The following is a 69,253-nucleotide window of genomic DNA, read 5'->3' on the forward strand; positions in this document are numbered from 1 at the left end:
TAGTTTTCGTATCATTCTTATATTAAATTATATTAATTAGACCTGAGCCACATTTTACAAATGTGATCTATATCATTAAAGACCACGTTTTTAAAGCGTAACCTTAGTTTTTAATATCTGGCCAAATTACTTTTGTCAACGCTTTAAAAGCGTGGTTTTTAATGACGTAGATCACACTTTATAAATGTTATCAAATCATGATATAATTGACAACGCATATTCACATATATGGCTACATTTTTAAATGTAATATTATTATAATTTAAAAGACAACATTTTAAAATATGGCCTAAAATTTTCATTAAAATTTTCTCTCTTCCTTCCAGATATTTCAATTTCCCTCCAACTTATAATTAACCAAACAGAGTGGAGCATATTAAAAATAAAAAATCCTACACTACGATTTCACCCAGGTATTAAACAGCCTGTACGGTCGAATAGTTAACCAGGTCTAAGCACCTTCGGCTCAGAAGGGCAACCGCCGGCGAGGGGCGACCGCTGGTGAGGGGGCGAGGAAGGGCAACAACCGGCGAGAACCTAAAGGTGATAGTCAATCCCTCCTTTTGGTCTTTTTTTTCTCAATCAGTGAATTTGAACACCCTTTTCGTTGTTTTGTCAATTTTTGTGCTTGATTTTGAGAATTTGTTGGTTCTTTTGAGTTTCTTGGATTTTGAGAATTCCAGGTAGATACCCAAATTGCAATAGTATGTCATTTTGGTCGTTTGGCAAGTGGTAAGACAGTATTGTTAACTAACTGATGACTTTGATGGTGTGTTCTTTTGCAGATCTCCGTAGCTGCGATTTCATGTGGAAATTCATTCATTATAAAGACATCTTCTAAATCCCCAAGTAATTGGTTGTTTTAGATGAAAATTTAAGAGTGAATAGGTCTTAAGGAGCTTAGTTTTACTGTAGTACTTACAAGAAGTTTGCATTCATCTCCATTGATTGTGTTATGGCTTTATTATGGTTATATTGCATAATTAACCACCTGTAACCATTTTCTTGTCGCATATATTCTTGTCAGAAGAGACTAGTCTGGTTATTTATCTGTATATAATGAGCCAGTTGGCAACATATTAATGTTAAGGGAATTTGAAGATACATTGATTACTTATATTGCATTCTTGATAACTGTTTTACTTTATCCTCATTTTATGTTGCACTATGTCACTTTAAAAATATTATAGTTTAGCCATGTCTCCAAAATCTATATATTGAAAAATACTGTGAACCAAAGCAGCTGAAAATTTTCACGTTTTTAACTTCTCCAGTTTTATTTTACTACTATTTAGAAATTTGGTGAAGCAAGCGCGTCTTCGTTGACATGCTTGCTTCAGTGATATTTTAGTCCTTTCGCTGATTTTTTTTTGTCCAGTGTTTCCACCGCCGCTACTTCTTTTCTTTATTCATTGTTCTTACCGCCTCTTCTTCAAGCTTTTTCTAGGCTTTTCCACTTGAATGGTTCCCTGCTATTGTCTTCTTTCTTTGCTTCTATCAAAATTTTTATATACTTTTCTATTTTTGTGCCCTATTTTTGGTTTATCAGATATAAGTTTGTATCTAAGCTGAATTTGGGAGTTTAAGAATCAAGCTACAACATTAGGAAGTCAACATCAGCAACAAAATTTGCATAATGAGTTCTACTGTTTCAAATTTTAGCTCCTCATGTGCTTCTGGTGAATAATTAATTTGAACGGTATGATATATGGGCCTCTTCATCTGTGTAATTATGATTTTTTTAAGCTGAATTTCAGTTTATTCAGTGGGAGAGGACGATTCTTCATTTTCTATGTTTTTATTTTAAATTGTGAAGTTTCTTTACTTGTATTTATAAATTGATTGTTTGAATATTTGTTAATTTGGGGAAAAAGAAGCATGCTATTTCTGCGAATCCTTCCTTTGATTCAATTTTTGCTCTTTAGCTGTTTGTGAAAATTCTCCAATCAAGTTGCGTGACAAATTGATGGTTATTTGAAATATTCTTGCTGAGATGGAGAGTTGTGATGGTCACTGGAATAATTAGGAATGTTGTTTGTTAATTGAAAAAGTTATAACGTGAAGAAGAGGAAAAATGCTTCTTTTTTTCCGTTTTCAAGACTCGAAAATAGAATCAATTTTGTGTGTACACCTCTATGGTAGGGGTTAAGTTACTAAGATCTACATAACACTCTACCATTTCCAGACCCCCACCCTTTGTGGGACTACACTGGGTGTTGTTGTTGTTGTGATTCTAACAGATTGTATTACGGAGTAGAATAGAAGCTAGGGGATAGTGGTACATAAAAAAGTTTTATTTTGCTTTATAGTTGTAGTGTTATGCGTCATACCTTGGGATCATTTCATTGACATTCACAATGTTAATAGGAGAACGTCTTCTCTACTGTAACATACCAAAGAAACCAACAGTCAAAAGTAGGGCTGCGTTGATATTGTAGAATACCTTTGGTTTTCTTTGTTTGAGTAAATGCCGCTTATTTCTATCTATATTCCTTACAATTTAAAATGAACTTGAGTCTTGATGATATTCATTGAGAAGTTTGATGGAATTTTAGCTAACTGAATACATTAACTTCAAAGCCTCCATCATGAGTACTTTTTAAACTTTATTCTACAGGTAGAGATGTGTGGGCCTTTCAGTAAGCACTAACATATTTTCAATTATTTGGTGTAGCAAACTTGGTTATATGTTTTACAATCTAAATCAGCTGAGTAACTTATAAGCTACAATAAAAAAATCTAAACTAGCATGTCCAAATGCAAGGCTAAGGACAGGGAACCTTTGAAAATGGTAAACGCTTTTCTTCTTTAACTTTCAGTCATCTGGTGGTAGGAATTTTTCCTACTAATATTTTACAGAACAGACAAAGTGGGTCAGAAAGATTCCTATAGTTGTAACACTTCCAGTCTACTACTTGGAATCTATCATGGTCACCATAATGACCATAGTGTTGTAGTGTCTAGAGTTTATCATTATGATCACATTGGTGTTCCATTGTTTAAAACAAGTGATTTTGAATTTCTTGAATCCTGAAACTGTCTTTCTTATTTTAGTTTATTTCAAAAAAGTTTCTTCGTACTTGTAGTTAGAACATTATGAAACTTATGTACTTCTGTGTTTATACTGTTCTTCAACAAAAAACATATATGTTGGGTGTATGGACCGTAGGCTTTGTTTTTTTGATTATCCTGGTGTCCAGACCACCTTTCACACCTCTCGACTAAATCCTCGGGATACCAAAGCTTGTGTTTTCTCTTTCAATTCATATTTGAGATTGAAGCTTCATCTTTTGTCTCGAGGCAAAGGCTTCATCGGAAAAAGTCATGGTTTCGGTACTATAATTGCTTACAGAACAAATTGTAGAGCAACGACGAAGCTTTTGTTTCACCGATCTGTTTAGTAACTTTCCCTCTTCTTAGATTTGCTTCCTTCAACTGGAATCAATCATGTAGTTTTCACACAATAAGCATATTCTTTCTGTTGGTAGTTTTTGTTACAAGTTTACAAGTTTCCTCCATTACCATCCATTTGCTGCCTTCGCGGAAAGACTGGTCGCTTTTTTTTTATCATTTGTTATTATGTTTTGATTGGTTATTCAACTTTGTTTGTACAAGATTGAGTTGCAGATTTTATATCCTCTTTACTCATTGATGTTTCAACTATCACCTGCACAAAACAATGTGCAGATAGAATTATCCAAAATGTGCTCAAATGGGTTTCAAAGACGCCTTCTCATTTTCTTTGTCCCCTATTTAAAATGCGAAACAACTGAAGAATGATAAGATAAACATATTATATGTTTCATTCTATTTGTTTTCCTTTAAATTTTTGCTTATTTGAGCATCAAAGAAATAGTGTCTTTCATAAGAGTTGTCACTTAATCTACTTTGTACTACAATAATTATCAGTTGTTTCATGAATAGTGTTAACTTTACAGGGAGGAGCAAGTTATTCTTACATGCTGTGAATCTGGATTGTGAGAGTGTAGAACAAATGAATTTGAAGAAGGAAATTCTTGAATTAAACAAGAATCTATATCCCTCTATAGAGACATATTGCACTGGATTTTTGAAAGTTTCATACCTTCATGCCCTATACTGGGAGCAATCAGGAAATCCTGATGGCTATGTGAGTTTGTTTTTTTCCTGTTTTTTTGTTTCCGGATTTATGGTTATGTTGGCTTTGGAACAGAAACTATTCATCCTCTTGAATGAAATCGAACTGATTGCCAAGCCAACATCGAGTACTAAAGTTGTTTTCTCTGCATATAATAAGGAACCGCAATCTACAATTTCGACTGGTAAAACAAGAACCAAAAGTGATATCCAGAGAACTTGGGATCATTTTCAATGCATATCACTGCTCTGGAAACAGCTCGTTGCTTTTTTCCCTGAAAAAGACGAGCCTCAACACAGACAGCAAATTCCTAGCTTTTCAACTTATTTACTGTTCAAAAATCTACTCTGTATTGCAATATTTCTTACAATTTTGGAGATTGATGTCACTTATGAGACTCCTAATTAGATAAACTCATATGCGTTTACCATGATATAGATAATTTTTGCCATATAATATTACAAACATTTAATATTGGGCTTGCGCTAGCGCGGGTTCTACCATCTAGTTTTAAAATATTTATCAATTGCATACTTTAAGGATCCATTATAGTCAGTTAAGATTTGGAGGTCAAATCCCGCAAAATATCATCCGTCGTCACTTTCGCAAAATCTAATAGGCAATTTCCTGGATTGTATACACGTTTTTGTGAGGTGAATTCATAGCTTGGTAGTGAATTTTGTGTCTTTTTATGATATAAAATTAACTATGATGACTAAGCCACACCAGCACTCTAGATTGATAGTACCAGAGTTTTCTGACTTTGCAATTTTGCAGTGAGACCAAAGCCCAATTAGTTGCAACGGAAAAGGAATTTTTGCTGATCCGATCAAGTATGCTATTTCCTTTGAACTTTTATATTGTATATTTATAGTCTGATTTATCCCTCATCTTGAAAACGAAGTACTTTGAATGGTGGTTTATAATCTGATTCAAGCTCCATTACTTTGTGGATAGTAAAGCTCCTATTAAGCAAAAGTAATGTTGTGCCCGTTGTCGTATTTTTTGGTGTTATTAATTTGAAAGATACGAATATGTGAGCTAGTGTATAAATGTATACACACATACATACATTTACTTTGTGTTATTTGTTGAATTGCATGATCATCTCATCTAGAAATTTAGTTTGTTAGTGAAACTGTCTTTAACATATGAACTTTGCAAGTTAGATTGATTTCCACACACATGTTACATTCAAATCTCTATAGGCTGAGTTTACTGGGAAGTTCTGTTTTCCCTGTAACTTCCATACCAGACTATCCGCGTTAACAGTCCCCATAAAATCTGCAAATCTCGTCATTTCCCAGTCATTTAAATCTCTCCTAAAGTGACAATTCCACTCATGTCCAGTCCTCAACTCAGTTAAAGTTGCTTTGTGGAGTTGGCAGTCTGAAGAAGTCAGGGAAAGGCCGTCTCAGAGATGTCTGCCACACCATCTATCCTTGCAGAAGGATATCTTACTACCATTCCCCACTTTGAAATCAGATCTACTCAATACAAGGTCCATAAGTTTCTGATGGATATCCATGCAGTTGAACTATATGGTATAGTAATCTTCTCTGTCATTCACTTATCTTCCAGACCATACATAGCAGTAATAACTTTCTTTGTGCATTTTCAGAAGATGCAAATTCTAAAGCCTCTTCATCACTAGTCTTTTGTTTTGCCAATTCATCTTTCTAATTCTGGCACCTCTTAATTGCTTGCTTATGGTTATCTCATCCCACTTGACTAGATGATAATTTCTCTTGACTTCATTACCCTGCCAAAAGAAGGTCTTTCTAAGAACCCCAATCTTCTTGATCACACTAGCAAGTGCAGGGAAAACTGACATCACATATGAAGGTAGTGAATCAAGGACACTATTGGTTAGTGTCATTACCTGAAAATAAAAGTCAAATAGGTTCATTCCATACAGCTTTCAGTTGCTTTTGAAGATATTACCTAATAGGAACAACAACATCCAACTGGAAAGATGTGTAGAAATGTGCAAAGAGCTCTGTACAAGTCTAACAATGATATTTGTCATCCCTCTAGTAAGGCTAACAATGATATTTTCTTCCACATCATTGAAACCCACCATTACATCATCGTTGGAAGTTGGAGTATTAGTTCGTGATAATACAAAGCTGGAACCTACTGGAACATCACAACCTGTTTCAAATTTTACTATTCTAGATATGTCACTGAACTCTCCTCGAATCACCTAAAGTTTCTCTACAACATCAGACATCTCAGCCATACTACACAAAATGTTTCTATCCCCAACTAAAAATGAGTCAATAGCATATTCCGCATCATAGGCCGCTTGAATAACATGTTCCTTAAGATGCTTTAGCTCTGGAAGTTCATTTACCTTTGTGTTGATTTTCAGATTTACATCTTCTGTGAGCCTGCGACTTAGTGTATATGTGTGTGTTTACTGTTTAGTATATGTCTATATGTGTTTAGATTTTAGGCTAGTGGAATTGGAATAAATGTGTATTATTATGTGTGTTTAGTATGTGACTATATGTGTTTACTGTTTCAGTTATTTTGTAAAGAAAATGTTTTTCTAACCAACTCAAAATGCACAGTTTTTAGATATTTGAATTTTACTTTAAATATGGATGAATTAATACTTCAAGGCCACCAAATATTAGATATCATAGCTCATGATCGACATCAAGTTATTCTTTTTTGGATGGGGGAGTAATAGTAACAGATTAATTCAACCACTAAAATGTTCATGTAGTGGTATTTGTTCGAATTGTGGTTAAGTTGCCACTTATAACCAGTATATGATTTGGTTTTTGATCTAGTGTTACCTTTATGTCAATTTAACAATGTTGAATTTATCTTTGCAACGACAGCCGAGTTAAAGATTTTTGCTAATGCTAACTACCATTCCAAGTTACAGTCAACAAAGCTGATTGACATATCAAAAGATATTATTGTAGGTACATCTTACAAGTGTTCACGCAAGAGTTAATACCTGCAGTCTGAACAAAAATTTATCACGGTAATTGAGTCTTCAGATCTGTTTAAACTATGTTTTAATAGTTTCAGTGTGTTCTGAATTGTCATGACTTAAATGCAGATCCTACTGGTGCAGCAATGAGTATTGGCTATACAATCAGTCACTAAGACGGTGCCGCAGCTCTTGGTAGTGTTCTATAAAGTGAGAAGATGGGTTTCATTGTGCTCTCTTCAAGATTAAAATAGGATCATTGCTTGTTCCTTTGGTCCTTATTCTACTGCAGTGGCCCTATGCAGTTTCAATACAGCAAACTCTTATCACTGCAGGCAGCTTCTGCCTTCCAGGTTGAAAGTAATAGTTAATGACTATGAATCTTCTGCAAATGGAAACAACACTGCTGAACCAAGAATATTCCTGTATCGGAGATCACTAAAATGGCATCCAACTTACTGCAACTGCGAGAGGACGAGGGGGAAGATTCAGGTTTAAAGCCTAATCTATACATAAAACTTAACGGACACCGTTTAATAAACAACCTTATAACCTTAACGACCACCATTTAACCTTATAACCTTATAACCTTATATTAGGAAACAACCTTTATAGCCTTAACGGTCACAGTTTAACCTTGTAACCTTTTATTAGGAAATAACCTTATAACCTTAACGGCCACCGTTAAGTAAACAACCTTATAACCTTATCCTTAACAGTCAGCGTTTAAAGCCTAATCTATACATAAAACTTAACGGCCACCGTTTAATAAGCAACCTTATAACTTTAAGGGAAAATTACCCAAATTAGCCATTATTAGGTTTTTATTACCACTTAAAGCTTAATTTTTAATTAATTACAATTCATAATCTTTTCTTTCCTATTGTTTATTCCTAATTGCAATTCATAGCCTTTTTCATTTTTCTTTTCTTTTTTGTTGTTTTTTCCTTTTTTTTTTTCATTTTTTTCATTTCTTTTTCTTTTTATTTTTTTCCTTTTAATTTTTCTAGTATTCCTCTCGTTTTTTCCTTTTTAGTTCTTTTCTTTTCCTTTTTTTAGTTGTTTTTTCTCTTTCTTTTTTCTTTTTCATTTTTTTCATGTTCTTTTTTTTTTCTTTTTTTCCTTTTCCTTTTTTCTATTATTCTTTTCTTTTTTTTTTAGTTGTTTGTCTTTTTCTTTTTTTGTTGTTTTCGCTATCTTTTTTCTTATTTCACTTTTTTGTTTATTTTTTTCTTTTTCATTTTTCTTTTTTTCTTTTTGTTTTTTTTCTCCTTTTTTCTTTTTTCTTTTTATTCTTTTTATTTTATTCTCCTTCATTTTGTGTGAAGTATAATTTGTGCCATCAGTATAGTGTATCCGAGGGGATTCGCTATATCTGTTCTTTTTTCAATTTTTTCTTTTTTTCCTTTTGTATTTTTTTCTTTCCTTTTTTTTCCTTTTTATTTTTTCTCCTTTTTTGTTTTTTTTCTTTTTTTATTACTCTGTTTTTTTTTTCTTCATTTTTTTTCCTTTTTTTGTTTTCTCTTCTTTTTTTCTTTTTTCAATTTTTTTCTTTTGTCGTTGTCTTTTTTTCATTTTGACATTTTTTTTCTTTTTCTTCTTTTCCTTTTTATTTTCTCCTTTTTTATTTTTTCCTCTATTTTCTATTACTCTTTATTTTTTTGTATTTTTTCTCCTCACATTTTTCTCTTTTTTTTTTCTCCTTTTCATTTGTGCAAACTAGCAAACACAAATATAAGTGTGAACTGTAAAATATAAATATAAATGTGAACTATAACATATAGATACAAGTGTGAACTATCATTCATATTTTTTTAATTGTCGAAAAGGAACGATTGATTTCGTTTTATTAATACTTGTTTGTATTTATTTATACGAGTTGTATTTAATGATACAAATAAATACACAATTTTTTTTATAAAAATACAATATATACTAATACAATATGTATTTGTATTTTTAAAATCACTGGTTTCATTTGTTTGTAATTGTATTTGTATCAAGTGATATTTATTTATTTACAAATACAAATAATAATTCTGACATACAAAAATTTAAAACGGTACATTTGTATCAAATGATACATTGCATGTTTATATATTTTAGAATCAAGAAAATACAATTAATGCATTTACTTGTTTGTATACAAATATAAATGATAAATTGTACATAATCACGGCTAAATACAATATGCAATAAACTTACAAATACAAAATAATTCTTTAAAAATAAAAAGATATTGACGAAAATAGAATACAAATATAATCTAAATATACGAACACAATAAAATCATAATACAAATATAATTCAATATAATATACAGTCAATTATAAAATTCAAATACAAAACAGTTCTTTAAAATACAAGTGCGAATTATATAAAATATAAATGATGGTGCGAAATAAAAAATACAAATACAAGTGCGAACTATAAAATACAAATAAAAACGCGAACTACAAAATACAAATACAAGCGCGAACTTTAAAATACAAATATACTTGTATCAATGAATTCAAAAATATAAATGACGGCGTGACTACAAATAGATAAACAATTATGGCATTTACGTTATCATCAATGACTTGTGCTCGAGTAGTTATATTTTTTTAAAAATACAAAAAATATAAAATAGAAAAAAAATTATAGAGAAGATAAGTACAAAAAAGAAAAAAAATAAAGAGAGGTAGAAGAGAAAAATATATATAAAAAATGAAAAAAAAAATGAAAAATGAAAAAAAAAAAAAAAGAGGAAAAAATGAGGAAAACACGAAAAAAATATTAAAAAATGAAAAAAAATGGTATTGTTTTTGGCAAGACTAAATATGTAGTGTATTTATGTTTTTATAAATACAGACCACTGAGTAAAAGTGAATACAGCGGCTGTAAATCGAATACAACAGTTAAATAGTACTGTATTTATATTTCATATGAATACAGACTATTGATAAAATCGAATATAGCGGGCGTAAATTGAATACAGCAGTTATAAATGGTAATTATGTAAAATATGACTATGAAAGGTGAGTTTTCCAGCAAAATGTGGTTATTTTTGAAAGATTTCCTAACTTTAACTTCTACCGTTTAACCTTATAACCTTATATTAGGAAACAACCTTATAACCATAGCCTTAACAGCCATCGTTTAAAGCCTAATCTATACATAAAACTTAACAGACATCGTTTAATAAACAACCTTATGACCTTAACAGCCATCGGTTAACCTTAAAACCTTATATTAGGAAACAACCCTATAATTTTATAACCTTAATGGCCACCGTTTAACCTTATAACCTTATATTAGAAACAAACTTTATAACCTTAACGGCCACCGTTAAGTAAACAACGTTAACCTTAGACTTAACAGCCACCATTTATAGCCTAATCTATATATAAAACTTAATGACCACCGTTTAATAAACAACCTTATAACATTAACGGTCATCGTTTAACCTTATAACCTTATATTAGGAAACAACCTTATAACCTTAGCCTTAACTTTAACGTTCATGTTATATAACTTTAACGGCCACCGTTTAACCTATAACCTTATATTAGGAAACAACCTTATAAACTTATAACCATGTAGCTTGTGCTGGCATGACTTCAGTAATGTTACTGATTTGAACATTGTGGTTTGCTTTATAAGATTTATTTAAAATTGAAACCTACCATTTGATCTCTCTCCCTCCCTTTTCCTTACAGGGGTGGGAATGAGGGGGAATGCAGTATATCAGTTATTCATATTCCTGTTGTTTTCGGGTTAAATTTGAGTATTTTTTTTATCTGTCACTAAGTGAGTTAATTTATTGATTTGTTGTCAGGTAACCTACCCACTAGATGTTCTTAGGTTGAGATTAGCAGTAGACCCTGGGTATAAAACGATGAGTGAGTTAAGAATTGGATAACTGAGAATTTAGAACATATCTGAATCATAGTTTGAATTATTTCAGGTTGCTTTAGACATACTGAAAGAGGAAGGCGTTGCATCTCTTTATAATGCTCTCGGGCCCTCTCTCATCGGAATATCCATATAGCTAGGTGAACCTATGTTACTTTTACTTGTGAGCCTATGTTCTTTAGAAGATCTTTTTTCTATATCATCTAATGACACGGTCCTCGTGTTACTGTAACCTAAATGGGACTTCTCTGAAGGTGAAGAAAGCTTTGCCAGAGAAATATTATAAACGAACTGAAGCATCTCTAACTGTAGGTTTGATTTCAGCAATTATTGCCACACTGAAGAACTTCATAGTGTCCTATAATTTATCTTTCTGATTTATTCTCTTAAAATTTAGTATTGTGTCACAACTTCATTCTTCATTATGACCAGCGTTATTGCTTTTAGTGGTGCGCTAGATTAATTATTGTTACTCATCGGAATGTTTGCATTGGCACATGATCTGCATTTTATATGTTCTTTTTGAAATAAATTTTCTTGATCTATCTAAATGATGAAGTGCTAGTTTTTATTTGTCGAAGCCTTGTGGATTTTGTTTTATAGTAAAGAGGAGGCTAGCATGAAAACTGCGTGAATTGAAGGCTGATGAAGTAAAAGACCAACTGTGTTAATTGAAGGCTGAGAGACATAAAATGAGAAATGCCAGATTGTCTAAAGCAGTTCAACTCTGAAGCCTCTATTTCCTAGTGTTTATGGTCCAATGACAGATCTTTGCAGGCCAACACAGAAGAAGTATAACCTTGCTGTAACAGTTGCAATGGGCAGATACATGGATGCAGTAGTAGTTGAGGATGAACAAATGGAAAAAGAATGCATCAAGGTGCGAAAGAGACTATGCCATAGCAGTGATACTTCTAATATCTAGTTAGTACGTAGTGATACATTTGGTTTTGTGTGAAACTTGGTACTAATTTTTGTTATGTTGTTTTCTAATTAGTATGTAAAAGACATGTTTTATTTAAATCAAATCTATGCACTTCAATTATTTATTAGCTAATTGGTGCGTGAGATTATATATAAATATGTTTATGTAATGTGCTTAGTGATACACACATTTCGTTCAAAATAATTATTTTTCAATTAAAATTACGTACGAACATTTGATGTCTAATGCCATTTCAGTAAAATGTGGTTTGCAATGTCAAATTTTAGGCAATATTGTTACACTTTAAAAGTGTGGCTAAAACATGATTACACTTTACAAGTGTTGTCATAGAGGATGTATAAAAGGCTATGTTTTTTAGGTGTGGCTAGTAATAAAGAAAAGGCCACGTTTTTTACGTGTTGTTATAGAGGTGCTACAAAAGGCTACGCTTGTGAAGCATGCCCAATAATGAATCAAAGGCAACGTTTTTTAAGTGTTACTAAAGAGGTGCTACAAAAGGCTATACTTGTGAAGTGTGACCATAGCAAAACAAAGGCAACACTTGTAAGTGTAGCGTTATCAAATAAAAGTGTTGCCAATGACAAGCTATAAAGCATGGCCTTTTTACCTTAACAGCCACGCTTTTTAAAGTAGCTGATATGGCCACACTTGAAAAGTGTGCCCTTTGAGCAAAGGTTACGCCTTTTTAGGCCACTCCCCAAAAAGTGTTGCCTAAAGTCCAAAAGTGTAGCCTTTGAACAAAGGCCACACTTTCTGCTACTTTAGGCCACGCTTTACAAGAGTAGCCTGAGGCCAAAAATGTTGTAATTGTTTTATATAGTTTTGTATTGAACGTACTTAGTAAAGACATCTCTTCTGCTTATTTCTTTTAGATTAATATACTTTATTTAGTTGCTCAAGAGTTATGGTAATATAAGAGTTACCTTAGGATCACTTGTGGTTCTAAGCACCGTATGATGTCCAGGGGGTAGTGTCGGGGTGTGACAATGAATAATTGATAAATGATATGTTAAAGAAATTATGAACCGTGTATGGTGAAATTGATAACCTTGTTGGTTGATGGATGTTGAGAGGGTAAAGTCCTTAGATATAAAGATGAACTTAAATTATGTGTTGAACCCAAGTGTGGTGGGAATGTGGTATAAGATTGTTATTGAAATATGAATTTTTGTGAGGGTATTGATGACCATAACTTGAGTTGTATGTTGAATTTAGTGAAGGCATTGTCCGGTTAAAATAGTTGAGCAATGAAGGCTCCCACAAGGACCATGTGGTCATGTATAGTATTTAATTAGCTAAAATGGTTAAAGTCCTTAAATGTTGTATTGAATGTATATTGATACATGGGCAAAGAGTTAAGGTCTCAAATGCCAACTAATAATAGTTATGATGACTTGAGATAAAATTCTCTTGCCTTATGTGGTGGTTTGAGGTTGAAGTCCCTTGCCTTATGAATGTCTTGAGGTTAAAGTCCCTTGCGCAATGATATTGCTTGAGTTTAAAGTCCCTTGCTTAAAGAGATATCTTAAGGTTAGTGAACCTAGCTGAATGGAATGACTTGTGGTTAGAGTCCAAGTGTAGCATGAGGTTAGAGTCCCTTGCCTAATGTGTGAGTATGAGTTTAAATTCTCATGCCCAATTGAATGTGTGGACATGTGGTTGAAGTCATATATCCAATTGGATGTGTGTGTGGCTAGAGCCGCTTCTTTGAATAATTGTGTATGTGGTTAAAGTCCTATGCATAATATGAGTTGTTGAACCTATAAGTGTGGAGGGTTGGAGTCCCCCACTTCATGTCTAATGAATGAATTCTTGAGAATGATAATAAGCCTTGATATCTTGATTACCATGTAATATATCTATATGTATGTATAAGTGAGTGAATGAGATAAAATATGATATATTAACTTGATATTGATTGAAGATGATATTTTATCACTTATTCTTGAGTTACATGCTAGCGTTCCCACCGCTAACCATCTTTGGATGCTATGTCCCCATGCGACATATGGGTCAGAGCTTCTTCGTTTCTTCCTACGCAGTGGTTAGGCAGTTAAAGCAGTTCGTGCATTAACTTGAAATGGTAAGCTTATTTACTGTGGAAGACCTTCATCTCTTGGTCTGTAATGTTTTGACTTAGTGTCATTTATACTTTGTTTGTCTATTGTCGGGGGTTTGTCCCAACATATACATTTATTGGCTTCATTTTGTATAGAGATGTTGTGGACAACTGTGAACTTGGGTGAGTTAGTTATTATGAATCTAATGTTGACTTATGAAATTATTTTCGCAAAATCTTAGCTTGTGAGTTGGATTCCCTTCAACTCCTATAGTATGATGAGATGTTTGGGTAGGGTTATTGAGGAGACCTCCGGTTCATGTAAGCTTGGGGCACCCATACGACATGGCCCGAGTTTCGGGTCTTATCAAAGATATAGCTATGTTGCAACTCATTTGGAGTTTCTGTAGGTGAAACAGTGATTATTCCTTAGCATCTCCTGTCGTTCTACTCATACAGGAATGTTGTGTCTTGAATCGTCCCTCATTTATTTAGTGTTGTCATACTTTTTTATACTAGATTCTAAGGAATTGTGTAATTAAATTGTTGTCATACTTTATAAGATGTTTTATTTTTAGATGAAAGGTTTATTATTTACTAGTATTTAAGGTTTTAGCAACACTTTTTGCTATAATACATATGAGTAATAAAGTAAAGTACATGAAAAATATCTAACTGAAGTCCCAGAAATACGAGAACTTATCACTTGCTGGTTTGAACTGCAACAATCTAATCATGATGTGTGGACTACAATTAATGCCTACATTATGAAACAATGTAGCCACACAAATATATATATGGATCAATACTTTTGGAATGTAATGAGCAAGCGGGCGTGAATGCAATAAGTAAAACTAATTTCGTATGTATTCATAAAACATGCATGCTAATTGTAAGTAAACTCACCAAGAGACTAAAGTAAACTGAAATCTGAAGTAGCCTAAAACATGAGTAATAAATATAATCTTATAACTGGTAAAACACTACACTTAGTTTGTTAACACTTTACTTTGGTAGGATAAGTAGAACTGAAGTTGGAATAAGGTAAATCATGAAAGCATTAACATACCAAAACCAAACATACATGTACTGAGTTGATATGATTAACTGAATAACTGATGTTTGGGTGATGAAACAATCGAAAACTAGGAAAAGGGATAACTACCGTCAACATACTGAGTAGATCATACATGAATATAGACTGCTGAATAATCATAAGATAACTGAGAATAAATGCATGAAAAGTGTAAAATTTGAGAATGCGAGACTAACTGTATATTTCTTATGTTACTGAGATAATCTATAATTTGAAAGACTGAAAGTTGTTATACTGAATATCTAAAAGCCTATACACTTAGTCAAGCAAACCTGAACTGAAGAGCTACTGAATACTCTACTGAGACTGTAGGAGATATCATCTAACCGACATGCCCTAATCTGAGCTAATCGGGGTCCAACCTGTGACCCCAACTAGAAGGGTGTTAGTACTATGCCACGGTTACTAACAATGGTTGTGTGGATCTACTAAGCTACTATCCTAAAAGACTAATGAGTTAGTCCTAAACTGGCGGGTGACGCTTAAGATATTTTTAATCCTAAGTTGGTGGGTGACATCTCTAAGATTTTCAATCCTAAACTGGCGGGTGACATCTCATAATCCTACGTTGGCTATGTAGTTCTAAAACTTAGGTACTGCAACTAAGGACCCAGTCCTAACTGATGGTTGATCCCCCATCCCTAGGTTCGCTCGGTGTTAAATCCTACTCGCAACTGAACAGACATTGATTTCTGTACTAAACTATGTTTAACTGAACAATCAACTGATATAACTAACTGAATGATAATGCTTATGGTTTATCTTAAACCATTCTGCAAATACTGAAACTATGTAAATAGCTAAATTTTGTGTATTCATTACCCCCAACACTAAATGGAAATAACAATAAGGACACATGAAAGCTTGGAAACCATAATGGGAAATCATTATTCAAAATCCATCACTTTGGCATTTCATAAAACACATAAGAATCATGAACTTGAACATGGAATATGGTATACATGTAAAAGCAACATGAGTGCACGACTAACTAATAAGTTAGGGGTTTAATATAAAATCACTGGAATAGGACATGAAGACTTACAATTCAAAGAATGAAAAGAATAATTCACTTGAAAACACTTTAAGACATGAAAAAGTTCATAATTCGATATTATAGCATGAAATACAATTGGATACATCATAGGAATCAAAACTTAAAGCATGAGATAGCCTAACTTTTCACGAAAACATCCTTGAACATGAATTTAGTCAAATTACTAAGAAAATCATGATTTAAATTCATCCTGAACACGTGATACTTTATAAACAAAAGGGAATGTTCATATCTTTAATTAAATAAAAGATTTTTGGGCTTCATGGGTGAAAGAGGACCCACGGATGAACTCCCACATACCTTGATAGATGCTTTCTTGAAGATTCTTGGGAATTTCTTGAGGTTTCTTGAACTAAGAATCTTGAATTCTTTTTTTTAGAGAAAGCCTTGATCATTTTTCATGGGGGAAGGGGAGGGTTTTTACATGAGGAATTTAAAGGAAGATAGGTAAACTGTGCCCTTTTGGATGCTATAAATCATTCTTTGGATGTTTGGGGTTGAGGAGAAAGGACCAAAGTGACCCTTGACCCTTAAGAAATTTAAACCAGTGTGGGAATAGGCCAGGCAATTCTACCATTTAGCCCATGGGAGTAGACCCCGCAATGCACACTCAAGTCCAGAACTGTAATCCCTGCGGTGCGGGCTTAGCATGTGACCTCATTGCCTCTCACGAAAATGGGTATAACTTCTTGTTCAGGTATTGGATTAAGGTAAAATTTGTATCCTTGAAAATATGACTCAATTATCAACAATTTGGTGGGTCTTGAGATGAAAATTCCACGTACATCAAATGTTATTCACGTTCAAAGTAGACCCTTATATAATCAAATACCAAACTTGGACAAATCAAAGGCTCTTAGCTCAACTTTGTTCTAAGTAATTCTTATGAACATATTTCACCTGGAAAGCAATTTACCCACTAGGATAATGATCATGACACATGTATTAACATGCAAATCATGGAATTAAAGTTTACATGCATAGGTACGGCGGTTTAAAGTCTAGCCTGAAAATGTTGGATGTTACAATACATTACCAAATTTATCAATTTATCATCCTAGATTTAGTTAATTATCAAATATGTCCAAATCCCTTGTTCGTACGGCTAGTAATAAAGTTTCTTATTAAAACTAAAGGTATTATATGTATCTAACCTGAATATACTATAATTAAATAGTAACCTACCTCGTGGGAGAGTTTTGCTGTTATAGATAGTGAAGAGCCTTTCATATGAGCCTTTTGCTATCCAATCTATCAAAATCTACTCAAGAAATACTTGGAATCACCTTTATAGATCTTGGCCTCCATGTCCTTGTCATTCTAAGACTAGGGTTTATCTGAAATATTTTTGGAGGAGGTAAATGAAATAGGAGACCACAACATGAAGAAAGGTTTAAACAACACCTGAGTAGCTTACTAGATTATCATTGCAGCAATGAATGGGAATTTCATTGCATTTATGGGTAGGCATATGATCTTGGGCATATTTATATGTCCAAGCATCACTATTTACCAATAATAGTGTAACGCCCCAAGAGTACACCCTGGGCGTCACACAGTACTTACAGTCCCGAAGGACCATAAGCTAACCTATGAGCCGGTACCTACTGCAAGTATTAAATAAAATAATCATGAATGTGGAAGAATAACTGATATGCCATAAGGTTTTAATAACTGAAACAACTACTGCATCATGAATCTCTAGAAATAAATGTGTGAATCTTATAAAATACTTAATAACTAACTCAAATGTATGAAAAGCCTCTAAAACTGAATGACTGTGAGTTGATGGGATAGGCCCCAACTAACTCCAACTAACTACAAAGCTGAGACTTGAAAAAAAATAAGCCTGTCCTCAAAGTATGAGGAATTACCACTGCTACTGCTAAGGATATGATAAGTCTAATAGCGAGCCAAGAACTGAGTATCAGAACCTTATGATATGATACATCATAGCGTAAAATAAAAATATGCAATCAGTACTTTAAATATACTGGTATGCTAAATGAGGTAGACTGATATACATGGTTTCATGAACAGGAATGATAACTAACAAAGTAAGCATGTAGAACATGGAATACTGAATAGAGAACATGGAATCTGCAGATACTAAAAATATAGAGAATCTATAAACACTGAGTATGCATAAATATCTGGAAATACTAAAGATATGTGAAAATCTGTAGATACTAAGGATGCATGACCAAGTATATAACATAAACTAAGAAAAATCTATAAATACTGAAATACTGATATAATTGAAATATGTATGCTTTGGTCAAACAACCCTAGAACTGAATATCTGAAATGATATTGTAACTGAGACTAAGACTAAGACTGGGAGGTATCATCTATACAACATGCCTCAATCTAAGCTAATCGGGGTCCAACCTGTAACCCCAGTTGAAAAGGTGTCAATACCGTACCACGGGTACTAACACTGACTTTGTGGATCCACTATACTGATATAATGTCCAAAATATTAAGGGTGTTAAGCCTGAACTGACGGGTGACCCGTGCGAGATAGTCAAGCCTAATCTTACAAGTGACTACTTATATCCTATGTTGGCTACATAGTTTGGGAGTATAAGGACTATTACTAACGACTCTACCTATTTGATAGGGAAGCCTCCATCCCTACACTCTCTCGGTGCTAAATCCTACTCCTAACTGAAAGACATTGAAGCACTAGATTGTTCTGAGTTAAATTAACTGATATTTGACTATTTTGATAATGCTCTTAGTATGTTCCAAAGGCTTTTCTGTAATATACTACTACTATACTGAATAAGAAGGTATGGTTTTCGGGTATTCAATACCCCCAGGACTCAAAAACAACAATAGTAAAATCATTCTAAAACATAGAGGACAAAACATGAAGGCTTTTATTAAATCAATCACTTTTGTCGGCATTTTATCAAACACTTACAGTTCATGGTTTGAAACAATCATAGGAATATCATGGAGTTTATAGAAATAGCATGAATTCAACATATTAGTAGTATATCATGGTTTAGTTCGATAAATAATACTAATAAAAACATGGAGAGCCAAATAATAATAATAATTTCATGGAAACATAGTAATAAATCATAATTCATGGAGATTCATTGCTGAAATCATAATTTGATATCATAAACCTTGAAAAAGATGATAACTTGGAAATTAAATTGGGTACTTGGACTCCCTGGGTGAAAGGAACCCATGAATGAACATGTAACATACCTTAATGGATGAATTTCTTAAAGTTCTTGGTGAATTTGTGAGGATTGGCCTTGAATTTTGAGAGTTAGGGCTCTTGTTCTTGAAAAGGGGATCTTGATTGTGAGAGGAATTAAAATAATAATGACTACTTAGGGTGTTTAGAGGTTAAATTTCGTATTTTAGGTTAATTAGGGCTGTGGAAAAAGACCCAAATACCCCAGAATGAATTTAAAAACAAAAGCTGGGAATTGAAGATCCTGATTTCTTGCCTTGGCGCGATGCGCCACTATCACGCCAAGCCACTAGAAAAGGGACAATTGGGGCCTAGAAAAACACTGCAATGTGGAGCTATCACGGTAATCCTTTGGACGCCAATACGATAAGAATAGAAAATTGTAAGATTGTTAAAAGTGCCTTAGCCATGGAATTCACACTAGTATTGTTTACAACCTTGCCCACATTGCTATTGTTGCATATTTTTTTGTCTTTATTAATTGTACTTTTACTTGAAACTTCACAATTGTCTTGGTACTTTTATACACTTAATATATTCTTATCAAAAACTAAAGTTGGTTGAATTGTTAGTTAAGTAGTCCTCGTGGGTATAATGTCTGACTATCTTAGTCACTATACTATTTGTATGATCATGAGCACTTGCGTGTGCATTAGACCACAACAAGTTTTTGGCGTCATTACCCAAGACTAGTATAATTGTGAATTTTCTAATTTTATTTTTGATACTAAGTTTAAGTGTTAACGACTTGATCTTAGCAGCTAAATTTTGTAGGACCAGCAAAGTATTGAACTGGTAAGAGATAGAGGGTCGGTAGAGCCTTATTTGGAACAAGAATAGGCATTTCATCAGAGGCGAATAGCCCATTATCCAGCTCAGGAAGTTCAAATGGCAAAACTAAGAGATCTTAATCTCATTGATCTAATTAATCCAAAGGCGGAAGGTACCCCAGCTGCGGAGATCCACGCTACTCCTGCTGTAGAAGAAGCCAAGCCTATTTTTGAAGTGGTAATACCCTTAACAAACCATGCTACTAATTGCATTCGCAAGCCAAAAGGGGTGGTCAGTTTGAATTAAAGAAAAATATGGTATAGCTGTTGCGTTCGAGTGGACAATTTGCAAGGTTCTCATATAAAGATCCATAAAATCACATATAGACTTTCTTAGAAATCAGTGATACCTATATTTCTATTGGGTATCTACTGATTATGTCATACTGATTCTCTTACCCTTTTCTTTAATTGGGTAAGCGAAGAGGTGGTTATATGCTAAACCACCAAACTTCATCACTTTCTAGGATGATCTGTCTCTAAAATTCCTTATGAGATTCTTTCCATCAGGGAAGAAAGCATGCTCGAGAAGCAAAATTTTAAGTTTCAGGTAGAAATAAGGAGAAAATCTTTACCAAGCTTGGGAAAGATTTAAGGGTTTGCTTTGAAATTTCTCTCACCATTATCAGTCTAATAATGTACTGGTTCATACTTTCATAGAGGGTCTTGATCCCAACACCAAGATTCTCTTGGATTCAGCAGTAGGTGGGCAATCTTTTGAGAAGATTTATAATGACTTATACACACTGCTGAATCAGATTTCATAAGGGAATACTGAGTGGCATGCTGACCTAAGGAGTGCTCCTGAGAAGGTTGCACGTGTGTTGGAGGTAGATCAGTTTATTGGTTTATCAACTCAGCTTGCTGTACTATAAAATCAAATAACTAATTAGTTTAGTAGTATGAAGTTAGGGTCTACACAACCGAAAACCACAACTAATGCAATTCAATAGGCAAATACTTGGTGTGAGATTTGTGGAAACAGTAAGTATGCAATGGATACTTGTGCGGTAAATCCAGATTCTATCAATTATATGGGGAACGCTAATCATCAAGGGCACTAGAACTATGGTAACACTTACAATCCAAATTGAAGAAACTATCCCAATTTCTTATGGAATGGAAATCAGGCGTAGAATAACAATTAGTACAGGGGGGCCAATACAATAGAATCAACAACAACAAGTTCAGAGTAATCAGGCCACAACTAAAATGAGCAATATGGAAGATATGTTGAAATAACTTATAGTTGCTCAAGCATAGATGAAGAGTCAATAGTTGATTACAAGGGATTTAGAGGTACAAATTGGTCAGATTGCAGGAGCGCAAAAAACTATACCACAAAGAGGTCTACATAGTGATATTAAGGTAAATCCAAAATTGGTAAATATAGTCACTACTGGGAATGGTTTGCAGCTAAAGGAGTTGGAACCTGAGAAAGAAAGTCTTGAGGATACTGATGGTGATACTAAAAAGAATAAGGAGAAAGTGGTTGAAGAAAAAGCTACAAGTTATAAAACCAAAGTGGAGAAGAAGACTTTACCTCCATCTTTCCCCCAAAGAATTTGTAAGCACCAAGAGGAGGCTAGTTATAAGAAGACTTTAGAGCTTTTAAAGCAGGTTTATGTAAATCTCTCTCTTGTTGATATTTTTCATAGCGTTCCAAAGTTTGCAAAGTATGTGAAAGACATAATGACAAACAAGAACTATTTGACAGAATATACAATAGTAGAACTTACTGAGGAGTGCACATCTAAGACTCAAAACAAATTGACCACGAAACTGAAAGATCCCCTTAGTTTTACTTTGAATATCACTATTTAGAAAGACATAAATTCTAGAGGGTTATGTTATTTAGGGGTAAACATCAATCTTATACCCACATCTTGGTTCAGGAAGATGGTTCTTATAAGTCTCAAACCCACGACCATTATTTTACTGTTAGCTAATGAGTCCCTTGTAAGGCCTGAAGAAATCATTAAAGACATATTGGTGCAAGTGGGATCACTTATTTTCCTAGTGTATTTTGTTATTCTTGATTTTGCTGCTGATCAATCTATTCTATTTATTCTGGGACGTTCATTCTTAGCAACTTGGCAATCTCTTATTGATGTGGCTGCAGGGAAGATGACCATGAAGACTCATGACAGGGTCAAGGTTTTTATGTGTATAAGGCAATGAAGTTTCTTTCTATATATGAAGAATTTTCTTCTATAACAGTTGTAGACCTTGAGTGTGAGCTCCACCTTCTACTGTTTAATTGTAATACCCCAAAAACAAAAAATCCAACTCAATATTAGCTCCATGTTTCAAGATCGTGCATAGTACATCATGGTTCCTTGGTAATTTCATAATCAAGGTTGATGTGAATTAAGGTCTCAAATATGCCCTAGCTATTGTACGAATCAAAATATCCCTTACCGATTGAATTCTTAAGAAGGATATTGGTATCGTCAACTTCAAATAAGAATATCTCTCATTCTACTATGAATTTTTGATCCCATGACCTACCAACGGATAGATAATTGAATAATCTTTCCAACTATACCAAATTCGCCTAAAACGGACACCCGGTGAAGAAGTTATGGCTGTTTTAAGTTTTTTCCGTAAGACGAATGACATTTCGGGTCATAGCGCGTCACGCCGGAGGCCAAAATTGCACTCTTCAATTTCTATAAAGCCTCCGTGATAGCCCCATTTTGCACCAAGGTTCTAGGTCACAATAATTGACATTTTGCCAAGCTCTGCGTCGCACCATGGGCCATTTTCCCACTTGTCCGAAACCAGTGAAGGTCCGCGATACTGGTACGTCGCACCAGGGCCAAAAATGGCATTCCAGTTATGTATTTTAAAGGGTATTTTGGTCATTCCCTTCATTTCTTACCCTCTATATATACATCCAAAATGGAGAAAATCCTCATTCTTCTTCCATTTTACAAAAGTCTAGGGTTTCTCTTCCAAAATTCTCTCCAAATCTTGTCAAAGAACACCAAGATTCAACTATGGTTTTCATAAAATAATTCAATAATTAAGGTTCCCAATCCAAGATCATCAAGAGGCTAGTCTAAATATTGTGGAACATAAGTTAATATCAAGTTCCTTCATCTAAAATTCCATAATTAAGGTATGTGGGGTTTGAACAAGAATATCCTTTCATTCTTGTGCCTAAAGATATAATTTCTATTATTGATTTACATGATTTTTGCAAGGGGGTTACACCCAAAACTATTTCATTGATGATTCATGTGATTTGAGTTGATTAGATTTGATATTATGATTTATTTACCACCATATCTTTTAAATTGAGAATTTATGCCATGAGTTGAACATCATTATTATGAATTGAGGATTTTCAAACAATTTGAGATAAGTGTCATGATTTAAGCATTTCTATGAGAAATTTGTCTATTGAATATATATCGATATTTGAGATTGAAAGTCAAGAATGAGTCCTATGAATTTTTCTTGAATTTTTTGATGCACGATTATTTTAAAATTTTCAAATTATGACTTGATATTTAATATTGTGAATTTCATGTTTCTACCATGAGTTGGTATTTCAATTGCTTTCAAGACGTGCCGAGCTTTAAGCTTCCCTATGACAAATTGGATTATTGAGTAAATGATTCATGAGATTGAGTTATTATAATGAGTCTTGATATTTCCTCAAAGTTATTGATGTTGCCATGACTTAACAAAATTATACATCCTGATGTTGAGAAAGATTGTTTGATTTTTAGTCGAGTTAGGAATCCACAAAATGTTTATAAATTACAGATGAGATATATATATCCATGTTTTGGTCTTTATAATAGACCCATGAGTTGATATTGATTGAGGTGGATTTCCTAATGCATTCTGAGCTGAGTCTAGGAGGAGTATTTAGCACCGACTGGAAAATATGGTATTTCCCCAAAACTACGTGCCACCGTAGGATTGATGTTGATTATTGAGGGCCAATGGCCAAATATGGAATTGTGATTGAGAAACTGAGATTGTACTCCCTGGCAAGAGTACGACACTCCCGCCAATGTGGGGTTCTCTCCTTAGGAGGGCAAAATGTTGGACTCCATGCGGCTCACATAGTGTAGTTATGTCAGTTATAAGAAACTCCCAAATCCATAAGAGTTCAAGTTTCATGAGTTACCGAGTCACTCTAAGTCATGATTTAAAGAGTTTTGAGTTGATTCTAATGATTTATGAGATTTATAAGGAATGTGTCATTATTGATGATTTATGGAAATAATGTTTCAGGTGATTCAAGCGAAGAGAGTAATTATTGTCAGCATGCATTATTTTCCTACACAATTATGATATTATTTCAAATGTTGCATTGCACCCCCACATACTCAGTGCATTTCTTAAAGTAATGACCCCCATATATTTCTATATGCTACAGAGTTTTAAAATGAAGGTGCAGGTTGTAGCACAGATACCACATTCAGTCAGTTTGTAGCTTCCTATCAGCAGATGATGAGCCCATTTTGATCCGAGGACTAGAATCAGTCATTCAAATTGAGAAGTATTGTATTTCCCTACTTTAGTTGTATTGAGCTTGGATAGTTAGGAGTCATGACCCGGCTATCTAGAGTCAATACTAGTAGAGGCTTCATAGACAGTCAGTAGAAGTTGATGTATTCAGTTTCAGTTTCGTTTTGTAAAAGTAGAGTTGTAATTTCGTAAAGTTCATATTAGTACTGATCAAGTTCAGATAAGTTATTTGTTTCCACTGATCTTATATAGAATTGAGCATTTTATTCAATTTCTTATGAGTTATGCCAGTAAAAGGGTTAGCTTAGGGTTACTTATGCCCCTAAGCACCGTGTGATATCTCGAGATAAAATTTTGGGGCGTTACACTAATGACCCACTTGAGTGAGATTTGATAGGGTATGATCTCTATGGTGATGTTGAGGTACTTGAAAAGGTGTAAATTAAGGATTTGGCATTGATTGACACTAGAATTACTATGTTTGAGCCATTGAATAGATCATTAGACTATCTCCTAAGGCGTCCGTTAATGAAGCACCACAACTAGAGGTCAAGGCTCTTATTTCTCATTTAAAATATGGTTTTCTTTGTGAGGATGATACTTTTGCCTGTGATTTCGTCTGCAGTTTTGTCTGATATGCAGGTGATAGAGGCTCTATTAGTGTTCAAAGAAAGAAGAAAGCAATCAGATGGCAGATGTTGGACATCAAAGTAATTAATCATGCTTTCTGTATGCACAAAATATACATGGAAGAGGGATATAAAGAAATTGTGCAACACCAAAAAAGACTAAATTTGGTGATGAAAGAAGTGGTTAGAAAAGAAGTCATTAAGTGGGTTGATGCTGGGATTGTCTATCCCATATCTGACAATAAATGGGTTAGCCCAGTGCACTATGTCCCGAAGAAAGGTGGGATGACTGTTGTTACAAACAAAGATAATGAGATGATTCTAACTAGCGCATTGACTGTGAGGAGGATTTGCCTAGATTATAGGAAATTGAATGATGCCACAAGGAAAGATCATTATCCCATTCCATTTATTAATCAAATACTGGAAAGATTGGCTGGACAATTATGGATGGGTATTCGGTGTATATCCAGATAACCATAGCACTTGAGGACTAGGAAAGACCACCTTTACCTACCCTTATGGCACTTATGCATTCAGAAGGATTCCCTTCGATCTTTTCAACACATCATCAACTTTCTAGAGATGCATGATAGTTATCTTCTATGATATGGTAGAGGACTTTGTTGAGGTATTTATGGATGATTTTTCTATTTTATGTAATTCATTTGACATGTGCTTGCAGAACTTGGACAAGGTCCTAGACCGTTCTAAGAATACCAACCTTATTTTAAATTGGGAGACGTGCCACTTTTTGGTCATGGAAGGTATCTTCCTTGGTCAGAAGGTGTCACACCTCAAATCCTAATAAGGCAAATAGGCACCCATAGCCATGAAGGTCTGAGAGAACCAATCCATAACCTTGTACTACTCATGCATTTAACTATAATAACCAAAGGTTTTGCGGTACATAGATATAATGCAATAATGAGAAATAAATGATAATCCCAAAACTATATTTACCAGACTTGGCCGTTGAGGCCATAACATCAAAAAGATAAGACACTATCATGCTTAACTTTACGTTGATCTACAAAGCCTCTATAAGATACATGGACATCTTATCGGGACAAACACCCGCCCTACTCTTGACTATTGTATAATACCAAAATATATATAACATACTAGAAAATCCCTAAATTAATATGGAGTGCATCAATAGCTGCAGTATATCCTAGGCTACTACTTAGAAGGTGTATATAATACCTCAAACTTTTTCTATCTTAAAATACATTCCTAGAATGATAAGCGATGTCTTTCAAAATGAATAATAATTTTTTTCATATAGATTTTTCTAGATTTCAACACTTTATTTTGTGGGAAATTGAATAAGCTTTCCATCGATACCCAATTCACCCAAATCTGACACTCGGTGAAAAAGTTAGAATATTTTTAAGTTGACAGTGTGCCAATTGGGCAGTCACAGCGTTGCGGTGAAGGACAATTTCATACTTGTCAATTTCCAGTGGACCTCCACAATATTGGCTCATCGTGGAGAGGTCCATTTTCATAATTTTCAAATTCCAGTAGTCCAATGCTATAGTGGCACATTGCATCGAAGTCCAAAATGACATTTCTATAGGGAACCGCGATGGTGGCGTGTCGCATTGAAGTTCCAGGTCCCAATTGTGAAATACAGAGTGACAAGGCGATAGCTATGCATCACGGTGGTCCCCAACTTCCCATTCTTCAGTTTTCAGTGAGCCACCGCGATAGAGGCGCGTCACAGTGGACCTTTAAATCAGGACCCAGTTACATTTTTCCAGCTTCATTCTGGAATTTAAAGAGGGTATTTTGGACTTTTCCCATCCCCTAAAGTTTTTCAAGCACAAGATTTAAGCCTATTACAAGCATTCTATGCTTATATTCACCAAGATTTCTCTCAACCAAAACCCTAGGCTTCAACATTAAATCTCAAGAACCCCAAGATTTCACCATTCTTTTTCCAAATTGGTCCAAGATTCAAAGTTCCCAATCCAAGAATTCCAAGAATCATCATTCAAGAGCATAATACAATCTCAAAAGCAATCTTGTTCATCTAGTTCACTATCCAAGGCATGTGGGGTTTGAACAAGGATAAATCTTTCGTCTTTATGCCCAAAAACTTGATTTTTGTTAAAGATTACATAATTTGCAAGTTAGGGTTGATGCCTAATTCTTATTATTTTTCGTTTATGAAATTATCATGTTATTTAAGGCTTCAATTGCAAGATATTTAAATATGTCCATGTTTGAAATCATGATATTCATATTATGAGTTATTTTTCACTATCTTGATTGAGATTATTGAAGGCTTCTAAGACAATTATTGAGAATGAAGTTTAAATATGATTTTTATGCATTAAAGCTTTATATTTTGAGTCCTAAGTACAAGTGATGAGTTATAAGGAGATTATGATCTCAAATTGTATTGACAAGTTTTGATAAGTGTTTTCAAGAGCAAAGATTGATCTTTTGATCCTAAGCTACGACAAGGAATCCACATTTTTCACATATTTTGAGATTTCAAGAAGAGAAGCATAAGTAGTTTTAATTATAAACCCTTATTCTATTTTAAGGTGAATTTCCTAAAGTTCTAAGCATAAGTATGGGAGTAGTATTTATCACCGAGTAGGGTATTATTCCAAGGTCTCATGCCCCAAAACTACGTTCCACTGTAGGATTAAGATTATTCCACTTCTACATGGATGACTAAGATTGTGATTACTTAAGTAAAGGTTCTATTCCGATGTAAAGGGTAGAACAGCTCTCCCCAACGTGGGTAAGATATTGGAATCCATGTCAGCTCACATAGTTTATGTCGATTAAAAAAATCCCAATGTCCTTAAGTCTCAAAGTTTCCAAATTCTCTAAAGCTCCCAAGTCTCTAGGTCCTAAAAGAAAATATTTTAGAAAACTATAATGAAAAAGCTTTTAGAAAACTAAGTGTAGAGGCTCATAAGTTTTACTCAGATTATGCTCTACAGAAAGTTATTAGGGTCAGATTTTAGATTTTGATGTCAGCTCCTTTTACACTTAGACGGTATAATTTAAAGAGAAAGTTTAAGTACAACTTTTAGAACTAAATATTATGACTCATTATACTTTCAAGTATGATATGCATGATCCCATATTTCGGTTTTCCAGAAAATCAATCTTATGTGAGTCATATACATTTAGCATGAATTTATTTACTAATTTTGATATTGAGATGATGTTTTATTTATGAATTTCACCCCCATATACTCGGTACATCCTTAAAGTACTGATCCACATATATACCTATGTGCTACATTCTCTCATAATGTATGTTCGGGTGCTTAGTGTCAGCAGCGTGAGTGACTTCGGGCATCTCTATCTACACTTTCATAGTTGGTGAGTCCTCATGATTCGAGGACCTACTTCTCCAGATCTCCAGCTTTCTTAGTAGTTGAGTTATCATTTCAGTTCAGTTTGAGTCAGTTGGGGGTGTGTCCCAATAGCTCTCTAATTCTTTTGTAGTAGAGGCGTATCGAGATACTAGTTGATTTATAGACTTTCAGTATTTATTATTCAGACAATATTTATAGTTTATTCAGTTTAATTTAGGTATACTACAGCATTATTTCATGACTAGATTATCTTGAAGTAATGTTCAGACCTAGAAGCAAGCTTAAATGGTTAGATCTGGGCTACTTGTATCCTTGAGCACCATGTGACATTTCGGGATCAAATTTTGGAGCATTACAAACTTAGTGTCAGATCCTTAGGTTTAAAGAGTCCTAGAGAGTAAGATAAGTCATGTTACGTAGAGTCTTAATCGTGGGTGTGAAGTGCACCACATTCATAAGCAAGAGGCTATGGGACATTTTAGGAAAATCCTCTCTTTCTTTCATAATCCATCATGCTTATAGCTATATCTATCTACTATTAACTCATGTTTTTTCATGATAGAACATGCCTCTCGAAGAGCTAATGCCCGTAGGAATGATAACCATCCACCCCAGCCTATTGATCCCTTTAATCAGAATATGTTGCATACCAAATTTTGGATTGCCTTTCAGGTGCTAACCCAAGTTGTGACTGCTAATGTTCAAGCCAAAAATAATACTGCAGTTCTATATCAACAAGAAGGTGATTCAACTGTAGCTAGACTTCATGACTTTATGAGGATGAATCCACCCAAATTCTTTGGGTCGAAAGCAGGTGAGGACCCACAGCTTTATCTAGATGGGGCGAAGAAGATCACTTAAGTTATGCATGTTGTTAAAGAGAAAAGTGTAGAATTGGCATCCTATAGGCTGAATTATGTTGCTTATGATTGGTGGTAATGTGGAAGAAGAGTAGAAGGGAGAATGCAGCTCCCATGACTTGGCAGGTATTTCAGGATGCATTCTTAGACAAGTTCTTTCCACTTGAGATAAGGGAAATGAAGATAGAAGAGGTCATAAACCTAAGGTAGGTCTTAATGACAGTGAAGGAGTATTGCCTCAAGTTAACCTAGTTGTCTATGTATGCCCCTGATCAGATGGCCGAACCTAGGTCAAGCATGAGTAAGTTTGTGACCGGTGTGTCTAGGTTGGTGGCTAAAGGGTGTAGGACTTCTATGCTCAATAAATACATGGATCCTCCTAGATTGATAATGCATGCTTAGTAGATTAAGGTAGAGAAAATAAAGGAAAGGGAGAGAGTAAATAAGAGATCTAGAATAGGGCAGTTCAATTATGGCCATACTAGATCTCATAGGGGAATTGTTCATAGTTTCAGAATCGTCTGCCTTTTTTAGCACCATTTTAATCTTGTGCCCCGTACTCAAAACCAAGAAAAAGCAGTGGGGTAAGTCTTCTATGTCAAGATCCCAGAATAGTGTGAGTGGTAAGCCCATTTATCCTCTATGTGCTAAGTGTAGTAGGACTCATCTCGATGAGTGCTTGGTGATACAGAAAGGCTATTTTGGTTGTGGCAAGTTAGGTCATGGAATTAGAGAATGTACATATGCTAAGCATGGAAACAGAGATGTTTGTCCCCAGACTCAGGCTACTAGTGGACCAGCTTCGTTAGGTCGCCCAATTCCTCTTCAGGGCGCATCTTCCAGTACCGTTGGCGATCAGTGCTAGAATCGATTCTATGCTTTACCATCCTTTCAAGAGAAGGAGAGCTCCCCAGATGTTGTTACCGATATGCTTCATGTCTTTCAGTTTGATGCTTACGTACTATTGAACCCTAGGTCAAGTTTCTCTTATGTGACCCCATTAGTTGTAGTAAATTTTGAGATAAGTTTTGAAAAGATCCCTGAGCCTTTCTTGGTTTCTACTCCAATAGGTAAGTCAGTTATTACTAAACAAATCTATAAGAAATGTCCTATCACTGTTCTGCATAAGATCATGTTACTAGACTTGATAGAGTTAGATATTGCTGATTTTGATCTTATCCTTGGTATAGATTGGCTCCATTTCTGTTATGATTCTATAGATTGTCGCACCCAAGTGGTGAAGTTTTAGTTCCCAAATGAGCAAGTCTTTGAGTGGTCAGGTAATTCAGTATCTCCCAAGAGTCATTTCATATCTTACCTTAAATCCAGAAAGTTAATCTCAAAAGGGTGCATCTATCCTCTAGTTTGAGTCAAAGACACTAAGTTTGAAACTCCAATAGTTCAGTCAGTCAGTATAGTTAATAAGATTCCTGATTTCTTTCCCAAAGATTTGCTAGGGGTATGTAACACCCCAACTTAGGAAGGAGTCCCACATCGGCAAAACACAGGAGGGATACTGGGTATATAAGTAAGAAAGCCTTACTCCCTAGTGATGCATTTTAAAGCTGTGAGGGCATAGGCCCAGAGCGGACAATATCACTAGTGGGTTGGGAAGTTCAGGGGTGTCTCGAGCCTAGATGGTTTGGGATGCCCATCGCGGCCAGGGCCTCAGCTCGGGTCGTGACAGGGTACCTCCTGATAGAGAGATAGAATTTGGGATAGACCTTCTTCCCCATACTCAGACTATTTATATCCCTCCATATCTTATGGCTCCTGTAGATATTAAGGAGTTGAAAAGCAACTCAAAGATCTTTTAGGTAAAGGTTTCATAAAACCTAGTGTTTCTCCCTGGGGAGCTCCCATCATATTTGTACAAAAGAAATATGGTACTTTGCGTATGTGCACTGACTATCGTCAGATGAATAAAGTCACAGTCAAGAACAAATATCCTCTTCCTAGAATTGATGACTTATTTGACCAACTCCAAGGTGAAAGTTATTTCTCAATAATAGACCTTAGATTCGGTTATCATCAACTTAAAGTAAGGGGATGTGATATTCCAAACACAGCTTCTAGAACCCATTATGGTCATTTTGAGTTCCTAGTCATGTCTTTTAGGCTAACCAATGCTCCAGCAGCTTTCATGAACCTTATTAATCGAGTGTTCAAATAGTATCTAGACATGTTTGTCATAGTATTCATAGATGATATCCTTGTATACTCACGTAGTAAGGGTGGCCATGCAGATCATCTTAGAATTGTCTTGAAAACCCTTACATATCTTCAATTATACACCAAATTCAGCAAGTTTGAATTTTGGCTAAGATCAGTAGACTTTCTCGATCATATTATTTCTACCGATGGCATTAGAGTTAATCCTTAAAAGACAGAAGTAGACCTATCTCTCTATTAGACATTAGGAGTTTCTTGGGTCTAGCTAGTTATTAAAGACATTTTGTTGAGGGGTTTTCATCTACTGTATCTCCTATGACCCGACTAACCATTTTGTTGAAGACTTGACTCATTTCAATCCCAGTCTTAGCATTACTTGATGGTACAAATGATTTTATTATGTATTATGATGCCTCCAGAGTTGGTTTGGGTTGTGTTTTGATGCAAAAAGGTAAGGTCATAGCCTATGCCTCTAGACAGTTGAAGCCTCATGAAAAGAATTACCCAACCCATGATCTAGAATTAGTTGTTGTGGTGTTTGCCTTGAAAATTTAGAGGCACTACCTGTATGATGTGCATGTGGATGTGTTCACAGACCATAAAGCTTGCAGTATGTGTTTACTCAGAGGGAGTTGAATCTCCATCAAATAAGGTGGTTAGAACTATTAAAAGATTATGACATGAGTGAGTTGTACCATTCGAGCAAGGCCAATGTAGTGAAAAATGCCCTCAATAGATTGTCTATAGGAAATTTTGCTCATAAGGAGAATGATAAGAAAGAGTTAGCTCTAGAAGTGCACCGTTTGGCTAGATTGGGTGAAGGAAATGTTTGGGTTCAAAGAAGTTTTGAATCTTCCCTAGTTTTAAAAGTGAAGGAGAAGCAAGACATGGATTCTAGTTTGGTCAAACTGAAAAAGTCGATTAAAGACCAAAAGATAGAGGTCTTCTCCTGGGGGATATGCTGTGTTGAGATACCAGCATAGGTTATGTGTGCCATGTGTTGATGAATTTAGGTAGAGGATTATGGAAAAAATATATGGTGCACATTATTCTATTCATCTAGCTGCCACTAAGATGTACTGCAACTTACGGGAAATCTATTGGTGAAGTGGTGTGAAGAGTTATATAGAGGAGTTCGTAGCTAAGTGTGCAACTTGTCAATAGGTTAAGGTAGAGCACCAAAGGCCTATTGGTGTGTTTCAAGAGGTTGGTATCCCCACTTGGAAGTGAGAAGAGGTGGATATGGATTTTATGAATGGTTTTACCCCAATCGCGTCGTCATCATGATTTGATTTAGGTTGTTGTTGATCGACTGACTAAGTCAGCACATTTTTTCCAGTTCATACATCCTATACAGTTGAATATTATGCTAAGTTTCATATTCAAGATTTGGTTAGACTGCATGGAGTTCCCTTGTCAATTATCTCAGATAGGGGTGCTCAGTTTACCTCCCAATTTTGGAAAGCCTTTCAGAATGGTCTTGGTACCCAAGTTCATCTTAGTTCAGCTTTTCATCCACAGACTAATGGTCTGGCAGATAGGAACATTCAGACTCTAGAAGATATGTTGAGGGCATGTGTTCTAGACTTTAAAGGTAGTTGGGATGAGCATTTGTTGTTGATTAAGTTTTTCTACAACAACAGTTATCATGCTGGCATTGAGATAGATCCGTTTGAGGCACTTTATGGGAGGAGATATATATCACCAGTCGGATGGTTTAAAGTGGGTGAGGTGTTAGAAGCTATGGAGAAAGTACAGTTGATTCGTAAAAGATTAAAAATATCTCAAAGTCGTCAGAAATCATATGCAAATGTAAGGAGAAGAGATATTGACTTTGAAGTCGACGATGTGGTTTATTTGAAAGTTTCACCCATGAAGGGGGTAAAGAGATTTGTCAAGAAATGGAAACTTAGTCCCCGTTATGTAGGTCCCTTCCAAATCTCGAGTCATGTTGGGAAGGGGTCATATGAGCTTGAGTTGCCTGCAGATTTATCATTCATATATCCTTATTCCATGTATCTTTGATAAAGAAGTGTAGTAGTGTTCCAACAGTTGTAGTACCCTTAGAAAGAACAAAGATTCATGATAGCCTCTCCTATGAAGAGATTCCCCTTGTGATCGTTGATCGTCAAACTTATAGACAAAGGAACAAAGAAGTCCAATTAGTCAAGGTTCATTGACGAAATCAATCCGTTGAGGGAGCCACTTAGAAAGTAGAAGCTAATATGCAAATCAAGTATCCTCATCTTTTAGCTGCAGATTCAGATTCAGTTTAAGGTAACAAGTTTCCTCAGATCATATCTTTTCAATCTAAGTTTTATATTTATATAGCCATTCATTTAATAGTTCAGGCATTTGCAATCAGTTTAGTCGTGCTTTCATTTGTGTATGCTAGTTATAGCCTCAGTTTTCAGCATCTCAGTTTCTCTATCCACATTCGAGGATGAATGTTCCCAAAGAGGATATATTGTAATACCCCAAACTTTTTCTAGTTTAAAATTCATTCCTAGAATGTTAAGGAATGTCTTTTAAAATGAATAATAATTGTTGTATATAGAATTTTCTTGATTTATGCTTTTCATTGTATGGAAAATTGAATAAGCTTTCCATCGATATCGAATTCGCCCAATTCTGACACTCTGTGAAGAAGTTAGAACATTTTTAAGTTGAAAGTGTGCCAAGTGGGCAGTCACCGCATCGCGGTGAAGGACAATTTCATACTTGTCAATTTCCAGTGGACCTCCACGATATTGGTGCATTACGGAGAGGTCCATTTTCCTAATTGTCGAATTTCAGTAGTCCAATGCTATAGTGGTGTATCACGCCGAAGGCCAAAATGGAATTTCTATAGGTCATCACGATGGCAGCACATCACATTGAAGTTCCAGGTCCCAAATGTCAAATCCAGTGGGACAAACCAATAGCTACACATCGTGGAGGCTCCCAATTTCCCATTTTTCAGTTTTCAATGAGCCACATTGATAGTGGCACATCGCGGTGGCCCATTAAATCAGGACCCAATATTTTTTCAGCTTCGTTCTGGAATTTAAAGAGGGTATTTTGGATTTTTTCCAGCCCTCAAAATTGTCCAAACACAAGATTTAAGTCTATTACAAGCATTCTATGCTTATGTTCACCAAGATTTCTCTCAACCAAAACCCTAGGCTTCAATATTAAATCTCAATAACCCCAAGATTTCACCATTCTTTTTCCAAATTGGTCTAAGATTCAAAGTTCTCAATCCAAGAATTCCAAGAATCATCACTCAAGAGCACAAATACAATCTCAAAAGCAAGCTTGTTCATCTAGTTCATCATCTAAGGTGTGTGGGGTTTGAACAAGGATAAATCCTTTGTCCTTGCGCCCCAAAACTTGATTTTTCTTATAGATTACATGATTTGCAAGTTAGGTTTGATACCCAATTCTTATTATTTTTCATTTATGAAATTATCATATTATTTAAGGCTTCAATTGCAAGAGATTTACATATATCCATGTTGAAATCATAATATTCATATTATAAGTTATTTTCCACTATCTTGATTGAGATTGATGAAAACTTCTAAGATAATTATTGATCATGAAGTTTAGTGATTTTTATGCATTAAAGGTTTATATTTTGAGTCCTAAGTACAAGTGATGATTTATAAGGAGATTATGATCGCAAGTTGTTGACAAGTTTCGATAAGTGTTTTCAAGAGCAAAGATTGATCTTTTGATCCTAAGCTAAGACAAGGAAACCACATTTTTCACATAATTTGAGATTTAAAGAAGAGAAGCATAAGTAGTTTTAATTATAAGCCTTTATGCTATCTTAAAGTGGACTTCCTAAAGTTCTGAGCATAAGTATGGGAGTAGTATTTAGCACCAAGTTGGGCATGATTCCAAGGTCTCATACCCCAGAACTATGTGCCACCGTAGGATTTAGATTATTTCTCTTCTACGTGGATGACTAATATTGGGATCACTTAAGTTAAGGTTCTATTCTGATGGCAAGGGTAGAACAGCTTTCCCCACTATGAGAAAGACGTTTGACTCCATGTCAGCTCACATGGTTTGTGTCGGTTAAAAAAAACTCCCAAGGTCCCTAAGTTTCAAAGTTTCCAAATTCTCTAAATCTCCCTAGTCTCTAAGTACTAAAATAAAAGAATAATAGAAAAGCTTTTAGAAAACTATAACGGAAAAGCTTTTAGAAAACTAAGTGTAGAGGCTCACAAGTGTTACTCAGATTATGCTTTACAGAAAGTTATTAGTTTGAGATTTTAGATTTTGATGTGAGCTCTTTCAACACTTAGATAGTATGATTTAATGAGAAAGTTTATGTATAACTTTTAGAACTAAACGTTATGACTCACTAGACTTTCAAATATGATATGTTATGCATGATCCTATATTTTGGTTTTTCAGATAATCAAGCTTATGTGAGTCATATACATTTAGCATGCATTTATTTACTAATTATGATGTTGAGGTGATGTTTTATTTATGCATTTCACCCCATATACTCAATACATCCTTAAAGTACTGATCCACATATATGTCTATGTGCTACATTTTCTCATAATGTAGGTTTAGGTGCTCAGTCTCTGCAGCGTGAGTGACCTCAGGCATCTTTATCTAAACTTTCACAGTTGTTGAGTCCTCATGGTTCGAGGACCTACTTCTCTAGATTTCTAAATTTCATAGTATTTGAGTTATCATTTTTAGTTTAGTCCGAGTCAATTGGGGGTCTGTCCAAATGGCTCTCTAGTTTTTTAGTAGTAGAGGCTTGTCGAACTACTAGTTGATTTACAGACTTTCAGTATTTGTTATTTAGATAGTATCTATAGTTTTTTTTGTTCAGTTTTGGTATATTACAACATTAATTCTTGGTTAGATTATTTTAAAGTAAGGTTCAAACCTAGTAGGAAGCTTAAAGAGTTAGCTCTAGGCCACGTAGCCTTGAGCACCGTGTGACTTTCCGAAATCAGATTTCGGGGTGTTATAGTGTATTAGCTGAAGCACCTGTGCCTACAGTATGAAATACCAGACCGCTATATGGAACTTTAGTACGAAAATGTGTATTGAATATGTAAGGCTAAAAGTAACCACACATGATGTAGGAGCTCAATCAAAATCAAATACAAATGTACACAAAGTGCTAGTAGAATACCTTTATATATACTTGTAAGGTCAGGTACATTATATTTTTTTCTTCATTTTACCATTCTTACTTCGTAATAATTGGAATCCATATGACACAAATGACCAGTTGATCAATGGTAAATAGACAAATCGGGATCAGTCCATGCTAGGCTTATACCACTAAGCTTCCACCCATATATAAACATTAGGATAGGCCCATGCTGACTTACAACCCCGAGCTTCCACCCATATATAAAGGTATAGGGATCGGCCCATGCTAGGCTAATTCCCCTGAACTACCGCCCACTTTAATACAAATTTGAATTACTTAGTTTATTTAGCCTTTGAGATTGTTACTTTGGTGGTCATAGAATTTTGATACCTTTGAATAATAAATGGAGAATATTGTACATGAATGAAATATTTATAACTTAAAGGACAACTCTTGACACTTGCTAGTGAATGTAAAAATGCAGACTTGATAATAAGAATATGGTGAGGTATTTTAACACGTTAGGGAGTGAGATCAAGGTCGTTAGCTAGATAGGAGATCATGTGTTGTTACTAGGTATCATTTACTATGGGAAAGCTTGAGAAGCTTCCTTTGCACCACGTGTTGGATTTCATTCCAAAGAATACGACATAGAGTAGCCTTATATATCTGGTTGAATAACTCCAATAGTAACCCAAATTGACTTCCCACATTTTAAATTACTTATCTACAATAAAATATATGGTAAACTAATATTATCAAAAAACTGACACAATTGGGCTACTTAACTTCACCAAAATAGTAGCCAGGAAGTGATCTCTTAATTTATCAATAAAGGGTGTTATTTTAACCTTTTTCTCCTACAATTACATCTACATACCATACATATTCATATAAAATCCCTCAAAATTACTTTGGCTTCATTACACCCTCCAAACGATACACTAAACAACATAGGCAATAAATATATGCAACATTAATTTTGTGGTGTGCCACCATACCTTTCTTTTATATTTTAATACGAAATACTCACACCTTTCCCCAACATCAACCTAGAATCTCCCAGCATAGACACATAAAATAGTCCACAAAAAGCCCAAATATTTTTTATTGTATCAATCAAATATCGAACTCATAATCCATTGAGTTCTCAATAACAACAAATCAATAATTCTTTCCTAAATTCATATATAAGGAGGAAAAAATGGAGCAGTCACCTTACCTTAATCTTCTACAATTATCATTTTAACTTGAACTCTTCAAGAACTAGAACTTTTATTCGCACTTTAATCCAAAAAAGAAAAGAAAAGTCTCTTAATAACAAAGAAAAAGTGAGCATTTAGCTTGCTTTATATTCTATCCTAGACTTAAAATTAAGCATGAATAACATGTTTTCCTAATCTTCTATGGGAAAATTAAGTTAAACTTTAAGTGTTTTCACTTACCTTGGGCTGCAAAAGTTGGGGTTTCTTCAAGAACCCTAAAAGAAAATATAGGGTTGCTCTTGTTGTTTTAGAGAAAGTAGAAAGGATTTGTGAAATATAATCCTTTTTGTGACTTAGGAATAAAGGAAAATAACCAGCAAATTGGCCTTTTAATAGCCCTATTTTGTCTATCTACTTGGCTGTATTTTGGCCTCAAATTGGTCAAATAGGTCCAAGTAGATGATGCAGCTACTTAAGGAGATGAAGCTGCTCAAAAGGTCAAAGTAGGTGATGCACCTACTTATTTGATCCATTATTGGGCTTAATTAGATTGGGCCTTGGTATAAGTTATTGGGCCTTTCTATATTTCCTTCCTCTATTACTTAATTTGGGCCCAAATAAGTATTACTAATATTGGCTTAAATATAATCCATGGACTTGGTCCATTAACTTGGTTCATGTAACTCAAGTAGGTGACTCACCTACTAGCTTAACTAAGTCAAGCAAGAACCTCAACAAAATACTCTATTTTTAGTTCTTAATCCCTTTAATCTAACTTAAAACTTGTATACACTTGGTCACTTCAAACTTTAGATTCAAATACCAGCTTACTATTCCAAGTTAAATAGTTGTATCGATGTTAACTTGGTTGCACCACATTAAAACGTATGGGCAGTATTAGGAATTCCACCTACACTATTAAAACTCACCTAAAAAATCTCATCTGTTACCTACACCCACAAGGATATACCAAGTTTCATATAAATAGAACAAGTACACGTAAAATATGGGGTGTTACATAAGGTGTCATGTAGAGGACTTGAGGTAGACATAGCCAAGGTAGAGGTTATTAAAAAGCTCCCATATTCGATGTCAGTTAAAGGGGTGAGAATCTTTATTGGGAACGCAGGATTTTACAAACAATTTATCAAAGACTTCTCAAAGTTAGAAGGTCCAATATGCAAGTTGTTGGGAAAAAAGGCTAAGTTTGATTCTCTGAAGAAGAAATTAATAGAGGAACCTATTCTAATTCATCCTGGTTGGGCATTACCAATTGAGCTGATGTGTGATGTGAGTGATGTGGTTGTTGAAGCAGTATAGGGGCAGCATAATGATAAGGTATTTCACTCTATCTATTATACAAGTAAAATCTTAAATGCAACCCAGGTGAATTATATAGTCATTGAGAAGGAAATGCTAGCCCTTGTGTATGCATTTGATATCTTCATATCATACTTGGTAGGTACAAAGATATTGTTCATATCAACCATGCTTCCATCTGGTATATGTTCAATAAGAAGGATGCAAAGCCAAGGTTGATTTGGTGGATTCTTCAACTCTAAGAGTTTGATCTAGAAGTTCCTGATAGAAAGGGAGCTGAAAATCAAGTAGTGGATCATCTTTTGAGACTTAAGAGCCATGATTATATAGTTGATGATACATTTTGCATTTGAAAGGAATTCCTCAATGAGCAGCTATTGGAAGTGGATGTAGCTGAAGTTCCGTGGTATGTTGATATAGTAAATTTGTTAGTAGCTGGTGTCTATCCTCAAGAGGCCACTAGTCAATAAAAAAAAGGTTGTTATATTATTCTCATAGTTACGTATGGGATGAGCCATTTAATTTAAGTAGGGTGATGATCAAATAATGATAAGATGTGTTTAAAGAGATGAATCTAAAAAGATACTTGAAGCTATCATCCGTCACCTTATCAAGGTCATCATGGTAGAGAGAGGAAAACTCAAAAGGTATTGTGGTATAGTTTTTTTCAGCCTACACAATTTAAAGATGTTTTGAATTATGTTTGAAGTTTTGACCAGTTCCAGAGAATGGGCACAATATCAAGGCGTCATGAAATTCCTTTGAATAATTTTCTAGAAGTAGAGATCTTTGACGTGTGTGGAATAGACTTCATAGGGCCATTTCCATCATCTCATGGCAATTTGTATATTCCAGTGGTTGTTGATTATGTGTCTAAATGGGTGGAATCTTTTCTCTCCCAACAAATGATGTAAGTGTTGTGATGAAGTTTTTCAAGAAGCATATTTTCTCTCATTTTGATACACCAAAAGTGGTTATCAGTGATGGAGGTACGCACTTTGTTAACACTTGGTTTAAAATTTTGTTAGCTAAATATAGTATTAGGCACAAGGTAGCCATAGTGTATCATCCATAAACAAGTGGCCAAGTGGAGGTGTCTAATCATAAGATCAAGTAAATTCGCAAAAAACAATCAATGGAAAATATAAGAATTGGTCGGAGAAGATGGATGATGCATTATGGTATAGGACATCCTATAAAATGCCCATTAGGACCTCTCCTTATCTCTTGATTTATGGAAAGGCTTTCCATTTGCCTATGGAGCTTGAGTAATAAGCTTATTGGGTAGTGAAGAAATTGAATCTCAATATGAAGGCTGCTGGAGAGAAGTGATATCTAAAATTGAATAAACTTGATGAGTTTTGGTTACATACCAATGAGAATGCAAAATTGTATAAACAAAAGACCAATAGATGGCATCATAAGCATATTCTGACTCGAGATTTTGAGCCTGGAAAACTTGTGTTGTCATTCAATTAAATATTGAAGTCATTTCCAGGTAAGCTGAGGTCCAAGTGGTTTGAACCATTTGAAGTGGTGCGAATGTGTAAGACCCCAAAAATTTTCCGCATCGTTAAAGCCTTCAAAATGAGTTAAGTGAGCTTAACATCAAGAAATTTGACTAAGTATTTATTCTTTGTTTCCACACTTAGTTTTATTTTGGACCTTTAATCTTCGTTGAATTATTTTGTGACCTTCTCGACCTTCGTTTTCTAAGATTTTTGTTGCTTTGCGATTGGGCAAGGTCGTAAGATGTTTCAGGTGAGTTTCAGAATTTTTAGACGAGCCTAGGACCATGTTTAGATGTGCAAAATAGTGGCAGCGGGTGATTAGCAGGTGCCACCCGCCTTATCGAGGGCCTTAACATTTTTGTACTAGGGCGATCCAACCCGCGCCGCCTGGCTTATTACGGGCGTTCCACCAGGCACCACCTGATGGATTGCACTGCATTAGGCCAGGCGACACCTGCTATATCAGGCCTGGCCCAATTCTGTTTGTCCTATCCGGTTCAGTTATGGTTTAATTAATACCTTATACTCCATAACACGGGATTTAACGCCTTCAACTCCTAAATATCAACACTTCCCTCCAAAATTACCAAGAACAAAGTTAAGGTTTTCTATAGAGAAGTCAAGGTAGTTCGTGATTCATCCATCACTTTTAGGAGATTTTTATATATTCGGAATCCTTGTTCCAAGGGCTACGAGAAGCACCTAACAACTCCGTGAATAAAGCTTCGGAGTTGGGAGTTCATTCAACGTCTTTAATCTTGAGGTATGTGGGGTTTTTCAACAAGAACACCCTTTCGTTCTTGTGCCCAAATTGTATTATTTTCAAAGATATATGATTTTTACATGTCTTATTGTGAATTTGAGATAAAAACTTACATTTTATATCCTTGTTCAAGAAGTTATGATATTTTAGATGTTTTGAGAATGAATTTCATGAGTTTGATGTGAATATCATATTTAAAGGTCGAATTTCTAGATTTTACGTGAATTATATCATGTTTGCTAAATAAAGTATGAATCTTGAAGTGTTTTGCTCAAATATTGAATTATGGGTTTTGAACCTGGATTGAGATTATTATTTATGAAGTTATGTGTTATACACACTTTGAGAATGGAATTGATTTGACCTTTTGGTCTTGAAAGAGTTATTTTTGAACTTGAATGAGAAAAGAAATCCATATTTTGATTGATTATGAAAAAGGGGTAGCATGATGGCTCCTGTGATGAATTGTTGAATTGTGTTGTTGTGGATTTTCTTTTGAAAAGATCTGAGCTAATTTCGGGAGTAGTCTTTAGCATCGAGCAGGAGGTATAGCTGTTTTGGTACTTCCCTAGAACTACATGCCACCGTGGGGGCCTGATACTGGGGCTAATTATATATAGTGATCACTAGTTTTTTTTGGATTGATACTTATAGTCCTACTCTAATGGCAAGGATGGGATGGCTCTCCTCAACGTGATTTGTACGTTGGACTCCATGTGTCTCACATGGTTTATGTCGGTTATAAGATCTTCCACTGTGTGTGTGTGTCTTCTTTCTATCTAAGATGATGATATAAGTTTGAAAGGATGGTTTTCCTAAAGTTATTGTTTTCGAAATGATTTCAATACTATATTTTAAAGAGAAATGTATGAGATTTGGTTACCTTGATGGCTTGAAACCATGATGAAATGAATGTAGAACTTACTTTGATGACTCACATGTTTTACTTGAGATATCTTGTTCTATCATGATTATGATGATTTTATTCGAGCTATGTGAGTATTTTATTATATCATGCATGTTTTCTATAAATGCTTATGATATTAATCATTTAAATTGCATACACCCCCATATGCTCGGAACATTTCGATAGTACTAACCCACATCTTCGAATGTGGGCTACATTTTCTCGGAATGTAGGTTCAGGTGCTCAGTCCTAAGCTCGACAGTGATTTTCCAGGAACGCTGATCTATATCCTCTGCCATGGTGAGTCCTCATGATCCGAGGACATGATATTCAGGCTTCTATTTTATTCGAGTTGTTTACTTTTGGCACTGAGTGTGAGTCAGTTGGGGTATGTCCCAATGGCTCTCTGATTTTGTTGATTTTTAGAGGCTTGTCAGACTAGACTAGATGGTTGTAGTTGTCATGAGATATTGTATTTAGTTACTTTCCACATTTATCTATACTAGTGTTTGTGAGACTTGAATGATGACGCTTAGATGATTTGACTATGTTGAACATGAAATAAGCCTGTGATAGTGTTAGATGGCTCAAAGGGTTAGCTTGGGGCTACTTGTAGTCTCAAGCACCGTGTGACGCCTCGGGACCCATTTTTGGGGCATTACAAACTTGGTATCAGAGTCTAAGGTTTAAGGAGTCCTAAGGAGTCTGACAAGCCGCGTTAAGTAGAGTCTTGATCATCGGTGTGTAGTGTGCCACATCTATGAGCAAGAGGCTACAAAACATTTTACAAAAAAGTGGTTTCTTTCTTTCAGGACTCATATCGTGCCATTGAGCAGAAGCTCAAGTTCAAATCTCAGCCTAATATGTATCCTCCTTTCGTGTTCAGAACATGTCATCCAGTGAAGCTAGTGAGCGAAGTAATGAAAATCAATCAGCCCCTCAGCCCGCTCAAGAAGATCACTTCGGCATATTTATCTCTCACGCAGAGTTTAGAATTGCTTTTACTACCTTAGCTAATGCAATAACCACACAGATTAATTTGCAGAATGTTGTCCTGTCTAGGCTTTTGGGGCACACTCAGCAGAGTGAGGGAAAAGAGCATAGGGTGAATCAGGAAGCTAGAATCAATCACTCTACGTTAAGATCAGGGGGTAATAACCTCTCCCAGTTCCATCAAATATCCTCAGCACCTGTTCCGCTATCAAAGTAGGCCCCAATATCTAGGTATAGAAATGTCAATCGAGGTAGAGCGTCAAGCTCTAAGTCAAAAAATTGTAAGAAGGGTGTTCTCACTTATCTATATTGCGAAAAATGTGGTAAGAGCCATAAGGGAGTGTGTAAAGTAGGTAGTGATGTATGTTTTGGACGTGGTAATCCTGGCCACCGATTGCGGGATTGTAGGATCATATCTCAGAAGGGTGAGGATCTGCGCCGGTAGGGTGTCACATCCGGTACCAATAGTGATCAGCATCAGGATAAGCTACATGCACCTCAGATCACGAGTTCCCTAGCTCCTGCAGACCATCCAGCCCCTACTCAGGGTGCTTCTTCTAGCACTACTAGCGGTCAGTGCCAGAATAGGTCCTATGCTTTGCCATCTCGCCAGGAGCATGAGGACTCTCCGGATGTTGTTACTGGTATGCTCCGTGTATTTCAATTTGATGTTTATGCATTTGTTGGACCCTGGATCCAGTTTTCATATGTTACACCTCTGGTTGCGGTAAATTTTGAAATGAGTTCCGAAAATAGTCCTGAGCCTACCTTAGTTTCTACCCCAGTGGGTGATTCGATTGTTGGTAAGAAAGTGTATGAAAAGTATCCTGTTATGGTCCCTCGTAGAGTAAAATGTGTATTCTCAGATCATCGATTATTGAGTATAAGTGTCTATCTTTGGAAAAATATTAATTTGTATCGTCGTGTTGATGAAAACTTAAACTCTAGTGAAGCCGTGTGGGGCTCTTTTGATTCACTAGCATAGTTGCCTTATTATTTGCCTCAGTTCCTTTTTCAAAATGCAAAATCAAAGTCTAGTGAAGACATGTGAGGCCTATTTCGATTCACTAGCAACTTATTATTTATCTTGTTGTTCGTCTTGTTTTACTTGTGATGGTAGAAAGTTTGGGTTTAGAGGTGTAGTGTCAATAAGGGTTGTACGAGTGATTTATGAAATGTATGTACAGTCGAGCCTTCATGGGTGTGACTGAGCTAGTAATGGAGTGATGAGGCTTTGTGTGTTGGTATGGTGGAGGGTCAAGAAATAGAGTTGTTAGTTAAGGTAAACTGTTGTTTTCCTGAAGTGTGAAAAGGGTTCTTGAAGGTGTTTATTGTGCTAGAAAAAGTATAGATTTTGATGGAAGTACTCGATGGTCGAGAGATGCCAATCTAGATCGCAAGAGAGAGTCTAGTTGAAACCTATAGAGCTATGAAAGAAGTTTGGATGTAAAAATGGGGCATTTAGCGATAAAATGTAGAGGAAAAAGGTGCTAGTGAGTCTTAATAAGATAGACCATAGGATTTTAATTGATCAGTGTCGTTATGAGATTTTGACGGACTAGTGTTTTCAGATGTTTGGAATGTATAAACACAGTGTGAGGTTATTGTTAACTATAGCTAGAACTAGATACGAAGTTTGGGATAGCAGACGTTAGGAAAGATGGATGCAATGAGTGACTTGTTGGTGATGCTTGTTGTACGGAAGTGATCTATTAGGTTTGAGCAGTTTATGTAGGAGCATGGATTTATTTTGACTCGTAATTAGTTATAATGCCATAAGTATGATGAGGAAGTTGCTTGAGGTGTTATAGGGTTGCACTAATTTCAAGTTAATAAGTATTAGAGTATTATATAATGACTATTGGGGTACAAAGAGATAGGCTATAACTCAGCAGGCAGCATTGAGAGTTATCTTTATGCCTTAGGTATAGTCATTTGGGATAAGTTCTATTATGCATAAGTGTCATTATATCCAGGACTCTAGAGCAAGTGATTGCAGTTCGACTAAGAGTTTAGATTTTGGCTCATAGCCTTAGAGTGATGGCTTGAACCTAAGAGGGAGATGATAGAATGAGTACCAAGTCAAGCTTTTAGATTCTAATAGATATACCAGTAAGTTGTGGAATAGTTGTGAGAATTAATGATTTTTGACCTGTCCTTATTTCAGTATTGTCAGTAATCCCAATACCTACTCATGCCTTATGTTTCAGTTCCATGATTATAATTCATGTCCGTGCATATCATAAAGAATCATGTACTATCCTAGTTCCTAAGATATGGAATTCCCGTTCATTTCGCAGTTGAAATCACATTCCATGAGTTATGAATTCCAAATTTAGATCATACAACTCATGACTCATGTGCTTAAGCTTAGTGGTATGTTAAGTCCAAGTACTCAAGCAATACCTTTATGATCAAGGGAATTTGGATTTGCATCGTGCGTGTCCCCAGACAAGACCTCTTTGATGAGACTATGTTATTAAATACTAGATTCCTCAAGCCTCAGTTGAGTGTAAAGTCGTACATAGTATTTTTTTATTTTCAGGTCCTCATGTCCTAATCTTTTAGTTACCTTTCCTTAGTCAAGATAGTAGGTATGAACAATTGTGATGGGAAGAGAGTGAGCGGTCCTTATTGATGAAGATTATTATTATATGCTCATTTTAGCTAGGACTGTAAGTGATAAGTTAGAATAGAGGCCAAGCCTTTGGGTACATGTCATGATTGGTTGAAGTTTTATATGTTATGATTGGGAATTTTTGTAGTGTCTTGTTTCATGTGGGTCTACAAATACAGGGAGAATGAGAAGGAGTTTTGTTTATGACGGGGTTGGTAGAGAATGCTTCATGTGTTTTTCTAAAGAATTGAGTAGTATGTTTGCTAGTGTCATTGATGAGATGATTTGAGGATATGAGAAAGATGCTTTAAGAGTGTTCGCTTAGAAGTGCATATGTGGCTATGAACATAGGCTTGAACGTTATGCTTATATATCTGAATGAATGCACTGCAAGTGGTTAGATGTCTAGTATGAGGTTGAATATGGTTGTTAGCGTGGTAATGAGAATTATGCATAAGGTGAGGAGTTGTGAAATGCAGAGTGTGTTGAATTCATGATTCAGACTAGTATTAGAGTGGTAAGAAGTGTATCTTGTGAATGCCTTGAGTTAGGTTTGAATATCGTAAGAGAATTTCGTTCAGTTCAGACATTAGTGGATGTAATTGTGAACGCCAGGTAAGAATAATGAGTTAAATCAGATGCTATGGTATTTAAGGAAAATAGTATAGTTGAGGGAGTATTTGAGTAGTGTTACTAAGTTTGAAGTAAGGAGTCCTATTTCCTGAGGTCTAGTAATTCTATCATAACTTATGCCATTTGAGTGTGAACGGTCTTTTTTTTTAGGAGACCCTCCTAGAGATCCTTGATTTCCAAGTCCCAAGACTAAGGAACAAAGAAGTTCCATTGGTCTAGGTGTTCTGACGAAACCGATCGGTTGAGGGTGCAACTTGGGAAAACGAGGCAGATATGCGATCCAAGTACCCGCACCTATTTCCATAAGCTTCGATCAAGCTGAAGGTATTGTTTTTCCTAAATCATGCACTTTTTTAAAAAATTGCAGCAAATCAGCTGTCATTCCTTATTGTTCAGCTGTAATTTCTTGAATTTATGCGTTCTATGTTGGATCCGAAGTTTGAAACGATGTGGGGATGAGTTCAATGAGTGGTTTTAGCTATATGCTCTGTTTCCTATCTACTCTTGGCATGTCTAGTGTCATTCGGGGATGAATGTTCCCAAGGGGGAGATAATGTAAGACCCCAAAAATTTTCCGCATCATTAAAGCCTTCGAAATGAGTTAAGTGAGCTAAACATCAAGAAATTTGACTAAGTGTTTATGCTTTGTTTCCACACTTAGTTTTATTTTGGACCTTCAATCTTTGTTAAATTATTTCGTGACCTTCCCGACCTTCATTTTCTGAGATATTTGTTGTGTTGAGATGGGGCAAGGTCATAGGATGTTTCGGGTGAGTTTCGGAATTTTTAGAAGAGCCTAAGACCATGTTTGGATGTGCAAAACAGTGGCAGCGGGCGATTAGCAGGCGCCGCCCTCCTTATTGCGGGCCTTAACATTTTTGTACTGGGGCGATCCAGCCCGCGCCACCTGGCTTATCGCGGGCAATCCACCAAGCACCGTCTGATGGATTGCACTACATTAGGCCAGGCGATGCCTGCTATATCGCGCCTAGCCAAATTCTGTTTGTCCTATCTGGTCCAATTATGGTTTAATTAATACCTTATACTCCATAACACGGGATTTAACTCTTTCAACAACAAAATATCAACACTTTCCTCCAAAATTACCAAGAATAAAGTTAGGGTTTTCTATAGAGAAGTCAAGGTAGTTCGTGATTCGTCCATCACTTTTAGGAGATTTTTATATATTCGGAATCCTTGTTCCAACGGCTACGAGAAACACCTAACAACTCCGTGAATAGAGCTTTGGAGTTGGGAGTTCATTCAACGTCTTTAATCTTGAGGTATGTGGGGTTTTTCAACAAGAACACTCTTTCGTTCTTGTGCCCAAATTGTATTATTTTCAAAGATATATGATTTTTACCTGTCTTATTATAAATTTTAGATGAAAACTTACATTCTATATCCTTGTTCAAGAAGTATAATATTTTAGATATTTTGAGAATGAATTTCGTGAGTTTAATGTGAATATCATGTTTAAAGGTCGAATTTGCAGATTTTACATGAATTATATCATGTTTGCTAAATAAAGTATGAATCTTGAAGTGTTTTGCTCAAATATTGAATTATGGATTTTGAACCTGGATTGAGATTATTATTTTATGATGTAATGTGTTATACACACTTTGAGAATGGAATTGATTTGACCTTTTGGTCTTGAAAGAGTTATTTTTTAACTCGAATGAGAAAAGAAATTTACATTTTGATTGATTATGAAAAGGGGTAGCATGATGGCTCCCGTGATAAATTGTTGAATTGTGTTGTTGTGGATTTTCTTTTGGAAAGATCTGAGCTATGTCCTGGAGTAGTCTTTAGCACTGAGTGGGAGGTATAGTTGTTTTGGTACTTCCCTAGAACTACGTGCCACCGTGGGGGTTTGATACTGGGGCTGATTATACATAGTGATCACTAGTTTTTTTTTGGATTGATACTTATAGTCCTACTCCGATAGCAAGGATGGGATGGCTCTCCTCAACATTGTTTGTACATTGGACTCCATGTGGCTCACATGGTTTATGTCGGTTATAAGATCTCCCACTGTGTGTGTGTGTCTTCTTTCTATCTAAGATGATGATATAAGTTTGAAAGGATGGTTTTCCTAAAGTTATTGTTTTCGAAATGATTTCAATACTATATTTTAAAGATAAATGTTATGAGATTTTGTTACCTTGATGGCTTGAAACCGTGATGAAATGAATTGAGAACTTACTGTGATGACTCACATGTTTTACTTGAGATATCTTGTTCTATCATGATTATGATGATTTTATTTGAGCTATGTGAGTCTTTTCTTATATCATGGATGTTTCCTATAAATGCTTATGATATTAATCATTTAAATTGCATACACCCCTATATGCTCAGTACATTTCCATAGTACTGACCCATATCTTCGAATGTGGGCTACATTTTCTCGAAATGTAGGTTCAGGTGCTCATTCCCAAGCTCGATAGTGATTTTCCGGGCACGCTGATCTATATCCTCTGCCATGGTGAGTCCTCATGATCCGAGGACGTGATATTCAAGCTTCTATTTCATTCGAGTTGTTTACTTTTGGCACTGAGTGTGAGTCAGTTGGGGCATGTCCCAATGGCTCTCTGATTTTGTTGATTTTTAGAGGCTTGTCAGACTACACTAGATGGTTGTAGTTGTCATGAGATATCGTATTTAGTTACTTTCCACATTTATCTATACTAGTGTTTGTGAGACTTGAATGATGACGCTTAGATGATTTGACTATGTTGAACATGAAATAAGCTTGTGATAGTGTTAGATGGCTCAAAGGGTTAGCTTGGGGCTACTTGCAGTCTCAAGCACCGTGTGATGCCTCATGACCCATTTTTGGGGCATTACAGAATGACTTCTCATGGATTTGTAGAACTATGGACCAAGGACAAGACTAAAAATTCATGGTAAGTGGTCAAAGAGTGAAGCATTATTGGTAAATCATGGGGATCAGCATAATACATTCATCACGTTGGATGATGAGTAAAGTTGAGTTGGGTCGTACCACGACTTTAACTAAGACGTTGCATGGGAGGCAACACACTTATGTAATGTAATAATGTAGTGTATTCCTTAGTTATTTGAAAAAAAAAAAAAGAGAAAAAATATATAGAAAAGAAATTGGAAAATATTAAAAGATGTGTTGTGCCACAACCAAAACTAAGGCGCTGAGTGGGAGGAACTAACGTGATGTATGAGGATGGGAAGCAAAAAGGGGGATAAAATATCCTCTAAATATGCAATTTCCAGTATGTGTGTGTGATAGGCATGCGATGCGAGGCTCAATTCAGTGAAATAACATGGGCGACACTAGGCTTAAACCAGTGGACTAAAATGGGCTACGCGGAGGCTAGCCCACGCATTAAGCCTTGCGACGCAGAGACACCCACGCTCATTATGCCTCACGATGCGAACCCCATATCAAGTTGCGTTAACATCTTAAAACTGCTCTATTTGTCCTTCTTTTTCTTTAAATACTCCCTTATTTCCTAATTCATCTCTCTCATTGTAACCCTAGCTGCGTCGCCCCTTATTCCCTAAGCTAAATACACTCTACTTTTTAATATTAATTTTAATCAAACAACAAAAAGAATTTCCATCACCTTCCTCAAGACAATTAAGGTAAGTATTCAAGTCATTATTCCTTTTACTTAGTTAGGTGCAAAAAGTGCATTTATTTTACGCATAGTTGGAATATAAACTTGATGTTCTTGAAAAGTAGTAAGATAATTTTGAGTTCCTAGAGAGTGTTTGTGCTATAAAATAATGTTATTATGCTATATTTCCATTGTTGTTGAAATAGATTAATGCAATGAGTTACTAGTGGAATACATTTGGGTAGCATGCATAATTGAAAAATGTGTAGTGAATGCGTGAGTTGAGTAGTGACACTTAATTTAGCATGTGGGATATATATTGACAAAAAGGTAAATCTAAGTACCTTAGGTTTATTAAGTTACACTACTCCGGTAGCAACTAAGTGTGAGGTGGTTTGTACATCTCCACACACTTAATGGCTACTATAATATTGTGATACGTGTGCCATTGATCTGCATTTATGATTGAAAGTCTACATGCACTTTTGTAAAAGTGTTAAGTTTGGAATATGTATGAGTACATATTGGCGTAGTTGTATTGAAACAATGACATATGTACACCTAAAGTTGTTTTGATGAAGTCATTTGGATTATCAATGCCATAAGATTGAATGATGGTCTGAATTAATAATTACTTGATATCTGAGGAGTTATTCTTTTGGGAAATGTATATTGAATAGGGAAAGTCTGAGTACCCTAGTTCTTATACTTACGCTCTTGTACTAGCAACTAAGTGTGGGGTGTCTTTAACACTTTCTCACACTTAGTGTTTGCTAGTTCAAACTAGGTGTATTGTTTGATGTATTTGATGAATGTTGTGATTAATAGGTGATATATCTGAGTCGGCCCATAAAAAAATAGGTGAATTGGTCGCCTTCGACTATCCCACACGGGAAAGCTAGGAGGCATGACACTAGATGGGTTGTAGAGTCTGGAAAGAAATGGTATACAAAGAACAATGAGTCTAAGTATTCTACAAATCAATTCATTGATCGAGCCAGCATGTTGAGAGAGTTTCCCAACATGGTGCGTCGAATAGAGGATCTAGACATGAACTTCTTATTTGATCATCCCCATGAGTGCAACTTGAGCCTTTTTAGGGAAATTTAAACAAATTGGGACCCATGGGAAAGGGACTAAAAGTTCAAGATATGAGGCCAGGTGGTCACTTTCACTACTCATTCTTTGAATATCTTTCTAGGTACTCCTGAGGTAGATGTTGAGCCTTTGAAGCAGGTGAACATTGAATCGCCCTATGCAGACATTTTCCATTTATTATGTAGGAACTACTCTACATCTAGATGGACACATTATAAGACAACATCATTTACCTTACATTCCCTACATTCAGTTGAATAAGGAGGCCCGCATATGGGCAAAAATTATCTACCACTGTCTCATACATGGGACTCATATAACTAATGTGACATGTGATAGGATACATCATATTTGTGCCTTAATACGTGATGATGTTGATGTGAATGCAGGTGTCTTCATATTTTCAGCTATAAGGAAGGGAGGTTCTGTCAGCAGCATAAGTATGGCTTCAGTGATTTGCTGACATAGTTTTTGAGGGATTTTGGTGTAGAGGAGGAGGACCTTAATTATAGGCCAGTGGTGAACACTCATCTGATAGATGTGTCTCGTACTATAGGGATCATCAAAACTTATGCTCCAATATTGACTATGCCAAAGCATCAGGCTCGAAATGACGAGATTACAACCTAGATGTATGGGCTACAACTGCTTTAGTTGAGGATAGGGGGATGCCCAGTTGCACAATAGGAGATTCGAGTTATTGAGATTGACTATTCTCTTGGTCATCATGCTTGGACCATGCTGCAGATTGTTTTAGACTTTATAAAGCTAGTGAACGATGATGTACCCATTAACGAAGAGCATCGGCTACGTGATTCAGATTAGGAGTCAGATGAAGAGGATGACGCTAATGACCTAGACTTAGGAGATGAGGTCTATGGTCTAAATTCTAATGACGACATGGATGAGATGTGACAGGGAGTTGCTCCCCACCTCATACTTAGTTTGCTCTACAAGCACTGGGATAATTTTTTATTTTGAGTATGGGGTGGTGGTATCTGATTCCTTTTGCTCTTATTGTTTTTATTTTGTTGGATATTTTCATTTTGTTTTGTTTGGCTGTGTGTTAGATTCATTCATTCTGACTATTCGAAATATACGATCTATAATAGTTGGTATTGATGAGATTTTCTTAGTAGTAGTTTGCTTATTAGTTGAGTTGCTTAGTAGTTACTTTTATTTAAAAGTAGGAGTAAAATTTTTGTTTTTGCACTCAGGGAAATTTTTAATAAGTTGTCATAATTAGGTTCCCTCCCCTATGATGGATGGATGACGTACATCTTAAGGGGAGTTAGTCCTAGGAAATAAATAGGTGAAAAGAACCGAATCACAACCTTAAGGAGAAATGCCTTGTGTTGGGACATGTGGATGCTTGACTTGTAACATACTTTTTTGAAATAGAAGCATGTCATAAATTAAAAACGGAGCTAGTTTTAGAAACTTAATCTTAATAGGTGTAATTTTTCAATTTGTTGGCTTAAATAAGAATTTAACAAGTTTGAGATTGGAAACCATAGGGATCCGACTTGAATCTAGCATGCAACAAGAGTGGGAGAGGTTTTTAGTTATTTTACATGTATAGTGATATTTCGAAGTTGCCCGATGTGTTTAAAAAGAAAAATAAAGGATGTTGGGTTTAAGAAATGATGTAGGCATTTTTGTTGACAGCTATATTTTTAGACCTCGTTACCTACCTTTGTGCATATTCCTAGTTAGCCTAGTTGAGCCTATAGCTTATTTTCTTTGGTAGCCTCATAAGTAGCCTAGTCCCTTGTTCTTCTTTAACTATAATTTGATCCAAAACTCCTAAGAGCTTTAGTTGAAATTTATTAGAATTTATGATTAGGAATTTGAATAAGGATTACAGTGAAATTAAAGCCCTTAAGGAGATTGCTATTGAGATAGGAAGTTGACTGTGGTGGTTGAGAGTATGAAATAAAGAAAAGAAAAAAAAGAAGAAAAATGTTGAAAGAGGAAAAAAAATGGTGATTAGATGACACTCCCACCATAATGTGTGTAATAAATTTAAAAAGATAAGGCTAAAACAGGAGAAGAAGGAAAGGTAGGGAGGAAAGAATTTGGTTGATAATCTGATGCTTTAAATGTTTATGTGGTGTACTAAAGCGCTTAGGGAGACTAGCCACTATTTACAACCATGAAAGACCTAGTTGATCTTTTATCCCAACATTCGACTATTAGTGAAGTAGTACACTAAGGGCAAGCTTATGGTCCATTATCTATCATGTATGAATTCTTCATTGAGAATGATCGAAGTAGTTGTTAATATTCCCATATTGTCATATAAATTGTAAGCTTGTTGAGTGAATATGGGAATTTTCTTGTTGTAGGGGTGCATGTGGATGATATCCATGTAACTTATAGTTTGTTAATTGAGTAATCTGATTAAGTTTGACAACAAAATGGAGGTTCACCTTTGAGGTAAGGATATTTGAAAACAATGATCCTGTATTTATAGAAGTGAATTGACATGCTTGGCTAGAAGTCATGTCTAGCTTATGTGTGCCCAACACAAGTATTCTTTGTAGGTTGCAAGGTTAAGCTTAATTGGGTATAGTGTTTGATTGAAGTTGTTCGAGGACGAACAAGATTCTAAGTGTGGGGTGGTGATCTTAGGAGTATTTATATGTCCAAGCATCACTATTTACCCATAATAAGACTTGTTCTACAAGCTAAAATATGTTATTCTTATTGTGTTTGATGTGTAATTGCATAATTTAGCTAACGGACATGATTAATAATAAAGGGTGTATTTTTGATGAAATTAGACGCAATTGGATACATGACGAGAAGTGAGTGACGATTGAAGCTGTAAGATTGATTTTTTGGACATGAGAAGAAGTGGACTGAGCTCGAGAAACATGAAATTGAAGGCAAAAACAAGTAAAGAAGCAATTAGCTGAGAAGGAATGACCCATGCTACGCGGAGGCCATTCCCCCAAACTGTGCCTTGCATTGTCTTAAGTATTTTGGTAGCCAAATGCAATTTCCAGTGAGGGTCTGCGATCGCCCCACAGCGCGGACCCTATTTCCTTGAACTAGGTAGTGCAGCGTGGACCCCATTCCCATGGATTGACCCACACAACGCGGAACCCATTCATATACAATGAACTCTACAATACGGAGATGGTCCATCACTAGGCTAAAATTGTCCCACTATAAAAGGAACACTTCAACACAATTGAGACTACTTTGAAAACTTACAACAGAGGCAAAAACACTTTCAATACTTCTCTTAGGTTCTTTGAAATTCGTTATTCCATGATTACTTTTTGGTATGATTAATTATTCATTTTTGATGTTGAATTCGAACATGAGTGGCTAAACACCATTGTTCTGGGGGTGAGACCAAAAACATGATTGAACTTTGATATTCTTTCTCATAGTTTATTATTGAATTATTGTATAGGTTATTCTTAATCGTTTGTGATTACTATTTTGATGATTGGCTGCCATTGATATACACTTATATTCCTTTGTGAATGTGGGAGGAGAATCATAGGTTAGAGATTTTAAGGAGCAAGGTTCTTATTCTTTTATAAAATAAGGAATTTGAATTAGCGTCTAGGATAGAGATATACCTAGAAGCCTTATTTGGTTCACTTTCAGGATGACATCTTAAAGCATCTAACTAGATTATTGCATACCCGCTCAATTATGTAATTGTAATGTCCAGTTAGGTAGAAGATTAGAGGATCAAGAGACCATAATCATACTCTAAACCCTGTGAATCAATAACTCGATAATCAACTAAACTATGATAAGAATAGAAAATTGTAAGATTGTTAAAAGTGTCTCAACCCTGGAATTCACACTTGTATTGTTTACAACCCTGCTCACATTGCTATTGTTGGATATTGTTATTTCTTTATTAATTATATTTTTACTTGAAACTTTACAATCATCTTGATACTTTGAAACACTTAATACATTCTTGTTGAAAACCAAAGTTGGTTGAATTGCTAGTTATGTAGTCCTCGTGGGTACGATATTTGACTATCTTAGTTACTATTACTTGTATGATCGTGTGCGCTTGTGTGTTCGTTAGACCGCAACAGCAGGCCTGGGCCAATTCTGAGGATTTGGACCAAATTAATTTGGGCCATGAGCCTTCTATCCCAAAAATTATTTCTACTCGGGTTCGAAATGCATTTTTAATCAAATTATTTTCTTGAATGATTTTTTAACATAACGATGAAATCAGTCATTATATTTACCGTATTTCATGTTAGTTTTTAAACTTTTTTTTGTGCTACGTTAAACATAAAAAAAATATTTTTGGGGTTGCACTGTCTTTTTAAAAAAATTTGTTGTTTTTTTAAAAGTTTTTCGTTGCTTTTTTTTTTGTAAAAAATAAATATGGATATTGATACATTACATAATTATTTATATTAGTAATACACATTTATACATTATTTATATAATATTTATACATGTTTATACGTCATTAATATAATCGCTTATACATTATTTGTACAATATTGCTACATTACATATATGTGAGGCCTACATTAATTAATATATATAAGTGAGGATGTCTAAATTTGATTGTCCTCACAATTAATATAATAATATTAAGCTTTTTGTGTTAGTACAAATTGTTATCAGTGGCCTATATATATTTAAATTTTTAAGAGTAGTTTGATCATAATTCTTTTAATATACCTCTAAGTTTAATATGATAATCGATGTAAATTTGAAAAGAGATGAAATTTAATTAAGAGTGAGTTGGTAAAGTAATTTTTAATTTCTTAGAAGTGAAAACTTTATAAAACGGTGTGCCCAAGCCAAAAGGAGCATTTATTTAGAAATGAAGTAAGTAAACTTTCTTTTGATTAAAAATATATTTTATTGGACAAATTTTATCAATGATGCTTTAAAATCGTAAATTTAATTATGATTACTTATATAGTCATTTAATATTAAAAATAATATGGATAAAAAAAGTACAATAATACTCTCTTAATTTGTTAAAATGAACCAGTAGAATAAAACATCTATTTTGGATATATCAACCAAGTAAAATGAAACATATTGAGTACTTCCATTTCAAATTGTGTGTTTGATTTTAATTTGAAACAGATAAGCAAGTAATGAAAATTTTTAAATATATTAAAATATCTTTTAATTTTATGATTTTAAACATATCATATTAGAGTTAAAATTAAAGAGTTGGCAAAAAAATCTTCCTTAAAGGGCTTGAAAGGAAATTAAGATAGATAAATTAAAGCGAAGGGAATGCATCGTATTTTTTTAACTTTGTATTTAATATAAAAGAAATAATCTTTCACATATAAAAAGTTATTACTAAAACATTCAAATTTATCTCTATTTAGATAAATAAACTTTTATCATGAACAAGTAATTAAAGTATATTTGACATTCACTTTCTAACTTAATACATTCTTAATTATTAAATAAATATAACTAAAAAAGTTTGAAAATTTATTTTTAAAAGAAAATACAGTTTAACTCTCAAAATATTAATAAGACTAAATAATGAAAAATGGATGATAGATTTTTTTTTTAACAAAAAATGATATTATCAACATTTTATAGAATTTAGAATAAAATTATTAATTTAACATGAAATATCAAAGCTTCATAAATGTTTAAGAAATATCAATATAAATTTCTTAACATGTATTTTTAGGAAAAATATAAAGTAACCTTTCAATTCTTTTGTATGGTTTAATATGAGGGAACATCTACAAAAATGTTTTGTTGAATCAGGTCTTTTAATTATTTATACTAAATTCTATCATTATTTATTATATTACTTTGAATGTAGAATTTATTTATTTTTTTGGTAATAAATGGGTTAAATAATATAAGTTTAATTAGGAAAAACTTAATGAAAAAGAATTGAGACAAGAATTATGAAGTTAATTCAACATAAGCTAAAACTCGATTTGAATCAGTAAAGACTTTAATCTCCAAAACTACCATTAAAACAAACAGAAAAATATTGTTGGTCCATGCATGTGTTTGAAACTAAAAAGAAAAGCTAAAATAAACTGTGAGAAAAAAAAATATTCTTTTAATTTATAAAAAAAAAAATGATTCGATTAATATTAGAAATATTGAGATATGTTCGAACTACCTTCACAATTAATATAATATAGCAAAAGTAAAATAAAAATAAAAAATAAGAATAGCAATAAGATAAAAAAAAAGTTTATAAATATAGAGTTTAATATTAATTTTGGGCCCGGACTTAGCACGGGCCGAATGCGACCAGTTACATATACATTACTATTATATATAAGAAAGAATAGGATTTTTTGATAGTCCTCACATGATTTTTTTTGTTCTCTTGTACCCTTAATTGAATTTTTTATTACTTTGTAAGTTAACACACATTTTAGTAAATTTTAAAAAAATTTAAGAATTTTTACATGTCACTAAATATGAAAATGGTGATAGTGGGCCCACAAAGCATACTCATACATATTTGAGTCTTTATTCTTTTTGAAAATGTTATTGAACTTTTTTCAAATTATATTTGATCTTAACAATTAATTATAAATACATAAATAGTTATTCTATTGTTCAATTTCTATCATGTAAATATTGTTCTTATAATATTATTTGTTGATGTTATTTATAATGTTTAATTTGCAATTTAAATTTTTAGTTATCTATTAATAAGTATAGTTCATTTTATTTTAATTTTACCTGTAATTTTATATTGTACATGACGACAAACATAAGTAATCACAAAAAATTTCATTTATATAAATTATATTTTAAACTAAAGAATATATTATTGTTAAATACATTTAAAATGTATCAAAAATATTAGTTATAACTTTTTCATTTCAGTCAAAAAATAAACTTTACAATATGATAGTTAGTTAATCTACTTTTATGTGTGCACATTTTTAATATAAAATTTACCTGATAAACGGCCATATTAAAAATAAATAATAAATATTATTTTTGTATATATTCTGAAAATGCTGAAAGAAAAAGGTAGTTAAAGAAATTATAATTCCATCTCCTAATAATTTATGACAAAAGATCAATTGGAATAATCAGAGATTAAAAACTCAAAAGAATTCAGTAAAATTAAAAATTAAAACTTTAATACACCATTTGTTTTGATATTTTTTTCAAAGTCTAATATTTAAATTGAGAAAAATACTATCCTTTAACTTTTCAATACCATTTTATATTGTACTATTTTAAAAACTATTACACTAATGTCACAAAAAATAAGAAAATAAGAACGAGCAAAATTTATAAAAATCTATAAATTTAATTTTTTAATGTTAGTTTGGGCCCGGACTTAGCACGGGCTAAATGAAACTAGTTTCATATATATGAGATTGTAATTTTTTGGGGGGAAAAGGACATGACATGATCATTTTAAAAAAAAAATACTCATAATTGACAAAGCTAGACAACCTTGGCCAGTCTGTCTAATTTAATACCCTTTTTTAGTCATTTGGCCCAATTGGGCACATGCAATCTGTATACTCAATTGATACACTTTTATAACAAATTGATACACTTATATATTATATTGATAAACTTTTTAAAAAAGAGAAAGGAAATTCTATGCAAGCACATGCAACCCATATACCCAATTGATACTCTTTTATACCACATTAATAATGTTTTATACTACGTTGATACACTTGCAGTGTCCATATACTCAATTGATACTCTCTTATACTAGATCGATACATTTTTAGAATGCATTTAGAAATTATATAGAGTCATATAAAATATGTATCTAAATAATAATTGTAGTTAAAATTTGTATAAAAATGTTCTAATTATTATATAGAATATGTGTATATATAGAAACTGTATCATTATTATATATAGATATATTTTTTTCATAATTGTATTATATTAAAGATATATGATATTATATTTTTTTTATTATATAAATAAGTAAAAGTAAAATGAAACTAAGTATAAACTTAAATGCTTAATCCGGGAGCTCCAAATAATTGTCATTACCTAAACAAGTGATTTGACATAGAAAGGAGCATAATGCTAGTTAAAGCTTTGGGGTGAAGACAAGTGAAATATGAGCAGCTCATGTAGGTGACCAAAATGAAAAGAATAAAAGCCAAAATTGGAATATGATAAGAACAGATCATCAAATAAATGGATTGTAATAACGGTGCCTACTCCCCCTACACGCCAAATGGCCATTTGGTTAGAATTAGTTTCGCCGAGTGGCTATTTACCGGGGTTAAGAATTTAGGTGCTAGTTTTGTAGAATTATTTTTGGTTAGGTGTTATTTTTGTCCTTTCCCCAAAATAAAATGAAGAAAAATTGAGATTTGAGCCCTTATTGGCCCATTTTAAATCTGTCCAAATTTTGAGCCCATTTTAACGGACCCTTTTTCAACCCTTTTCTGCAATGTATACCGTTGTATACAGCTTGTGATATTCCTGTATACCATATGTATATCACTACATATCTGCATATATGATTGTATAACTACGTATATCATTTTTCTTCCACCTCTATACTTCTCGTTTTCCTTCATTTCTGTTGTATATATCTTTATACCAGTTCATTTGGACTTAATTTTCGGGCTTGGATGGAAAGAATGGGACTTAGTTCCTGGGAAGATGCAAGAGTGAGTCCATTCAGACCCGAGTTGGTGTCACATGTCAGAAAAAGATAAAAATTAATATTCTTTCAGACACAAAGCGACATATCAGTAAAATAGAACTAACATAAGTCAATTTATTTATTTATTTTTAATGAATAACAAAACCGAAGAACAATAATAATGTCAAGATAAGAATGCACATCCAAATTTAAAAGAAAAGAGAAGCAACAGATTAAATGGCGAAAGAGAAGAATATATTTACATGCTTCACGATTTACATTTCGGATAAGGTATGATAAATATAGAGGAAAAGAAAAGGGGCATGCTTAATACATTAATATTTCAACAGATTATCGGAGATTTCAAAAGAAAGGAAAAAAGAATGAAAAAAGAAAACTGAGTAAAGTACTGGCAAGAAGAATAAAGCAAATTTGAACACGTTAATATTTATCTTTCAAAGCCAACCCGATTCAAAAAAACCAACAAATTAAGCATCCAAAAGAATAAGAAAAGTAGTTGAAGAAATTTGTTAGGCTTCCTCCCTCACATCTCTATCCACAACCCAAGCTTGGAGTTACCAAACTTAGATGATAGAAAAAGTGGGAAAAGAAAACACAAATCATAATATAAAAGAAGAGACACACAACCTAAAGCATGAGTCTTGCTAATTTATTCACATGGATCCATAACCAAGATCCTTACTTTACTCTTTAACTTCTCAATGGCCAAAAGAAAAGGAAAGAGGATAATATTTTTGACACAAAAGAAAAAGCGCGAATAAAAGAAAATTCACAATTATTTAGATAAAATCAGGTTTCAAACATTGAGGCAAATAGCGCATGAGAGGGGACAAAAACCAACCGGTTTAGAGAATGGAGGATTGAAAACTTTTTTAAAGCAAATTTCATCCAAATCAAAGTTGAGGAGTGGTTTGTAAACAAGTCATGCATCGAATTCAAATCATGGAAAACAACACTAAAGCCTAGAACAATATGTGACAACTGAAATAAGAGGTAATTAAGTCGACATAATAAACTAAGGCTTGCATCAACAAACATTTAAGCGAAAATATTAAGTAGTATAAAAGCTAAAATTAGAAATATTAAGCCAAAATAGTGCCATTTCAAAACAAATAGAATCAGTAAATTCACATTTTAATCATTGCAATATATATCACATAGAAATTCTATAGCCTTCTGACATGACCCTAACCAGGGCCTAGTCGTGTCGGGTATCCTAAGTCAACTCGGAACGGAGACACCCCCAATATCCAACCGCTTAGCACCCCACACCCTTTGTCGGATGAATTTCAAATATATAACAAGATAAGGCAATATAAATTTAATGACATGATAGTAAGCTTAAAATCAAAGTCGAAAGGTACAACAAATTAACCAACCATTTTCAATCCTAATGCCAATTCCAATACCAAGGCTAACACTAACACTGACACCGCCCATGACAATAGTTGTTAGACAAAACCTCTAACTAGAATAAAGAAACATCCAGTCGGGATATGCCCCCGACAATAGCCAAAATCAAATCCAATGAAATAACAAAACTGAAAATAAGTTCATTGTATGAAATGGAGACTTCCGGAGTATGAAAGTCACCACTTTAATCTGACTCAAAGTTGTCCTCGAATCCAAGTCACTAAGTAAGAGGAATGGTAGTATGGTCGGTTCCTGCATCCCGTAGGGAAACACCGCGCGAACATGGTCAGCAAAGTGAACACTAGCATGTAACTTAGGGATAAAGATAAAGTAATGCCATTATTCAATCCAAATCAAATAACCAAATGCAAACTCATATGTATACATACATTCATACATACATACATAAATACATACATACATACCTGAGCTGAGTAGCTTGCCCGTCCTAAAATCACCCACGGGCTATATAGGTTCAGCTCCCCTTGCTGAAAGGGCCCCAGTGAGTGTTAACCGTACGACCAGAGAAAATAACCTAAGATGACCAGTAAATCTCCCAAAATATAGAGTGTGATATTAGGCACACGGTCACCAAGACCAACCTTAAATCAGCAAACATGAATTTCTAGTGTCGGTCTCTCCGGGACCCCCACCTTCCACAGCTTTGCTACTCGATCATATTTAAGCCTATATTAAAACCATTTACATACTCTCAATCATTTACTAAGCAATCTTTTAATTATTCATTAACCATCGGTATTGTCATTCCAAAATTAGAGCTTGCAAGTCTATTAACTAATGTCATTTAAACCATTAAACCAAATTAGACTCCACTGTTTTCAATTGATCCAAAACCATTTATAATTAAATCATGGCCACCAAGGCCTTTCCAAAAGCATATGAAATCAAACAAAACCAATTCATGTTCTATTTACTATTTATGCAATGCAAGAGTTCCAATAATAGTTAAAGTATGTGACAAAATCATTCTCTTTGAAAATTTCAAAAACAGGTTGAGGGCATGACATCATTAAAACAAAAAACCATCCAATTTCTGGATCAACCATGACCCTTTAGTTAAATCACCATCCCCATGCACCCACATGTGCAAAAGCATAATTAAAACAAAAAAAAAACATAATTAAACCATGAGAAACAATATTCATCCATGATCAACCAAAAACCCCAACCTTTATTTCAAAACCATAACAACATCATGAAAATCATACATTAAAACATATGTCTTTCTTAAAATAACAATGAGGGAAGAGTCACATACCTTAGACACCAAGAAAGATGAGAGAAACCATCCTTGAAAGACTTAATTGATTATCTTGATGAAACTCTAGACTTTTGCTTGAAAGAGAGTATGAGAGAGATTTTAAGAGTGTTTGATTGGGAATAATAGGTTAATAAAGTTCCAAGCGGTGTTTTAAGTCGTAGTGACAAAGGAAGTTAAAAAGGAAAATATCTAGAATACCCCCAACTTAAGACTATAAAAATATCGCAGGTGGTTACAAGTCGAACCCCGTGACTCTTGACCACAACATATGACTCGTACCCTCGAGTCTTCACCGAGACAGTGAGCTGGACACCCATACACTGTCCTTCAAATAACTCCATAAACCCACTCATTACCAGACCATACGATGTGTATAATCTTATCATTTCCAAGACAGAACCTAAAGGATTGGACACTGGACAACATACGACTCAACCTTACCACTCATAAGCTATCCTCATGGCTCTTAGTGAGTCACTCGTACTCAGAGCCAAATCAAGTAACAAAGTTTTTGATTTGATTAATGATCGACCAAATGACCCGTCACCACCCCTAAAGACCCCTACCAACCCAATCATACCCATAGAAGAATCCTAACTACCATCCACGCGACTTTCTATAAATAGAGTTATCTAGCCCGTACCCATACCATACGACTCGTATGGTGAGTCGTTACTAGGATAGTGAGTTCAAAACTCAAGAAATTTCCAAGGGCCAAAACCCAGGGTGTTTCAATTCTCCCCTACTTGGACCATTCATCCATGGGACAAGACAGTAACTAGCACGATTAAAAACCCCAAACATCTTTAAGCTTACCTTTAAGAGAGAAATAGATTATTAGGGAATTCACAATCTACTTTTACCTTTAAGACAGAAAACAAATATGAAAAGATCAACGCATACCTTAGGCATAATTATCTGGAATGGGAAATAGGACTGGATACTTGGACTTCATGTCCTCTTCAGCTTCCTATGCAGCCTCATCCACCTTGTGGTTCATCCATAGAACCTGTACCAAAGATACATTATTGGTACACAACCGACAAGCCTGCTAATCCAAAATCTCAACAAGGACCTTTTCATAAGAGAAGGATCCAAAATACCAATATCCTTGATAGGCACAATTACGATAGGTCACCCACATACTTCCTCAATATAGAAATATGGAACACCGGGTGAATGGATCTCAAGCTAGTATGTAACTCTAACTCATACGTAATATTTTCCACCGTTCTTAGAACCAAGTATAGACCAACATACCGAGGATTAAGCTTTCCCTTCTTCCCAAACCGCATCACTCCTTCTATGGAAGACACCTTCAAGAACACCCTGTCCCCAACGTCAAACTCTAGCTTACTATGCCTTACATCTACATAAGACCTCTGGTGACTTTGGGCAACTTTAAGCCTATCTCGAATCACCTTCACATTTACCTTTTTCATGGATTATCAAACTAAATCCAAATCGAACATCTCCGCCTTACCAACCTCAAACCACCTAATAAGAGACCTATACCTCCTACCATACAAGGCCTCAAACGAAGCCATTCCATTGGTAGAGTGGTAGCTATTATTGTATACAAACTCTATAAGAGGCAAATGTTCAACCCAACTACCACCATAGTCAATCAAGCAAGCTCTAAGCATATCTTTCAATCTCTAAATAGTCCTTTCTGCTTTCCCATCTAACTGTAGGTGGAAAGCAGTACTAAGGTTCACTTTAGTCCCCAAACCTTTCTTAAGCAATCATCAAAAGTGCAATGAAAACTGTGTACCACAATCCAAGATGATAGAAATAGGCACCTTATGCAACTTTAAAATCTCATAGAGGTACAACCTCACATAATTCTCCGCCTAAAAGTTAGTCCTTACTGACAAGAAATAATCAAACTTTATCATCCTATCCATGATGACCCAAACCGAATCAAATTAATTTCAAAACTGAGAAAGAACGATAATGAAATCCATGTTGATCATTTTTCACTTCCACACAGGCAACTCAATCTCTTGATACAACCTTTAGGGCCTCAAGTGTTCAAATTTAACTTGTTGTCACACCACACACCTAGCCATAAAATTATCCATATCCCACTTCATATTGTTCCACTAATACATCTCCTTAAGGTCATGATACATTTTTGTTAAACCGGGATGAATAACATAGCGCTACTCATGCGCCTGAACCAAGATTCTCTCTTGCAATCCATCTACATCTGGAATGCGCAATCTCCCTTGGTACCACAAGATACCATCATCACTAACCACAAAAGCCATCACTTTATACCTACCTACATCACCCTTGATCCTCGTCAAGATAGGATCAAACATTTGCTTCTCCTTCACCTCAGCACCTAAGGACGATTGCGCCACCTTCTGCACAAACACATCACCATCATCACAGTCCAAGAGGCAAACTTCAAGGTAAACCAAATGGTGAACATCTTTTACCAACTCCCATTTTCCTTTATCAACATGAGTTAGACTCCTCATGGATAACCTGTTAAGAGCATCAATAACCACATTAGCTTTACCTGGGTGGTAGTAAATACTCGTTTCATAATCCTTGAGTAGCTCAAGCCATCTCTTTTGCCTGAGGTTCAGCTCTTTCTAAGTAAACACATATTGCAGGATCTTAAAATCGAAAAAGATATCCATATGAACTCCATATAGATAGTGACGTCAGATTTTTAATGTAAATACCATGGCTAATAATTCCAAGTCATAAGTCGGATAGTTCTTCTCATGCACCTTCAACTGCCTAGAGGCATAAGCTATCACCTTGCCATGTTGCATCAAAACGCACCCAAGCCCCATACGGGATGCATCACAATAGACTAAAAAACCATCAGTGCCTTCAGGCAAAGTCAAAATTGGGTCAAAGTCAACTTATCCTGTAGCTTCTCAAAACTACCCTCACAAGCATTAGACCACAAGAACTTCACTTTTTTGTAAGTCAACTTAGTCAACGTGGTGGCTATAGAAAATAAACTTTCCACAAACCCTCTATAATAACCGGCTAAACCCAAGAAGCTCCAAATATCGATTGGAGTCGTGGGTCTAGGCCATTTTTAAACAATGTAACTTTCTGTGGATCTACCATGATTCCTTCACTGGAAATGACATGACTTAGTAAAGTGATAGTGTTCAAACAGAATTCACATTTCAAAAATTTAGCATGCAACTGCTAATCTTTTAGAGTTTTCACAGCAATTCAAAGGTGATTATCAAGATCTACCTTCCTCTTAGAGTACACCAGAATATCATCTATGAACACAATGACGAACAAATCTAGAAATTGATGAAAGACTCTATTCCTCAAATCTATAGATGTCGTCGAGGCATTGGTCAACCCAAAGGACAAAACCAAAAACTCAAAATGCACATACCGAGTATAGAAGGCAGTCTTAGTAATATCCACCTCCCTAATCTTTAAATGATGATACGTAGACTAAAGATTAATCTTGGAGAAAAACTTAGCAATGTGAAGTTAGTCAAACAAATAACCTATCCTTGTAAAAGGGTACTTATTATTTACCGTCACCTTATTCAATTATCGGTAATCAATACACATTTGAAGGGAACTATCCTTCTTACCCATGAATAAAATTAGTGTACCCTACAGAGATACACTAGGACGGATGAAACCCTTATCTAAAAGATCCTTTAGCTACTCCTTAAGCTCCTTCAACTCAACTGGAGCCATTCTATACATGGGAATAGAAATAGGATTAGTGTTTGAAACAAGATCAATCCCAAAATCAAACAAGATCAATCCCAAAATCAATCTCCTTATTGGGAGAAATGCCAGGAAGGTCATCAGAGAAGACCTCAGGGAATTCATTAACCATTGGGATGAAATGCAAAGAAGGACTATTTGAGTTAGAATTTTTAACCCAAACCAGATGATAAAGACACACCCTTGGAGATTAATCTCTGAGCTCTATGATATAATATGAACCTCCTCTTAGGAGATAGGGAACCACCCTCTCAATTAATAATTGGCTAATTTGAGAATTTAAAAATGACCTTACGAGTCCGACAGTCTAAAAAAAATAGCATGAGTGCAACTAATCCATCCCTAATATGACATTGAAATCAACTATGTCTAATTTAAATAGATTCACCAAAGTCTCCTGACCACCCACAGATACTACAAAACCCCTATAGATTCTTCTATCAACCACAGAATTACCCATTAGGGTATAAATAGAAAAATAGTCTAGAATACACTCAGGAACAAAATAAAAATGCACAGCCATAAGTGGGGTCACATAAGATAGAGTGGACCTAAATCAAGTAAATTGTACATATCACGGGAAAAGAATTCCAACATACCAGTAACGACATCAAATGATGCCTCAGACTCCTGATAAGTAGTGAGATCATAAAGTCATTTTTGACCTGTTCTAGAGCTAGATAGTACACCCTTTGGTGCCGGAGCTGAAGAAGAGGCAACAAAAACCTTTCTTTCCTCAAAGAAAACCTTACCAACAGTACAACTTTTAACTAACCATAATTGAAGCACTTGTCCTTTCTTTCATCATAGTAACCCCGATGCAATCAACCATAAAATTTGCATAAAAGATATGATGGAGCTGAGTGGACCTCATTAGCCTGAGATTAGGCACCCTGTGCCCTATAATTATCGCCACTCTAAAAATGTCTGTCATCTAATGACTTCGGATAGGGAGCACTAGCCATCGAGCGAGACCTAGAATTGTTGCACCTGTTCTTGGACCATGTTCTACCTTTCCTACCACCTTCATATTGACGATTGCCATGATCAGAAAATCTAAACTTCTTATTCCACCTCTCCCCAATTTTCACCTGCTTCTTCTTCTCTTTCTTAACCTGCTTCTTCTTTTCTTTCTCGACCTGCTTTATATACACAACCAGTCTGGATATGTCTATATATTTTTTCAACAAGTTTGCCTTACTCTCTAAAATTAAGTCTCGGGATAACGCGAAAGAGAACTTTCTCATTCTAGACCTCATGGTAGAAACCAACTCTGGAGCATATCGAGATAAATGGTAGAACTTCAAGGTATACTATTTTACTGATATATTGCCCTGCTTTAGGTTAACAAACTCTCCCACTTTTACCTTTCTCAAGTCCTGTAGAAAGAAGCTGTCCAGAAAAATACTAGAAAAATCATACTATAGGGTTGACTCAGTATCGTTACCCCTCGACTGTTCTTATTTCCCATACCATCAGTATGCTACACCCTTCAGTTGGTAGGTAAAAAATTCCACACCATCCATGTTACTAGCATACATAATACGAAAGATATTTTCTATCTCATCAATAAAACCTTGGGGATCCTCCTCAACCTTAACATTAGTAAACACGGGAGGGCTCAACCTCATAAACTGGCCAACCCTTGTGACCTCAGAAGATGGAGTAAAAAAAGCACCATGATCGGCCTGAGAAGATAATAACTATGCCAACATATGAATAGACTGATGAAACTCAGCATTTATCACATTAGCCTGAGGAGTTTGAGAAGGACTAAAGGTGACTAATGGAACTCCAAGAGGGAAATCAGGAACTGGACCCCTATACCGTATCTAGACCCCATAAGTAGGATGGGTCTCATCAATATTATCCCCAGGTGGGACAAGGATTTTTTGTGAACTTCAAATCACCTGTAAGGCATGATTTGAAAAGCAAACAAATAGGTATTAGAGAAGATTTTACGACCTTAGACTTTACAGCTTGAAAACAAAACACGAGAAAGAGAAACATTCCTAAATATGTCATAGGCTCTCCCTTATGAGTGTGGCATACTACACACACTTAAAAAAGATTCTACTCGATATGGCTTTGTCGAATACCCAATTGACCATGAACTTAGAGCTCTAATATTAATTTAACACAACCCGAACTAGGGCTTTTTTGTGTTGGGTATCCCACCTGAATTGAAAACACCCCTAATACCTCACCATTTACCACTTTACACCTCTTTTCGGATGAATTTCGAACATATAACAAGATAAGGCAATATAAATTTAAAGACAATATAGTAATATTAAAACCAAAGTCAAAATCCATAACAAATTAACCAACCATTTCTAATACCAATACCAATACCGACACCAACTATGCCTATAGTTGTTTGATAAAGCCTCTAACTAGAATTAAGAAAAATCCAATCGGGATATGCCCCCAGCCATAGCCAAAACCAAATCTAATGAAATAACAAAAATGAAAAGAATTTCATAGTATGTAATAAAGACTTCTGAAGTATGAAAGTTCACCACTTCAATCTGACTCAAAGCTATCCTCAAATCCAAGTCACTAAGTAGGAGAAATGGTAGTATGGCCAGTTCTAGCATCGTATGGGGATACAACATGCGGAGATGGTTAACGAAGTGAACGCTAGCGTGTAACTCAGGGATAAGATAAAGTAATGCTATCATTCAATCCAAATCAAATAACTAAATGCAAACGTGTATATATATATATATATATATATATATATATATATATATATATATATATA

General features: G+C 34.8%; 1 long non-coding RNA gene and 1 other non-coding gene across 5 annotated transcripts; one reads left to right on the forward strand and one right to left on the reverse strand.

Moving 5' to 3' along the window:
* Positions 1 to 320: 320 nt before the first annotated feature.
* LOC107875967 lies at positions 321 to 12,021 on the forward strand. Of its 4 annotated transcripts, none has more exons than XR_001675916.2 (9): positions 321 to 543; positions 786 to 849; positions 1,550 to 1,699; positions 3,939 to 4,129; positions 4,895 to 4,950; positions 7,045 to 7,118; positions 7,197 to 7,559; positions 11,017 to 11,104; positions 11,568 to 12,021. It is a non-coding gene; the product is annotated as an uncharacterized LOC107875967 (long non-coding RNA). The 4 variants fall into 4 exon arrangements; XR_001675914.2 differs by having other exon boundaries at positions 322 to 543; positions 7,057 to 7,118; XR_001675915.2 differs by lacking the exon at positions 1,550 to 1,699 and having other exon boundaries at positions 323 to 543; positions 7,057 to 7,118.
* Positions 12,022 to 20,690: 8,669 nt separating this feature from the next.
* Positions 20,691 to 20,797, reverse strand: LOC124899873. The gene has a single exon (XR_007057436.1). It is a non-coding gene; the product is annotated as a small nucleolar RNA R71 (small nucleolar RNA).
* Positions 20,798 to 69,253: the final 48,456 nt, after the last annotated feature.

Source organism: Capsicum annuum, chromosome 6 (genome assembly GCF_002878395.1).
Source record: "Capsicum annuum cultivar UCD-10X-F1 chromosome 6, UCD10Xv1.1, whole genome shotgun sequence".
Lineage (NCBI taxonomy): Eukaryota > Viridiplantae > Streptophyta > Magnoliopsida > Solanales > Solanaceae > Capsicum > Capsicum annuum.